General features: G+C 44.9%; 1 long non-coding RNA gene across 1 annotated transcript; it reads left to right on the top strand.

Moving 5' to 3' along the window:
- Positions 1-17,177: 17,177 nt before the first annotated feature.
- On the top strand, positions 17,178-47,369 carry LOC119859226. The gene is made up of 3 exons (XR_005294147.1): positions 17,178-17,261; positions 19,365-19,552; positions 47,250-47,369. It is a non-coding gene; the product is annotated as an uncharacterized LOC119859226 (long non-coding RNA).
- Positions 47,370-72,089: the final 24,720 nt, after the last annotated feature.

The following is a 72,089-nucleotide window of genomic DNA, read 5'->3' as shown; positions in this document are numbered from 1 at the left end:
GAAGGGGCTGCCCCTTTAAGGGTTGGAGGCCTGGAGCTGGCCAGCTCCATGCGATTAGCCTGTCACACCTGGGATGAGGTGCGGCTTTAATTAAAGCCAGCTGGGCAGGGATCAGGTGATTTTCTTAGTAGAGCAGCAAGAAGCTGTGGGGGAGAAGAGACATGCAGAGCAAAGTGTGAGAGAGGCTTCTTCAGAAAACCCTTGAGCAGAGGAAGGGTTTGAGCCTGGAAGTCAGATGCCCGAGGGCCAAGGACAGCAGACTCCAAGGGTGAAAGAAGGAGAAGACTCCAGCTAGGTAGGGCCTGTGAGAGGCTTGACAAAGCGGGAAAGGTCCCAGGTAGGAAGGCCTGAGAGGAGGAACATAAGCTTTTGTGAGGAGTTTTGTGGGACTTTAATTTATTTCTTGGAGTTTTATGTGGAGTTTATTTTTTATATTAATAAACCAAGATCCCAAGGAAGGGTATTTCTGGCCACCAAAAAAAACCTAGTGGTGAAGTTTATTGAGCAGTCCAAGAGTGGAAACTGATGGGCGGGTCATCTTGCAGTACTGCCCTTAGGCCTCAAGGGAGCATGCCCAGGCACAGATCATGCATTCACAGGGCCTGAGATCAGAATCCCAATGTGCTAGATGCTGTATGTACGCAAAGTAAGAGACAGCCCAAAAAGCTCACAATCTACATAGACAAGACAGACAACCATGGGAGGGGAAACAGGTGGGGGAAGTGACTTGTCTAAAGTCACGTGCCAGGGTCTTAACCAAGCCAGCTATAGAACTAAGGTCTCCTGAGTCCATGTCCAGTGCCTGATCCACTCGACCTCACTGCAACATAATGTTAGACTCTGAGATGGCACAAAAAACCATGCTGACATCATGCGTAATATATTTAAGGTGTCCTATAGCTGTAATATAGAACAGCACTAGATTTAATTTTCCTGAGAACCGTCCAGACGTAGTTCTGATGTTAAGGGCTAGAGTCTCTAGCCATTTGCTTGCTCAAGTGACTAGCTGTACTGAACCTTTTAGAAATAAAATCTCCTTAAAAGAAAGTTCGTGCCTTGTCTTCAGGATCGCTGCAAAAGACCAGTGGGGACTTCTCTAGTCAGCTGTTTCATAACAAGGGATAAAACAGAGATACACTTGGAAGGGCCCAACTGGGGCTTGAGAAAACCACTTGGTACTTGTCAGTACTGCTCATGTGGAGGGCAACTGTGGCATTTTCCACACCCACAGAATGCTCAGATCTGCTATTCCCAAAGGAATACCATCATGCCAGCTTCTAAAGCAACTCAGCATCCCCACTCTAACACACAGCCCTTAGAGATGGGGATATAGAGAGAGTGTTTATTATCAAAGAACACAGATTCAAGACATAGTATGTAAGAATATTGGGAATAAATGGTTACATATGAAACAAAATCATAACACACTTTCTAGAGTCTAAACTTAACTGACAAGTTATCCACCTGCCTGAGGAAGTTTCTCACCCAAAATTCTTCACAGAGTTTTCAGCCAAGCCTGGCAGTGACTGAGATTGCTTTTTCATGAAGCAAACCCACTGTACATTTACTTCATCAATGAAGGATGCCTGTTCATCTCTCTGCACCTCTGTGTAACCCAGACCAGATGTTTGATGTTCACCTCAAAATAGAATCATAGAATATCAGGGTTAGAAGGGACCTCAGGAGATCATCTAGTCTAACCCCCTGCTCAAAGCAGGACCAATCCCCAATTAAACATCCATATCCCTAAATGGCCCCCTCAGGGATTGAACTCACAACCCTGGGTTTAGCAGGCCAGTACTCAAACCACTGAGCTATAGGGTTCACCCCTCTTCTATTTGCTACTTCCTGCAACTTTTCTTCTGAAGTCTCTGCCAGATCTTCATTAGCATTTGACTTAAAATGCTAATAGACTCCTGTTGTCTGACCTACAATATATAATGTCCAGATGAGTCACATTCACACCTTGTCTGGAGAGGTTTGTCTCAAGACAAGCTACTTTTAAGTGACCTGCTTTTAACTACAGAGCTAGAGAATGTATTTGTTAGTATATATACATAATTCCTTATGCAACATCCATACCTGGTTTGCAATGATTAAAATGACTGGTGTGACACAGGCTTTCATTTGAAACCTTACATGACGTTGTTTTGATGAACCCAGGGGATTCCCTGTATCCACATACCACTGTGTCCTCTGCTAGTTGGCATCCAGAAGTTCTTGGATCACAGCAAGTTCTTTTAGCTGAACTGAAGAGAAACTTAATGAGCCATGCACAGTAGGAACAGGTGAGAGTTCCAGAACTGTTCTGTCAATGAGCAGAGGGAACAGTGGCTATTTGAATGGAGAATCCTCCACCACTTTAGGCCACTCCAAGCTCTTTACCAATCTTCTCCTCTTGCTGGGGTGGGGATCCTCGACCCATCTCCTGTTCCTGCTCTCCTCCCAGACTGCTCAGAGCTGATTACTGCATACTAAGAGCTTCAATAATTTACCCAGTCTCTATATAGGGATAGATGGAGCGAGATCCACAGATCACAACTTGTGTGAGCAGGCAGCAAAAGAAATTCAGCACTTGCCAGGATCAGCCCGATGCGCCTGGCCCAAGATTCAGTCACAGAGATGGGAATAGAACCCAGGTCCTCCAGTTCCCACTCCCCTGCCAACGTATTGGACTCTATTGCTGTTTGTCAGCTAGTTTTCATTATAATGTATCTAAAGAATAATATTCTCATTTTACACTTTCATATCGGTTTGGCTGCTTCCCCCCACCACTATTCACTTGAAAAATAATCTGAATTCTACTGAAGAATTTTCTAAACGTCTGTCTCCTCTGTAATTTTTCTGTCATGCCCTAGAGAGGGGCTGCTTGAGCGACTTCAGTGGAGGAAATATTCTCTACTCCACTCTGTGTTTAAAAAAGAAAAAAAACTTTTTGATGTGAAAATTATATGCACTTAGAGAGATGTTAATATGAAAATGATTGGAGGAGTGTTGAATGGGGTTTATGGCTGATTTGCAGGCACTCTAGTACTTTGCCACCTGCATCATAGACAATCCAAAAAGAATATTTCTGTACAAAGCTATTTTTTGCAAGGTGGTCCTTATTCACTATTCAAAAGCCCACCAGCATCTTAAGAATCTGTTTTTAAAGCAATTTGTTGTTTTTTTCATGTTAAGTGTTTGTCTTGTGTGTGTTGCCTTGTGGTGATTGGCAGTGCTTTGCAGGAGTACCTAAGCGTGTGTTCGTCCTGAATAGGAATGTTTTTCCTAAATCAGGACCATAATGCACAACTGAAAATCTTACTGACTCAAGTGGGTTAAACATGGGACCTTTCATCTGAAACTATCCAAACTTTGTTGGTCTGGATAAAATAGAAATGGATCCAAGCCACATGTGGTTTATGTTATGTTCACAGCATACATACAGAGATGTTAGATACAAACATAAATAACCTTGCTGAAAGGTTGCAGTGTAACGCTATTTTATTTCTTAAACTTCAGAATGATAACACAAAAGAATCCAAACGCAAAGACAAAGCAGGCTGCTCCTTAAAATCAAAGAGAGACAACTCACCCTACCTTACTCTAGGCAGGCTGGTAATTGATCACACATGCTTCACTTCAGATCTTCTTAGTCTGCAAGCAGGACCAGGAACCCACTGCCAATCCCACACAATCTTAAAGTGATAGCTTGCAATTCCAACATTGTCCTCAATACACCAAAGTTTAGGTTTTACAAAATGAAAACTCTCCTGATATGTTTGTGTAGAATGAAGGCACTGCTTGTGTGGCACTTTGATTTTGGTACAAACAAGAAAGAAGGAATATAGTTCTTGCAAAGACATTTCCCCTTTGTTCTTATACACAGAATGAAGTGGGGGTGGGGAACCCAGATGGTTTTGAGACCAGATTTCCATGTCTCCACATTTCATCTCACTGGCTTCAGAACAGGAGTTTGGAACCCACAGAAGTAGGGACTTCACGGTGATGACTGAAGAAGATTTAGTTCATAGCATAAGACCTGAGCATTCACTGCTGTGCCTCAGTGCAAGCGATGGGGAAGAGTTCAAAAAGACACCTTGAAAGGTACGAAAATGAATAAGATCGGGGTAATGCTTGACAACCAGAATGACAGGTATAAAGCAACTGCTAGGTTTGGCATGTCTTTACTTATACAACTAAACTCCTGTAACAGCACTAGGGTGTCATGCTTGTCCCTTATGAATACCATTTTATTGATACTGACAGTTAAATCACACAAAAGGCAACTTGCCCTAAGAAGGTGGTACTTGACGAAAGTGACACAGAAATTAGAGCAGTTGCCATTTTGGCTGAAATGCATGCATGGCATTGAATTTAATCCTCCAGCAAGAGGTTCATGTCTCCCTTAGCAAGCTGACATCCACAGGAATGAATATTTTCAGTGACTAGTTAGCAGGGGAACTAAGCGGAAATAGATGGTGGATCATCTTGAAAGCACTTGAGCTGTTAGGATAGTCCTTTTTTTCTTTTTCATTATTGGATCATATTGTCTTCAAGAGTTTCTTCTTGGTAGATGCATTCTACCCTATCCTGTAAGGCTGCTTTAAGACGACGTTACTGTTGTGGTCCCAGGCCTAGCTGCACCTCTGTCTCCTTTCTGGTCTCTCTGAGTGTACACCCTTGGGCCTTTACCACTCCTGGGGTGGAATTCTGTGATTCTCTTGCACTTATACCAGTCCCTGGGCTACAGTACCCTGTGTATCAACAGTGCTTACCCAGCAGGTCTGAGTTCAGGCCCCTGCAGTTCTTGCTTTCAGGAGTCTGTGACTGGGGTGAATAAGATGACCAGACAGCTGCCTTAAACCAAAGTGTTTGTTTTTGCAGTAGGAACAAAGCATTTAAAGAAAAAGGAGTTAAAACAGTCCACACCCATCTGTCTTACCTAAAGGCTTCCCATCCCCTTAGTCTCTATGGTGCCACAAGTACTCCTTTTCTTTTTGCGAATACAGACTAACACGGCGGCTACTCTGAAACCATCCCCTGATTGTAACATAGGCAAGCTTAACTTCTTCAGACACCCCCAACAGGTCCCAATGTTTCAGTCAGGTTTCCTCCAAACAACTAGTCCTTTCGCTTGAGAGAAAGTCCCTTTATAACGCCCCCCTGTAGTTCTTTTGTTGTGTTCCTGGGCCTCTTGCTACCCTGGCATTGTCTCTTAACAACCCTCAAGGATTTATGGAGCAGTTGCTCATCTTGAACTGTTCTTTCTTCTCCTGCTTGTTTTTTTCATACCAGCGCTCTGTTGAACTAAAGTGATAGTCATTCAGAAAAGAGCTCAACAACCAGGTCACCATGTAGTATTCATAAACTGATACAGAGGGGCTCTAAATCCCCACAGATGCTAATAAGAATAAAGCCCAATTCAGGAATCCCAACAATAAACATTCATTTAGAGCAAAACCTGGTTCTTAAAGGAAGGCTTAATACTTCCATCTCAAGTCATTTCACTATTGCCTTTGCTACTGGCAGCATGCTATTTGCTCCAGATATTCTCTCAGTGAGGGGGGTTGACTAACCTCTGTGAAATTTAAAAATATGCTGCTTCCCAAGAACTGTCCTAATATGGGCCACCAGCAGGACCATATTTTTTTAAAAGGTTTGATCATAGTTCTGAATTTGCCAGTTAAAAACACAGTCACCATCAACATACGTCTTCTATCCCCAGTAAAAATACATTCTACAAAGTGTGGTCTGTTGGGTGACTGGCTTCATTTATGCTCATAGAGTTATATCAATCCTTTATCCAGGTCCATGGGTGTTAGCATGGATTCGTGGAGAGTGCACTGGACTGGACTCAGGAGGACCCCTAGATTCCACTCCTCAAGTGACTTTGCCACTGTGCTGCTCTATGACCTTTGGCAACTCACTTCACTGTGCCTCAGTCCCTACCCCCCATAGAACTTACAACATAAACAGGTGAGACAATATCCCACTATGTGTTTGGTATGATGCCCCACACAGTGGAGCCATACTCCAAACTAGATACCACATTCCATGGTAGCACAGCAGACTCAACCCCCATTCCAAAATGTGCTGATTCTTGTGCTTTCTCTCTGCCCATTGGTGGGAGCTATGGTTAGGTGATGCACGAGTGTGAGTGGAATGAGGGATATTTAGAAGAACAGGGTTAGAATTAATCTTTTATGTTTTAAAATGGAAATGTTCCTTGAGGTATTTTCTCCTCTCAAGTAATCATATGGGGTCAGATGCTCAGTTGGTGAAATTCATGTAGCTGCCCTGACTTGAATGGAGCTACAGTGGCTTCTGTTAACAGAAGAGCTGGACTGTAGTGTCAGTATTTATACATCATAAGCTTTATTTTAAAAAAAATATATTGTTTAATCTCTTATTAATGGAGGACTGGGTGGCTCTAGGGATTGGTAATGGGCTGGGGAAACCCTAAACAAAAGCTAAGACACTCAGCAGTCAGAGAGAGCTCTCATGGCATGTTTCCATTTGGAGTTTGCTTTGACTTAGGGCCTCTGGCAGACACAAGATTATGGTCTCTCTCTGCTCATTTAGGACCCCGTTTATGCACGGTTGAAGATATTGGCATGGGATCAGGTCCTTAGACTGCCCAAAGAATCTCCTTTTTATACATGAGTCTTCAACTGTAATCTGACACCATTTCCACATGCAGGCTCAGGGAGTGGAGAGGACATTCTTATATCTTGCCCTAAAATGAAATAGCCAGAAGTGATGGTGGAGAGCATTTTAAATCTTCCAGGGGGAAGAGAAAGAGCTAATGCGTCACTGACAATGAGTGTGATCTTAAGGTAGATCAAGAATAAAGACTCTGGGCAAGGTTCTCTGGACAGGCTGGGCAGCTGTCAGGTGCTTGATCCCATCTCCTGGTTTAAATGACTCCACAAGGTGCAAGGCACGGGAGAATTAGGCTCTCTATGTAAAGCTTAATGTGAAACTCTTTCATTGTATCATCCATAGCCACTCTTCCCCATAGTTCACTGCAGAAGCCCTAAAACATGAAATATATTCATGTAGGGGGATCTTTGCAGGGTGACTTTATTTTGGGGAGTTAATATATTTGAGAACTGGTGATTGTTCTAGTTTTGTAGTGTCCAAGAGTGGGAGTTGTAGGGAGTTTTGGTACTGGGGAGGTTAATTTAAATGTTTCTGAAATATGATTGCTGTAAGTGTGTTTAAAATTAGACTGATAATACAATAATAAATCTAAATAAAGACATTTGAACGTCAAGAATAGAAGGAACATTAAGCAGCCTCTTCCCTCTGAGTAACTCTTCAAAGTAGAAAAGCAAAATGTTAGGGTCCATAAATAAAACGTTATCCTAATCTAATAAATGTTCCAAAGGTAACTAGTAGAAATACTGAACTGTTCATTCACTCATAAGCAAACATATTTCACCCTTGTCCAGCACTAGGAACTCAAGCCTGTGTACTTTAGTTGATTCATAGCCTTTCACAATATACCAGTAAGCCCCGACTATAGCAGATTTCACATAGCAAGTATGACAGTATGTCATTGACTTGTTAACATTTTGGGGAAAACAATGAACTAACAGCTTATAGTTTACTGGATTTTTTGAGTCTTGTTTTTCTGTTAAGGGATTGGCTATTGATAGCCTCTCCCTACTGCTCCAGCTGTTCTGGCTGCTTCCCTAGCTAGGCCAGACACCACCCCCTCCTTCTCTGCTACCTGGTTGTTGGCCGGCTGCCAGACCCCGCACCTTTGGGTGCTGCTACTGCTCTAACTGCAGCCCCTGGAGGGGGGCCTGCTGGCCTACTCCCCAGAAGGGGGGAGTGAGGGACCCCAGCCGTTGCTGCTGCGGACACCACCATCACCACCTGAGAGGGGTCCTTTCTGCCTGCCTGGACCACCGCCTGGAGTTCCTGGAGCTGCTGCTGCTGCGGAGTCTGCTGCCTGGAGCTGCTGAAGCCCGGAGGAGGAGAAGGAGAGGACCATCTGCCAGTAGGGCAGCACCTAGAGACTTTGCAGACCACCGTGGAGGGGGCCTAAGACTGAGTAACTTTCCAACTGTACTCTTGTGGTAGGGGTCTTGAGTGTGTTTCCAGGGACACAGGGGGTGTAGCGTGGAGCTGCCCCCTGATCCATCTGTGTGTCCCCCTCAACCCCCACCCCCACCAGTACCACCACCGCTACCCCCTCCACCACCCCCCTGGCTGCGTACCATCTCCCTCAGCTCCTGCCGCTGGGACTCTGCTGCTTGCTTGGCCGGCCGCACCCTTTCCCCACCTTTTGGGCCTGAAGCAGCAGCCGGCCCAAACTGACTCTTTGACAGCGCACATGGGTGCACGTGCCCACCCCCCCATCCCCCTGGACTGGACCCCTTTAGTTGGGCCCCAGCTTTGTCCCCCGTTATCTGCCCCATTTTCCCCCTTGCAGCCTTTTTGCCCCCCTTTACCCCAGCACCTCACTGGCTTCAGTTTTGTTTTGCCTGCCCGGCCCTTTTCCCTCTGCAGCTTTTGTTTGTTTGCCCCGCCCCGGCCTCTGAAGCTAGCTCCTGGGTTCCCTGTCCTGCCTCCGGCCTGGTTCTCCCCCCTCCCCATGGGGTACCCCTTCCCTGATTGGCCCCATACCCAGTGCCCCCATGCCCCTGCCCATGCGCTTGTGCCCTTCCCCTGTTTGAGTTTGCCCCTATTCACTGCACCCCCCCTAACGTTCTTGTGACCTCCCCCCCAGTGCAGCTAGAGGAGCCGGATTCCTATCCTGAGTCGGTGACTGTCCCCTACGAGCCCTTGATACGCCCCTGTCCAGCCCCCCGCCTTTTTTGGCGCCCACCTCCCCTGCCTGCAGCCTAGAGGGGAGGAGCGGTCGACCTGCCTCCCCTCTCCCCTCCTCTCTCTGGTGTTTTCCCCTCCCTCCCTGCTTCTTATGGCAGGGGACAGGTGGGGCCCCTCCAGCAGCCCCAGACACCCTTCCCCCGCCTGCCCCTTCGTCACTACCCCAAGCCTCTACCTCACCCGCCGCTGCCAAACCAGCAGCGGGCACCGGGGTGACCTCCGCCGCTGCCACGTCCTTCCCCCCCCCTCAGATTCTGGGGGAGCCACCACAGCCGGCGGGAAGGGCCAGGGGAAGAAGAAGGGGAAGGGCCCCACCAAAAAGACCAGGCCCTCCATGGCAGGGACTGCCCCCACTGCCGCGGCCCCCCACCGGCTGCGGCATCCCTACCTGCTGCTCCTTCCACCAGCTCCGCGGGTGTCCCTCCCCCAGCCCCTGGGGCATACGCCCAGGTGGCGGCGGCCCCCCCGCCTGCCGCTACGTCATCTCTCCTGCCCACCGCCTCCGCTACCATCTATAGCGGCCGGGGCCCCTTTCCCACCATGACCAGGAAGCACGGCGTCCGTGGCCTCCTGGTGCCCGCCTCGCCCCACGTGGAGCCCTATGTGCGGGCGTTGGCGAGGGTGGTGGGGCCCACGGCCATTGTGGCGGCCTCCAAAATGTACGGGAAGGTCGTCTTCTTCTTAGCATCGGAGGCCGCCGCCCAGGAGGCGGTGGAGAAGGGCCTGGCGGTGGGGGTGTATTCGTCCCCCTGGAGCCGCTGGACGACTTGGGCGTCCACCTCGTCCTGACCTCCGTCCCTCCCTTCCTTCTCAATGCTGCCCTATTACCCGCCCTCTCGACCCTGGGGAAGCCCCTTTCCGTCCTGAGCCCTCTCTCACTGGGCTGCAAGGACCCCCCCCCCGTCACGTCCTCTCCTTTCGCCGCCAAGTGCAGCTTCAACTGCCGCCGGCATCGCGTGACGGAGAGGCACTTGAGGGGTCCTTTTTGGTCCCCTACCAGGGGGCCCATTACCGGGTGCACTATTCCACGGGGGAGGCCTGGTGCTACCTCTGCCGGGCGATGGGGCACGTCCGGAGGGACTGCCCCTTGGCCCGGCAAGGAAGGACATCCGGGACCCCCGAGCCCCGGCAGGGCACCGGCCCCATCATCGGGGGAGCCCCTGGCTGCCCGGCGCCCGAAACCACCCCTCCTCCTTCCCAGTCCACCATTGCCCCCGCTCGGGCCCAAGGGGCACCTCCCCAACTATGCCCAGACGAGCGGGAGAGCCCCGCCCCCGCTGCTTGCAATCTAGGGGGGCCTGTGGAGGAGGGTGCGGCAGGGACACCGCCAAGCATGGGAGAGGGCCCGCCCCAAGGGGAATCTTCCCTCTCTTGTGCTGCCCCACCGTTACCCCTCGAGTCCCTGAGCCATCGCCTCTGCCCCCTGACACAACCCCTGCTAGCCAGCCCCCCGGATGATGCCATGGAGGGCTGGGCCCTAGTCCAGGGGAAGCGGGGCAAGAGGAAGGCTTCCTGATGTGGAGGCCCCCCTGGAAGACCAGGAAGGGGACACCGATGCCAAGCCTTCTGCTTTACCCACGGGTGTGTTCCACCCACCAGAGCCGGCTGGGGAAGACGTGGCAGCACTGGAAGGCAGTATCTCCCCTCCATGGGAGTTCCTCCCCTCCGAGGCCCCCGAGAGAGTCCCCCCCTGCCCTGACGCCATCTGAAACCTCAGTGTGCCCTGAGGCGACCGGCGCGTCAGGTGCTGGCGGGGAGAATCCTGGGTTGGCGGAAAGTGATTTCCCGTCCATATATGAGGAGATCGGGCCCTGGGTCTGACCCCGGTCACCCAGGGGGAGGACGACCCTATGCCAACGGGCCTCGATCTGGGCGACTTCACTCCAGCCCCCCTTTCCCCATGCTCCCTTCCCCTAACCGTTGCTTCCGCTCCCACCTCCGAGGAGCCCCTGGACTCCTCCATCAACCCGGCTGCAGATGGCACCCTGCTGACAGCCACCGAGCCAGTTGAGGCGACGGCCAGTGCCACACGGCCGGGACCCAAGCCACAAGGGACACCCCTCGTGGGTGAGAAGCATTCGATCTCCTTTCCAGGAGGGGGTCCTACAGAAGAGAATCCACCTCCTGATGCCATGGCTGCCAAATCCACCATAGAGCCTGCGTCCGGCATCACTGAGAGCCCTCTCCCTGCCCAGAATCTCACCTCTAACCCTGCCCCTGCCCCATCCCGTCCACCTCCCGAGATGTTATTGCCGCCCCTGGGGCTGTCTCCTTCCCTTTTCCAATAAATGATCCCCAGGGAGCGGCCTTTTTGTTTACCCATCCCGACCCACCAGGGGCTGCTATCCTCCCTCCGCCACCCCCTATCGCCCCAGGGTTCAAGGAGGGCCTAGTGGCGCCAACCCATCAGGAGCCCCGTTGGGGGTCCACACTCTGTCTGCCCATCTCGGTGGGCCACGGGGCTGTACCAAGGGCCCCGTCGGGGAGTAACCAGGAGACCGTAACCCCCCCACCCCATGCGCTGCGAGAGGAGTTGAGGGTGTTCTTAGAAGATGTCCGTGGCTCCCGCAACAAAGTACAGCTTGCCCTCCAGCGATGGGGGGACTTTCATCAAATCCTCTGGGCCGCAAGGGCCGTCATGGGGGAGGGTAAAAGGACCGGGAGGCAGGGCGCTGTGGCCTACCAGCAGGTTCACCTCTTCCGTGACTCCTTACTCATCTATGGGGTAGGTCACGGACTGCTGTGCGGCCTGTCGGGAGCCGCGAGCGTCCCTGCCAGGGAGGATCCCCCTCAGCCCTCCTCATGGCACCTCTTACCATCGCAACATTGAACACCCGCGGCTGTAGGATGGGTCTCCGCAGGTCCCAGGTGCTCTCCTTCCTTCGGGAGGGGGGGTATTCTGTGGTTTTCCTGCAGGAGACCCATATGGATCTGACCGCCGAAGACAGCTGGCGGCTGGATTGGGGGGACAGGGTCTACTTTAGCCATCTCACAGCTCGTACGGCTGGAGTGGCGACCCTGTTTTCCCCCGACCTACGGCCCGAGATGCTGGGGGTCATCGAGGCTGTGCCGGACCGCCTGCTGCACCTCCGGGTCCTCATGGAGGGGCTCGTAGTCAACCTTGTTAACATCTATGCCCCCAGCAGCGAGCCCGGAGCGGCTGCAATTCTATCAGCAGGCATCCGCCTTCCTCGGCACCTTGGATCCTTATGACTGCCTGGTCCTGGGGGGGACTTTAACATCACCCTTGAGAAGCAGGACCACTCGGGGACCAAGCAGAGCCCGGCGACCGTCGCCGTCCTCCAGGAGATAGTCGAACACCACTCCCTGGTGGACGTCCAGCGCGACCACCACCCAGATGACACTTCCACGTTCACCTTTGTCTGGGTGGAGGCCCATCGGTCGCGCCACTCCCGGTTGGACCGCATTTATTTATCACACTTCCATCTTTCACGAGCCCACTCCTCCAGCATCTGCCGGCCCTATTTTCTGACCATCGTTTAGCCACCGTGACGGCCTCCCTCTGTGCAGAGAGGCCGGGGCCGGCCTATTGGCATTTCAACAATAGCTTGCTGGAGGATGTGGGCTTCGTGGCGTCCTTCCAGGAGTTCTGACTGGCCTGGCGAGGACAGTGGCGTGCCTTTCCCTTGGCGCGGCAGTGGTGGGACCTAGGGAAGGTGCGCGCCCGGCTCTTGTGCCGTGACTACACCCGGGGCGCCAGCCGACGGAGGGATGCGATGATAGAGCAGCTGGAACGGGAGGTCTTAGAGCTGGAGAGGCATCTGGCCGCCAGCCCCGAGGATCCACCCCTCTGCGGAGCGTGCCGGGAGAAGTGGGAGGAGCTCCGGGCCCTGGAGGACCATCGGGACCAGGGTGCCTTTGTTTGATCCCGCATCCGTCTCCTTCGGGAGATGGATCGCGGCTCCCGCTTCTTCTACACCCTGGAGAAAAAAAGGGGGGCCAAGAAAAATGTCACCTGCCTTCTGGCAGAAGACGGCACCCCCCTCATGGATCCGGTGGAGATGTGCAGGAAGACGAGAGCCTTCTACGCAAGCCTTTTCTCCCCGGATCCAACCGATCCTAACGCTTGCAGAGTGCTCCGGGAGGAGCTCCCGACGGTCAGCGCGGGCGACCAAGACCGGCTAGAGCTGCCTCTCATTCTGGCCGAGTTCTCAGAAGCCCTCCATCGCATCCCACCAATAAATCTCCGGGCATGGACAGGCTGAGCATGGAGTTCTACCGCGTGTTCTGGGACGTCCTCGGACCAGACCTAGTCATCGTCTGGGCCGAGTCTTTGCAGAGCAGGGTCCTCCCTCTTTCGTGCAGGCGAGCCGTGCTCGCCTTATTGCTGAAGAAGGGGGACCTCTGCGATTTACGAAATTGGCGTCCCGACTCACTCCTCAGCATGGACTACAAAGTCGTGGCAAAAGCAATCTCACTGCAGTTAAGGTCCATGCTGGCGGACGTGGTCCACCCAGACCAGACCTACACCGTCCCGGGCCGCAGCATCTTCGATAACCTATATCTGGTCCGGGACCTTTTGGAACTCGGGTGTAGGGAGGGTCTGTCGTTCGCCCTCCTGTCCTTAGATCAGGAGAAGGGGTTCGACAGGGTGGATCACGGGTATCTTCTGAGCACTCTGCAAGCGTTTGGCTTCGGAACCCAGTTTGTGGGTTTTCTCCGGGCGCTGTACGCCTCCGCAGAGTGTTTGGTCAGGCTCAACTGGACCCTGACCGAACCGGTCAGCTTCGAGTGAGGAGTACAGCAGGGGTGCCCCCTCTCGGGCCAGCTCTACGCTCTGGTGATTGAGCCCTTCCTCTGTCTCCTCCGAAGGAGGTTGACAGGGTTGGTGCTGCGGGAGCCGGAGCTGCGGCTGGTCCTGTTAGCGTACGCTGATGACGTGGTCCTCGTGGTCCAGGACCCGGGCGACTTGGCGCGACTTGGCTTACCAGGCCATCTATTTGGCAGCCTCCTCTGCCCGGGTCAGCTGGGTCAAGAGCTCTGGCTTGGTGGTAGGAGACTGGCGGCAGGCGAGCTCCCTCCCACCCGCGCTTCAGGCCATCCGGTGGAGCACAGGTCCACGGCTCTATCTCAACATTTACCTTTCTGCCACGCATCCCTCTCCGCCGGAGAACTGGCAGAATTTAGAGGGCGGGGTGATAGAGCGGCTTCGGAAATGGACAGGACTACTCCAGTGCCTCTCCCTTCGAGGGAGAGCGCTGGTGCTTAATCAACTAGTCCTGTCCATGCTCTGGTAGTGGCTCAACACCCTAGTCCCGGCCCTGGGTTTCCTGGCCAACCTCCGGACATGGATTCTGGAGTTCTTTTGGTCAGGACTGCACTGGGTCCCTTGCAGGGGTTCTCCATTTACCCCTGGAGGAGGGAGAGCAGGGCCTGAAATGTCCGCTTACTCAGGTCCATGTCTTCTGCCTCCAGGCCCTGCAGAGGCTCCTTTATGGTGCAGGTAGTCCGGCGTGGAGCATACTGGCACATGCCTTCCTGCGCCACTTCCAAGGGCTCCGATACGACCGGCAGCTCCTTTATCTCCATCCGAGAGGTCTTCCGCGAGACCTCTCTGGGCTGCCGGTCTTCTACCAGGACCTCCTCCGGACCTGGAAACTCTTTTCAACAACCAGGTCCATGGCGGCCACCGAGGGGGCAGATCTCCTCGCGGAGCCCCTACTACACAACCCCCAGCTCCGTGTGCAGGTGGCGGAGTCCCGCTTGGTGCGCCAGAGGTTGGTCCTGGCAGAGGTCACAAGAGTCGGAGACCTCCTGGACTATGACCAGGGAGACTGGCTGGATCCCCTGACGCTCGCTCAGCGCATGGGGCTCTCCAGACCTTGTACTCCCTGGTGCATACTTCAGGAGGTGAAGGCCGCTTTGCCGCCCGCTGCTCGGGTTTATCTCAACCGGGTCCTGCATGAGGGCACGCCCCGCCCACCCTCTACCCCAGGCCTGCCGGACCTTTTAATTGGACCCCTGCCCCATGGACCCAACCGACCCCTTCACTGTAAGCCAGCTGCACGAGATGCAGCCGGTCTGCTTTCAAACCGCGCCAAGAAAACATCTATACACGCTTGTGCTCCACACCCTTCACGCCCTCACCCTCGTGTCCCACCCTGATACAAAATGGCGGGACCTCCTGCCACCTTTGGAGGGTGAAGAGCCCCGGTGGGCCAGCCTATATTCCATCTTAGTCCCAAGGCCCGTCGGGGATGTCAGTTGGTGGGTCCTTCACGGAGCCGTGAACATGGGCATGTTCTTGGCGCAGTTCACCTCAATCCCAGACACCTGCCCCTTTTGCGGCGTGAGGAAAATCCTGGCACATATATACCTGGAGTGTACCAGGCTGCAGCCCCTATTCCGGCTCCTCACCAATATTTTATTACACTTTTGGTTGCACTTTTCCCCTCACCTTCTTATCTATGCACTCCCTAGCCATGGCCTCACAAAGTCATGGGATCTCCTGGTCAACCTCCTCCTGGCCCTAGCTAAAATGGCCATCTATAAAACCAGAGTGAGGAGGTTGGCCGATGGAGTCTCCTGTGACTGTGGGGCCGATTTCCGATCCTTGCTCCATTCATGTATCTGGGCAGAGTTCCTCTGGGCGGCGTCCTCTGACTCTCTTGATGCCTTTGAGGAACAGTGGGCGCTGTCCAGGGTTCTCTGCTTGGTGTCCCCCATCTGGTTCCCTTCGTTTGACCACACTTCTGTCCCTATTATTTCATTAGTTGTCCCCCGGAATTTTTTGGTATCTAGGTCCTGTGGATCCCCCTTTTAGGCCGGGGGGGATCCTTTAGCAGTGGACGGGCTTTGCTCCCCCATTTCCCAGATCCCAATAGGATTACTCTCCTATAGCCATCTGGCTTGACCCTGTCACACCTCTGTTGAATTTATCACTGCCATGCTATAAACTGGCAAATTTTTAAGACTGTGTATGGTATACCTTTTTTAGTTTGTGTAAAGTTTTTATAAATTTGGTTCACATTTAGCTATCTGTAGGAGATGCAGACACAAAAATCGAGATAGGGAATCTCTGCACGCTTGTGTAGTGGATTCTAGAGATCAGTCCATAGGTGCTGGAAGTAGGGATGTGGGGTGTGCTGCCACACCCCCTGGCTTGAAGTAGTAGTAATAACCCAAATACATGGCTTCTGCCTTCAGCATCCCCACTATAAAAATTGTTCCAGTGCCATTGGATGAGTCTGGTTGAAATGAGTTAGTGCAAATGCTAGACCCAGAGAAGAAGAGACTACTTGATTTTGACTTGATCTTGGATGGCAGCTTCCTGTCTTCACAGATGTTGGCGTTGTTGAAAAATTCCCAACCAGCTCTACTTAAAACAGATTTGACTGAATCTGAACCTTTTGCTGAAATGTATTGGTTTTGACAAAACTTTCATTGGGAAGGTTTTCTGGGTCTGGTATGGAATTTCTAGTAGAGTGAGACACACAGAGATCTTTTTGGAATTGTTCCACTTTATAAAACTTAGCAAACGCGTACTGGGCCAAAAAGAGAGAGAGACAATTTATAGTTTTCAGAGTAGCAGCCGTGTTAGTCTGTATTCGCAAAAAGAAAAGGAGTACTTGTGGCACCTTAGAGACTAACAAATTTATTTGAGCATAAGCTTTCGTGAGCATCCGATGAAGTGAGCTGTAGCTCATGAAAGTTTATGCTCAAATAAATTTGTTAGTCTCTAAGGTGCCACAAGTACTCCTTTTCTTTTTACAATTTACAGTCTGAACCACCAGGTCACTGTTGTTCTGGGGTGTGTGTCTCTCTTGTGCTTTTCGTGACAAATTTGAAAAAGTCTTATTTTTGTCCCACATCCGAAAGAAAACTAACCTTGACATTAGTTTGGCAAAACCAAGTTCTTGTTCGCCAGCCGGCCCTGGATTTAATTGAATGGAAAAACTCATTTTGAAGGTATTGTATCAAGGATAGATACAAAATTTCTGATATCCATTAGACCTGATAAATCTAAATGGGAAAAATTTTTGAAGTAAGGGTATGGTTAGATAATAAATCACAGGGTAGAGAGGCAAAATCAAGTAACCTTTTTGTTTCTTTATAGCTAGATACATGTTAATTAATGTATAATTTCTAGTTTCTTTGAATCTATTTTTTTCTATGTGGTACCTCCTCTTTTTATAAAAACCCTGCCAACCCCGTACAGTAGAGCTGCAGTCTGAAGCATTAAATGTTATAGTAGTGTGAATGCAGTGATTTGTACCATCGTTTTAGGGTAGTGTGGTATTTCTTTTAAGAAGGAAGTAGACTTTTTTCGTGTAATATTTTAAGGTGTGTGATGAAATGATGTGATTTTGGAGCCTCTTTCTGCCACAGGTGATGTGCTGTAAGCTAGTCATTGTCAAAGCATACGGAGGAGTTTTGGAAGCTAGCACACTGTATATGGACTGGTGACGGCATTGGTAAGTGATCAGTTGAGGTAAATCAAAAATAGATAGGTATCAGTTCTGACAGGGGCATCCTATGCTCTCCCTTCAGGATTTTGCAGGGCCTTTTTTTTTTTTCCTTGCAGTCATTCAATGTCATAAACCTGGAGATGCTATTTTAACAGGAGCCTGTTGTCAGGGTTACTGAGAATTACAGATGGGGGTGTGAAATTCTGTGTAAACAACTGGAGATTTCAGGCAGAGAATTTTAGGAGTGTCACATCCTATTAATACTCACTCATCATTTTCTGCCCATGCACTCGTGCATGAATTACACATTCCGCTATTTTTGGCTTGTCGCTGGAGTGATTTTACTGTAAATGGGTAACTATATGCAGCTAAATAGGCAATAGGCCAAATTCATACATGCTGGCAGAGGGATGTGTAAGCTACACCCCCTGCTGCTTTGCTCGTGCCTTATTGTTCCCTCACACTGAGGGAGGGAAGGTGGGGATCACCACTTCTCATCCTCTGGTGGAGTTTCCATCAGGGAGGGCAGCTTTCTTAACCGTTGTTGGCTCTGTAGAAGCTCGGTGCATGAGGTTGCACTGATCAGAACGGACACCCTTGTTGAACCTCCTTTTGGCCAACACCACCACTTTCTTAGACTACTCGTCTTCCTCTGGGTCCCCTGGTGGGACTGGAAGTGTTTTTTTTTTTCTGCAACCTAACCTCTTCCCCTGCTGGACCCTAAACCTGAGCTGAATGTGGTTCTTTATGTTAAAAGGTTCCATAAGCAAAAGTAGTAGCATCTAGCGGGAATGCAAGTAAAGCAGGTAAAGAGGAATGACACCTTTTTGCCTCCTTCCTCACCCTCTTCCAAACTCTGGCTCTGTAATGAGTGGGAACCTGCATTTAATTCCCTTGGTTTGATTGGTGTTTTCTGGGTAGGCAATAAGCAGTAGATCTTAGCCAATAAGCTAAAGGCTTGTGGAGGAATGTTTTGCCTGTCATCCAGGGAAAGAAGATAAGAAAGGCAGGTTCCAATGATCAGGTAGGTTTAATCAAGTCTTTTGTTAATGGAAGTTTTAGGGGCTTGGAATGCTCATTTACTAAAAACCCAGGCGACCTAATATAGGATACTTTCCCAAACTGATAATATCTTGGACTACACTGTAAATCAGTATGAAGATTAGAGACCTCTCATAAAAATCTGTTAGTGGGTGTACCTGCCAACCTGTTTAGATGCTTCGAGAGCACTGGAATCCCAGTTCTATGGCAGGTATAACCAAGAGAATCTACTGCGGTGGTACCTAAATGCTGTGTCTATAGCTGGTCTCACAGGCCAAAGTCCTCCTTGGTGCATGTGACACACATCAGATCACAGGTTGCTCTCTAACCAGGATGCTTGTGACAGCAGCTCTTTACTAAGTGAGTTAAACAGACACTTTCCTTGAATGAGTTGGTAGCAGAGCTGACTTACATGTACTTCATTACCAAAGCATCAAGTGAATACAACCAAAAGCGAACTCTCAGTCCAGTTGCTGGAGAGAGGGAAAAGATGAGGGTTAGAAGAAGAAAAATGGCTGAGAAACTACTGTACCAACTAAGCAGGAGGAGGAAAGATTCTGCCTTGAGTTCATAAATCCAAACTAGCTGCAATGAAGCTGGGTATATGATTATAAATAAGACCAACACTTGGCCCCATCAGTCTCATGTGTGTCGTGTGTGACCTTCACCATATCAGTGTAAGAAAGTTTCTAAAATGTCTTTTGAAGATGTCTCTTCACTGAGGGCCTGATCCAAGTCCCATTGAAGTCCATGGGAATATTGCCATTAACTCCCCTGGCAACAGCCTCAAGCCTTAAGGTTGCTTATGTGAGAACTTTTTAGCGGTAGATTTAAACAATATAAAAAGATGGTTTAAAAAAAAAAAAGCTGTAACCACTGGAAAAAATTTATCTAGTTCTGAGAAGACTTCCTTGGGCAGAGAACCTCGTGTGTTGGCATTTAAGAACCTCTGCAAATTGTATTATGATATGATATTATGTATTATTATGGCTCACACTTAATAAGCAATATATATTAATACTGGATTTATCACTCTGTCCAACATTTCTGATACTGAATTCCTACAAGGAGAATTGGTTCCTGGATTCCTGCTGAGTACCATTTTAGAATAGCAACTTACAGCTCTTTGAACTCCCACCATTACTAGAAGCTTTTCATCTATTACAAGGCCTGTGATCATAAGTGAAAGGACGAAGAAGAGAGAAGCCAGGTACAAGAGAAGCCTCCTTTATAAGAGGGATAAGAAGGCAGCGAATGTAAGTAGTTACTGTTTAGGACGCTGTGTCTCAAGGCTGAATCTTAATATCTGATGTCATGTCAAGCTTGGAGACAAGCTAACTACAGAAACTCTAGGGTGTATGATCAGTTGGAGCTAAGCTTTAGTACTAGGATTTCAGGAAATGTGCCTGAACTCTGAGCAAGGATACGCTCAGATCCATATGAGGGCAGGGGTATCAGATTCTCCAGTTAACCACAAATATTTTGCAATTAATCATGCTTAGAGTTGCACTTAGATCAAATAAAAACAACATGTTAAAGACCTAGAGTAGGAGGCAATATGAATATCATTAATGAACATGAGTTTCAACTTTAGAATGTTTTTGACAAAGCATACTTGAAATGTGTCAAACAGAACTGAGATCAAACAGAAATCAGCCATTCGTATGTTGTATGTGAGAGTTTGAAATGGGGGCAGGGAGGAAATGTGGTGGGAAGTAAGATTGCAACTGTCCAAGGGACAAAGATCTAAAGTAGATCTAAATATATATGGTGACATAGTTATCGGTCCTCATTGTAGTCATCATCACACAAGGAACGTTACCTCTGTGCCAAGGAAATGCCTTCTTGGGATTTGCAAGCAGCATGATACATCACTCTAATGTATAGTCAACCTGATAGGAAGGAGGTAGCTTCCATCCGAAGTCGCTGGAACAGTCAAGCTCCCCCATCACTTGCTGCTCTATGAGGGGTGCACAGTATGTCGGGGATGGGGGAGCCAGAAGGAGCCTTAGGGTACATCTGTGCTAGATTTGGAAGGTGTAAATTCCAGCTCAAAGAGACTGACTTCTGGTAACTCTGATTTGAGCTACTGCACTAAAAATAGAAGGAGTGGCCAGCCCTTCCCATCTCTGCAGCAACCCAACTACAATCCTGTCTGAGACAATAGGTATATACTGTGGCAACTAGTTACCCCCATCACCATGCCAACACTTCCACTTTTAGTGTGAGAGATCAATTAGAGCTAGCATGAGTATGTCCTCTCAAGCTGGAATTTACATCTCCCAGCTCTAGTGTAGACATACCCATAGTCACCTGAGAGAGTACCACATTCTCAAGGGTAGCAGTGGGATGGATTTGTGCTCAGTTGGGTCTGCTCAGTGGCTGTTTTTCACAAGCTCTCATTGTAGCTTGATGTGTCTGTGGTGACTAGAGTTTGTTGAGGCTCAAGCCACAAAATAGCAATATTTCAAAGACCTATTCGAAGCTTGGTAGCCAATACCTGACCTGATCTTCCCATTTCTTCTGTGGGTGTATATTCACACTGGGTCTTGCGGGCTGACTCAGGTAGGCTTTCCAATGCGTTTTTATGCTTGTTTGGTGTTTGGGCCAGGCTAGCTTTTCTTTCCAGAGATAATTTGAAGATCTCTACCTGCTTTTTCGAGCAACTACTAATGAATATAGAACTGATGAAAAGAACAAGGAGGACTTGTGGCGCCTTAGAGACTAACAAATTTATTTGAGCCTAAGCTTTCGTAGGCTTATGGACCTGGTGTCGCTCCATTTTCTCATGTGGGGTACACCGACGGCTGGTTGTGAATGCAATTACAGTGCAGGAGGCGTCCACATGTGAAGTCAAACCTTTAGTTTTGTTTTCCTCCATGTGAATTTTCCTCATATTCCTTGTGGCCGCTTGCGCTTTTATGAGTATACAAATGAACCTCTCAAAACTATTTCCCTCTGTTGGAATGTACTGGTAAACACAATGGAGACCATTCCCTTTTGTGGAGAATTTTGAAATCTTTTGTTTTCATTCTTAATCAGACCAAAGCCAAATTTCAAAGTATTGAAATCCTTCACAAAACCGAATTACCTGTCTCCACACAGCCCTAGCTTCTGCTTCCTGTTGATGATCGTCTGTTTCAAAAGACTGAACTTCACCTTGCTCTTTGAGGAAAAGCTATGACTCCCCACTCAAATCAGGAAGGTCTTCCTACCTCCATCATTCCTTACCTTTCCTATAGAAAATTCCTTGTTTGTGTCTTCACGTCTCCTTCATCTTTTGAGGAAGCAGGTGTAAACTGCTTAATCTTAAAGTCAAGTAATCTTCTCTTGGTCTAATGGGGTTTTTGTCATATTTATTTTAGATGTTTGCATATAACATGCTACTCACCTGGTTTCTCCATTCCTTCCTTTGAAGCTGTTGTTTCCGGTTCATTCCACTACATGATTAGTCGGCACTCTTGAATGTTAAATACATCTTATTGGAATGCAAAACAAACTGAGTTTATCCATTTTGGGTTTGTTTTTTTTTTAAGAAAAAATCTCATTATCCAACATGGGAGGAGGGCACCTGGAAGGAACCTAATCTGAACTCCCCTGTTAACCAAAATATAATCACATCCCTTCCCCGGATTTATAGCTAAGAGATGTTTGGATAGATGCTTGGCTTCTCCAAGACTGGCTATTCGGCTGAAGTGCTTAAACCATAGTAAACAAATATGTGGCACTGTCTGTCCATACTAACAAAGGTGCATGTCAGCAGGCTTTGAAGGCTTTGAGGGCTTTCAGCTGAGCCAGAGTCTCAATTCTCTGACTTCCACCCCCTAATCATTGACATTTTTCACTATTCCACCAATATTTAGTGTTCTATAGCAGTGAACACAATTCCTATATAATTGATAGGAGGCCCCGCTAGCCTTTTAATCCCTTGATATAACTCACGCAATACTCATTACTTTTCCTGAAAGTGCCTTTTACAACCCTTGTCCCAATTGCCTTCCTTACTTGTCCCTCTAATGTTAGGTGTAGCTGCTCACTTGCTGAAATATCTTCAAAGATATCATTTTTATTTAAAATAATCCTTGTCTAGACCAGATATCTGCGAACATTTTAGTCCACATATGAAGTCAAGCCTTTATCTTTGTCCCCTTCCATGTGAGATTTCCTCTTATTCCTTGTGATTTCTTGCACTCTTAAGAACATAAGAACGGCCATACTGGGTCAGACCAAAGGTCCATCTAGCTCAGTATCTTGTCTTCTGACAGTGGCCAATGCCAGGTGCCCCAGAGGGAATGAACAGAACAGGTAATCATCAAGTGATCCATCCCCTGTTGCTCATTCCCAGCTTCTGGCAAACAGAGGTGAGGGATACCATCCCTTCCCATCCTGGCCAATAGCCATTGTTGGACCTTGTGGGTGTATAAAGGCATCTCTCAAAACTATTTCCCTATGTTTGAAAGTACTGGTATAAATGGAAACAATTAAATATACAACGTTGAATCTGAAACACCATGGGAATAGCTTGGTCAAGATAATGATGGAGATGCATCCCGGAATCATTCAGTGACCGGAAATAATTGAGAAATTTCGAGAGGAGCTCTTTGCATAGAAGGACATATTCAGGAACATTATATGTGGAGAAAGCTGGCTTTCACTGATTTTCATAGTCACTGCAAGGCCTGATTTAAAATCCACTGAGGCCAACCAAAGCACTCTGAGCTGACTGATAAATGCTAAAGTAATGGAGCAACACCTCCCCTTCCCTCCATTTGGGTTTCTGTATCAATAGAGTGATGATTTCAGCCCAGGTCAAACTAACACACAGAACAAACAGGCAAAATAAACCCTACTCATTTAACTAGTGTGATGAGGGCAGTTTCTCCAAGGACCTTGCTGACATGTAGCAAGTGCTCAGCAAGAAAATGGGTTTAAAAAAAAAAAGGTGTTTGGAAGTCATAAGATGCTATTCCAGTGGGCTACTTCTGCATCTATTTAAGGGAAACATTCAAGCAGCAGCATGTTAAGTGTTGCTGTAAAGAGTTGCACAAAGGGAAATCGTTTGCAGTGCACCACAACAAACTGTATTGGTCCTGTGAAAACCATAAATAATGCTGTAGATTCTTGGTCACTGTGTGCTGGGACATTTTTTATTAAATGGTTCCACAGACAATGAGCACCCTTCCTTCAAGACCATAAAGTGGCCATTGAGCGATGATGAGGTGGTAAAGCTTGCTCTTACTGAGTAGAAAATATATGGCTTGTACCGTAAAGGGGTATGAAGGCAATGTATGACTCTTCCCGTGCCCAGCCTAGTTACTTGGTTGTGAGCTAAGCACAGGATTTATCTCCACATGAAGGGTTTAATTTACATTTGTTGTAACAAATTCTACTTTTAATTACACTTCTGCCAAGTCAATGGGGTTACATGGATGTAGTTGGTACCTGAGGCAGTTTATTTCCTATTACGAGCAGAAGGGTGGAGGTGGATGTTTCATAGTATCGGAGGTACAGTGATGTGTAAATGTTGATTCTTTAAGAATGACAGTACCTACTGGCAGTCAGTTGGGTTGAATTTTGGATAGTCATTGCCATTCCCACATTACATTTGTTTTTATATCATAGTCTTCCTTCCATTTCAAAGATGAAAATATATCATCCCACTATGTAGTGAGGATGTGGCATCTGCGTTAACTGATTATTTGTCCCTACTAATATTTAACTGAGCTATGTGTAACCTGTGGTTATGTGACAGCTGCCATCATGGCCATGATGACTGAACTATGGACCTCCAGAACTGTAACCATGAGCTTCTACAGCTTGAGCTAAAGAGACAGGCTCTGCAGCTCAGGCTGTAACAGACCAACATCGTCTGTGGATTGGGCAGAGGGGGAGACGTAACGTGCACTGATTAGCTGGTTACCTGAACCGTGTGACTCTCTGTCCCTCTCTAGCAGCTAATTTGTGTACAGAGGTTTGAGTCTGCTATGGCTTTCAAACTAGTGTTCTTGGTCCTTTAGTTGAAGAGCTGATGTTTTTTAGATCCAGGTGTCCTAGGTTCAGTCCCCACAGAAAGCCCAGCCCTGGGTAAATACAGCTATTCCTACACATTCAATGTCCAGGGAAGTATTGTCATTGTCATTATGATCTGGCATCTGTGATCAGCCCTCTCTAACCAGCTTGCTCACTCTTTGGTTGCAGAATACAATACATTTGTAATATCCTAATTATGAACACCATCTGCAAAGATGCTGTAAGTATCATTATGGGGAACTATAAACTATCCAGAATAAAGCCAACCAACTGTATGAACACAGTGCAAATTGAAATAGGAACATGCTCTACCCATAAAGTGGTTTCTGACAACATTCTTTGCAGCTGGATTATATATTCACCTCTGAGTTGCTTCTCCATGTTATGCCAGTTCTCCTGCTCTCCCTCCTTCATTCAGTCCATGTGGATGCAACCTTAGTTTATTTTCTTTTTCCTCTTGACTTCACATGGTCCAATGTCTCCTCCCCCAGCAGACTCTTACTCAGCCTTGTTTTACCCTCTGACCTGACATATGGGAGAAATGCGAGAGATTTCATAGGGACTCTATTTATTCTGTATTTTAGCCAGGAAGCAGGGAGCTGTGGCTGCAATTTGAATCCCAGTAAAATAAATAAATGTAGTAATTGCTGGTTCTTTACTTTAGAAATTAGTTCTCATTTAAAGAGGACTTCAGAGTGGGTATGTGAAGGGGATTCGGAAGGCGTAGTTGAGGCAAACGAAGCATTTTTCTTGGTGAATATGGGGCCTGACCCAAAACCCATTGAAGCCAATGGAAATTTAGTGGACTTTAGTCCAGGCCCATGATGTACATCTTAGTGACATGTGCAGGAATTTCAATGAAATCAGATGCACAAGTGAGGAAAACGCAAAGCCATGCAGAGAGAAATTAGTTTTGCTATAGAAGAATGGGCAGCAGCCAGAATTTTATACACAATTTTAGCTGCTTTATGTTGCAGCTCTGTTAGCCAGTAAAAGGTGACACTAAAATAGTTGGTAGAAGGAAAAAATTGCTAATCTCAATCTTTCCTTTCATGACAACGTGTTAATGGTTTAGAAAGAGTTTCCAAAAACGTATGTTTAGGATTAAAATAGAAAAGCCAAGAATGAAGTTTAAAATGAGCTTTTAGATCTGGAATAGGCTGTACTATATATCCATTTGTTATGACACAATGTTCTTTAAGGAGTCATGAAATATGCAAATGCTTGAATGAGACACCAGGGTGGAGATAGCTGTGAGCATGTCTGTTTCAAAAGCATTCTATTAGGTATTTTCATACAGTAGTCACCATGATATGTAGGTGTATGTGAAAAGTAACATGCACCATGCTATCTACAGGTTGCAATGGAAGTGATAGTTTGTAGATTACTATACAGCAGAGTAAATGAGGGTGAAATGCATGAATGATTTTAAAATGCACAGAGTGTTGTGTGGAAAGAGGACAAAAGTAAGAGCTTTCTACTTTCTGGTGTGCAGAAAAAAGTAAATTGGGTAATCATTGGGATGTTTGTTCCCCCAGAAAGTCAGGTGGGCCCTTGACAATTAGATTTTTGTGTTTAACTACAGGAATTGCACAGGAAAATTAGGCAGGCAGGCTTCCTTTTATTTATTGTGCATGCAGTTATGCACTCTTTTATTTTTTTTTCAGTCGTGCACCCCTTTAAAAAATTCAAGCCCATAAGACATGGAAGAAAAGGTAGTGCAGGATAAAATGAGTTAAGTCATGTGCCAGAATGTGTAGACAACTAGACTCTTCCATGGAAAAGCCAGAGCAGGGATAGACTGAGGAGCAATGAGGCAGGCTACTCTGGTCTCGCCCAGATACAGGGCTCACTTGGAGAAGGCACGGCAGGGCATCCGCTCCCACAGCAGCTGTTTGGAGCAGCACAATAAGCAGATTTTTGTGTTTAACTACAGGAATTGCACAGGAAAATTAGGCAGGCAGGCTTCCTTTTATTTATTGTGCATGCAGTTATGCACTCTTTTATTTTTTTTTCAGTCGTGCACCCCTTTAAAAAATTCAAGCCCATAAGACATGGAAGAAAAGGTAGTGCAGGATAAAATGAGTTAAGTCATGTGCCAGAATGTGTAGACAACTAGACTCTTCCATGGAAAAGCCAGAGCAGGGATAGACTGAGGAGCAATGAGGCAGGCTACTCTGGTCTCGCCCAGATACAGGGCTCACTTGGAGAAGGCACGGCAGGGCATCCGCTCCCACAGCAGCTGTTTGGAGCAGCACAATAAGCAGGGTGAAAGAAGTGGGGAAGAGTGATCTCCCTGATAGCACTCAATGGTCTCTTCAAGCAACTAACTGGCAGCCTGGGTATGCGCAGGATCCTAATAAATGAGCGTGTTTACTATTGCCTGACCCGTCTTCCTTAAATTGTCATCGTATATCTTTCTGATGTGTGTTTTTCTGATGGTTTGATTGCCTGTTGCCAGTCCTGTCTCTGACCCTGCCCATTTGATTTCTTCAGTTTAAGTCACTTCTGTGCTGCTTATAAGATTTCTGTGCTACCCTGCTGTGTGTGCAACCTCATCCAAGGTCTCTACAGTTTTAGCCCATTGTTGCTAGCACTACAGCTAGGAAGTTAACAGTGATAGCAAATGACCTCATATTATTGGCATGGAGGTTTTGCTCCTTTGAATTCAGCTAAGGAAAATGATCCAGTTCTTGCCTACTATTTTGCTAGAATAGTTTTGGTATCAATGTGACTAACTTTCTACTCTTGGACTCCACCCTTGAGTGCATCAGTGAGAGCTGTCCACTTTCATAACAGGTCTCAGTGAACAGCATCATCTTACAAACAGAGAGGATTTTCATTTATAATCCATGAGAATGGTGCCGTAATGGGCGATTTTTTTCTCCTGAACAGATCTCTAAGTGAAGAAACAAATGTCTGTAAATACAGGCAATTTAGCTCAGAAGAAACATGATCGATGCGGTTCAGAGATTGATGGGCATAGAGGATTTATAACAAACCAGGCCTATTTAAAAAAAAAAACAAAAACCACAGAGGTAATCTAGTTGACATCTATTTGTTCTCCATAAAGCAGCTCATCAGTATTACATCTATTGAGGGTGTTACAAGAGGGTGTTAAACACACACACACACACACTCCTGAAAGTTTGAAGCAGCAACACAATCCATATTTCTTTATCTGCTGCCAACATCCAAGCACTGAACTCTCAAGGAGGCTAGGACTCCGCCATCATCTGTCCGTATCTGATTGCTTTGGTAAATACTAAGGCTGCCAAGAATGAAGTAAATGAAAAGCACTTACAGATTAGAAAGAACACATGGCAGCAACTGACCTGCTGAAATCATAAAATACATCATGAAGTAAGAAAAGAGGGGAAACAAATCATCCTCTCTGGGACTGCCCATCTGCTCCCATAAAGCCACACTCATTGTTGCAAATAAATACATTCAGAACAGCAAGGCCTGGGAATAATTTTGTGGTGGATTTTTTGAAAATCATTTTTGGAACCCTTTGCAAGTTTTCCTATATAAACATGATGATATCATCATCCAGAATTAGATATCCATCAATGGCACCATTCTTAATTATAGAGGGAGCATTATAGGTGTCATTAAAAAAATAGTTTCCAGTTCAGAGTGGGGGTGGTAGTGTTTAAACACTAATGAAAAGAAACAACTAAAAGAATTCCATGTTTTTGCAATAAGTTCTGATGGAGTAGTGTTTGTTTCACATCAATGGTTCTGCAGTCTGAATATTTGTCAGTCTTTTATCACTGTACATTGAAAGGGGTAAATAACTCCATATACCACAGGCTTCAATAGAAGTTGGGCTGGGCCTTTGTATTTCAAAGGCTGAAAGTGTTAAATACATCTTAGGTAGAAGGAAAAGGAGTACTTGTGGCACCTTAGAGACTAACAAATTTATTTGAGCATAAGCTTTCGTGAGCTACAGTTCACTTCATTGGATGCATCGAAAGCTTATGCTCAAATAAATTTGTTAGTCTCTAAGGTGCCGAAAGTACTCCCTTTCTTTTTGCAAATACAGACTAAAATGGCTGCTACTCTGAAACTTGTCCTTAGGTAGAAGGTTGGCCAAAGATGCTACCTATCCTGTTAGCCTCACAAAAGCCCTGAATTAAACCTTGAATTACAACAGAGTTGTGCAAATGTGCAGCGTGATCAACCTCAAACATTCACAGATCATGCCAAAAAGCTGCCAAAAAAACAATGAACCAGAACAATGTGGGAAGTTACTTTGCAAACTTCCCCCACTCTCTGTGTGGAGAATGCTTAACAGTCATTCACTTCTCTATATAACCGAAATGGGGTAATTCTATACCAAGTCATCTCTGCACTTCAGCACTCTGGATGTCCAACCTCATTGAAAACGTGAGCTGGGTGGGAAAGTTTCATCCAGTTATTTCTTTTTTTAACTAAAACACTCGAAAAATTTTCAGGATCCCTTCCCCCCCCCCCCCCGCACTCTTCAACCAGCTTAGCCGAAAACCTTTGCCTAACCCTATAACCTGTGTCTTGTCTTATTTCCGATCCCTAGGGGATGACTAATCCATTGCCAGTTGTGAAGAATTTCTTACTTCTATCACAGTTTTTTAAAATGAATATATACAACAAAAAAGGATCATACTGTTTATAAATCAAACAGCCCTATTTATCTGCTTAAACCAAGTCTATTGACATTTGCTGTAGCTATAGCCACTTCTAATTCCCAGTGCATGTCAAACTGCTGGTAGCGCACCGAGTCTTGCCAGTGTGACCACTAGGAGGTCTCTTGTCCATAGGCCTTTGTATAAAAGGTCTAAATGAGCATTCTGAAGATACAACGAAAACCTTTAAATCCAATAGAAAACTCACGCTTTTTACAAAACATGTTTCAACATAGTCTTTTCTCATAGAGTCTCATGTGAGTAAATAAAACCATCTGCAAGTATTTTATTATTCAGTGATGAAGAGGAATATTTTAAAGGTATCTAGTTCACTGAACCTTCCGCAGAATCTATAGAAGTCCTTGCCCACAATCAAACTGGCTCTGTGATAAGACAAAAGCCATGGAAAATGGCTGACTTTTTCAGTGCCAGCTGTGTTCTTAGGTTCTAAGCTTGACATGTATTACATCTGTTCACCCTTGAACAGGGCCCATTATTGGAGAGCTGACAGTCTAATCCTTAATGGGCCTGGGAAAAAGAAAGGTACTTAACATGTAAGTTCAGCCTTCTGAAGCTATGAACAATTCTGTTTGACTCAGTTCGATGTGTATGTATTCAAATCATTCCAGCCTTCCCTTCCACTAACCTCAACCCAGTGATGTCTCAGGGACCGATTCTCATTTGAACAGTAAGGTCCCCTTAGGGTTCTCTGGCAACCCATAAAGGGACTTTACCGAGGATAGAAATGTTCTTCTAAGAAACCCCCTATGCAGAGGACTTCACTGGCCAAGGCAGAGTTGCTCCTAGCCCAAGATGTAGGGTCAGATCAGGAGTGTATCGGTACATAGCTCGTATGCACTGCATGGCAGCTATTCTGTGAGTCCTGGGAAAGCTGTGTGTGTGTGTGTGTTAGAGCAGCACTTGCATAGCCCTAGAATACAGTGAGCACAAAGGTAGTTTAATGCCACCTTTCTATACCCCCCACCCCTGTTCACTACACGCACATCCCTACCCCAAGCACAGGAATGGAATAACTAAATTTCAGACCCTGTGGACATGTCTACACTTGCCATTTAAAGTGGAAAAAGTCCCTTTTTGGCACAAAAAACATGGGAGTGTCTACACCTGCCAATGACCTTTCATGATGAAACTCAGAAGTTTCACCGCAAAAAGAAAACTACTTCCACAAGAGGCATACAGCTCTTACTGGTGATGTGCAAGTGAAGACACACACTTCCTGTTTACACAGCTTTTAGCCTCCGCAGGATACCCCACAATGCCCAGGTGACCACTCTGGCAGCTGCTCTGACGCCAGGTAAACAGAAAAGGAGTACTTGTGGCACCTTAGAGACTAACAAATTTATTAGAGCATAAGCTTTCGTGAGCTACAGCTCACTTCATCGGATGCAGACACCCACCCCTCCCCCTGTAAAGCTCCAGAACTTTGAAACTCCCCTTCCTGTTTTCTTGGCAAGTGCTCACCTATCATCTGGCCAGATGACAATGGCTGCTCCATGGAGCAAATAATCCCCTGCTTGGAGCAATGCAGAGCTATTGGAGCTGATCCATTTTTGGGGAAGAGGAGGCTGTGCAGGGACCAAGGATGCCCCACGATCACCCCCCAACCCTCTCACAAGACCCATCGTCAAAATAGAGAGAGCTGCACTGTGAGATAGCTGCCCTAGAGCGCTGGTCTCATTAGTGATGGAAGTGCTGCTAAGGTAAACACTCTCTGACGCCTGAGGAATGAAGTGAGTACGCAAACCAGCACTTTACTTTCACAAGTGCAACTTACAGGGCAAAAACTCTGCAAGTGTAGACATACCCTGAGACTTTAGCTTCTCCGAAGAACTCTATGTCTACACTACAGATGTTACAGCTGCACAGTTGTACCACTGCAGCTGCACTGCTGTAAGGTCTCCCGTGTAGCTGCTCCATGGTGGCGGGAGAGAGCTCTACCATCAGCATCATTAAACCACCCTCAATAAATGGCGGTAGCTATGTTGGTGGGACAGCGTCTCCTGCCAACGTAGTGCTGTGCACACCATCTCTTCTGTTGATGAAACTTATGTCTGTCGGTGGGATGGTTTTTTCTGCACCCCTAACCAACAGAAGTTTTACAACAAAAGTGCTAGTGCAGACAAAGTCTCTGACTGTGAAGGGTTAAGTCTTCCTGAGCATGAAAAATAAAACCAATAGGAACAGGTATGTTTTTTGGTTTTGCTTTTAATTGCCTGAAAAATCTTTGTTTCCATAGTATTTATCCCATTTCACAGACTGCACCAAGGACTTTCAAGCACTTGTCTTAAACCATCTCTACCAGAGCAAATACCTGGAAAATTCTGAAAAGCACTGGTTATTTTCTGAACTGTTAATTACTTTAAATATTGTTCTTAACAGGACTGTCACTAGCCATTAATAACAAGGACAACATTTGGACTTTGAATCTGTTGCCAACTTTAGTTACTTTTATTATCAGTCTTGCCATTTTTATTTAAAGTCCCAGCTTCTGGAATCATGCGTCTGTGTGAAAATCTTTGCTTTCATTTAGAAAAAGGGGATCTAAAGTCCGTACCATTCTCCTGACTTTTAAGCCAATCTCATGACTTTTGGGGGGAGGTGGGGAGGGCGCTAACTCATGATTTTTGAATGCTTGGTGCTGACAATATTGCAATTTGAGGGTTTAGAGTGGAAGCAGCTATGGGTTTTGGTTCAAATTACCTGTCCTTGTGACTTTGGTTCTGGGACAGATACTAAAAACAAGAGAGACTTATTTTCCCTTTCCAGCCCAGAAACAGCTAAATCTCAGGGCCATAGCTGTTCACATGAGATTTTGGCCCACGATTCTGGACATTTGTTAAAATTGGCAGATCAAACAAAATACACCATTTTGGGCTGAAGTCTTATCAGAGGGGTGGTGATGCTGTAAACTTAGCAGTGCACATGGCACACATCACACCTGCTATATTAAGGCTTTATTTATTTAAATATATAAGAAATGTAATTTTTGCAGCGAAAATGGGGTAAAAAGTTCCATTTGGTTCTGGTCTAGTTTTCTTTCTCAGAAGGATTTAACACTATAGATATGCAGAGGCCCACTGATTATAGTTTATTGTAAAAAATTTAAGCACAGCATTCGTGGAGCATTTTATATGCATTTTCTTGTGTATATAAAATGTTGTGTCTGTGTTTGGCCAGTCCAATAGTTCAGCAGCTCCACCCCCCACCCTACCCCCAAAAGAGTCTTGAACTTCCAGGTCTCTTCCTCAGGGCTCTGGGGAATTAAAGGGCACTGTTTATTACAAGCAAATAGAATGATTTATCATAACCAGAAAGCAAATGGGGAAAATTCTTCAGCTTGGGATCTAGTCCAGTTCTATGACCCCTGTCTGCTGGGAAAGCCAGCAGGGTAGCTAGATTCTGTCACACAGTCTTAATCTCTCAATCACTATCTGACATGGAAAGCCTGATCTCTGGCATCCAGTGAATTCAAAAGAAGGGGACTTCTCCCATCCTTGTTTGTCTTTGACTGGAGCTCTGTTACATTTTCTTCCTTTTGAAATTGCTTTAGAATTCCAGATGCAGCTGGAGTTTTCTGATTTCCCTAAAATGTATTTTTAACATTGTTTTCAAATATATATCCTCTTCCATTTCAGACCAAACCCACTTCAGGCAATGTCTTTCTGGGGGTTACTGTACCTCTCTGTGGGTAAAATTACTGCATTTGGCTTGGTGTCCCACATCTCACTCCAGGCATGCTATAATCCACAGAAACATATTGCCTGACCAGTTTTTTTTTCTTTCCTTGATTTTTAAAACCAGATGCAATTTAAAATCTTCTCTTAATCATTTATTAGTGTGTGTTATTGCCCTTGGATTTATGACTGTCTCTGTATAGTTTTCAGTTGTTTTATGTCCTTCTAGTCTTTCAGATTTTCCTGGTGTTTAGGTTAGCACAATAAATCATCCTTTTATTTACCCACCTCCCCCATACGTGGCCATGTCAGGAGACTGCTTTCCTCCATCACTTCTTCCCCGCTCCCCAAGCTGGACTTTTTGGCTCGTGTTATTGGTATATGGCTTTCTACATGTATTTATTAGTTTGTGGTGTGGCAGAGACTGAATTTTTTCTTCCCTGTTCACTTCACGCAAAAGTTTAGATTCCTCTTGCCATTAAGTACAAGACATAAAACTAGCTGAAGGATGCCACAGTCACAAAACAATGATCCAGCATAGCCATCTTGTTTCTAGTTCAGTCTTTATGGATCCCTTGGGTTTGTTTTTGTTTTTCTTCTTCTTCAGTCCAAGTGGTGAGATGACATGCATTAGCTTTCCCATTGCCCCAAGATAATACTGTTTTGTGTGCTTGCTAGGCTACGAGAATTAAAGCTTCTCGTTCCCAAAGGAAAATATTGCCTCTCAGTTCCTACAAGCCTTCCTAGGACTGCATGCAAAACTATAGTATGTAAAATATCTAAGCTCTCTACAAGTCCAGGACTCGGGGGTCTGGAGATGTGGGCTTTTTTTATTCCTGGCTCTGACAGATTTTTGGCTAACTTTGACCAAGCCACTTAATTTCTCTTTGCCTCACTTTGCAAATAGCACTTCCCTTCCTGTGGGGGTGGTGTGAGACTTAGTTAATTACGGTTGTAAAACACTTCAAATATCATTCTACATCAAGCTCTGGAATTTGCTCCCTACTCTTGATACGAAATGGTCTGAATCTCTTTACCTTTAAGACATGCTACAAACACTGTCTGTTTGCTAGAGATTTTGGGTGCGGGGGAGGCCGTTTAAATATATTCTCTTGCTGTTCGAATTACTGGCTGGTTAAGTTAATTCTCTTATGGTACTGGGTAGTTACTCTTAGCATGGATCATTGTTTTAAATAGCAGCTAGGATGCCTAGGTCTGGGGATAGGCATCTTATTTTAATCTAAATAAATATAAAATGTGACCCACTTCTGCCCACAACTTTAATATGGGAGTGTGATGTGAGGAGGTTACTTGTTCTAATATACACAGTTCCACCATGATCACAGCAGCCTTTCCTAATGCTGGAGTCACGACAGTTAAGCCCACTGACTTTGACCAGTAACTGAAATTTGAGAGCTTTTACTGAGTTTCACTCTGAGTTTCTGGATTCATTTGAAAATGAAACTCTGAGTTAAACACAGCAGGTGCAAACCCATGTGAACTGAAACATACCAGCTAAAAAAGGGTTGCATTGATCCCCCTGAGAATTGAAACAGCCAATCTTGCAGGTCTTGTCTGCTTTCTACCTCACCTCTTATGATATTTCAACGGAAAGCTGGACTGTTCAATTGCTAGGTCACACGATGATGGACCTCGTTGGTCTTTTACAAGAACAGTTGCAATTTAAAGCATAACACTTGTTGGGGGGAGGATGTTTTAATTTTGGTGCAACATGGGGAGATGACGTGTCTTGTTTTCAGCCGAAGGCAATGTTTGTTTCAAGCCCCATTGTAGTTAACCGTGTACCATTTTACATGTCATTATGATCAGAGATGGCCTTGACTCGAAAGTTCAGATTCATGTGCCAATCTGGGATTTTCAGGTCCATCTCTAACTAAAAATTTGTTGCTTTCTTACTCTTTCAAAGAAGAAGAAAACTGGCCTGCTTCTCACAAGAATTTTGAGTGTTGAAAGGACTTTGGTTGCTGTGGATAATATGAATGAGTTGCTGTAAATAGCAACTATTTTCCCTCTGTCTAAAAGTAGATCCAAGTGGTAGACATCTGGATTTACAGACTGCTTTAACCAATCAAGCCATAAGGAGAAACGTGTAACTGATATTTCCCCCTCAAATTTGGTATTAAAGTACTCCTGCTAAAGGCAGATGTACTGAAGAATTTTCAGTATTTTAAATTTTTTCTTCTCCATTTTAGTCAGCAAACTCACACTTCTATATTAATGAGAACATCATGCCAAAAGACCTAGGAAAAAAGTGTGGTAATGAGTCTGAAAATTAGGTCATAGCTAGATGATGGCTGTCAAGTACCAACCACTTTTGATAACAAAATTGGAAGGCAAGACAGTTTCCAGGCTTTTTTTTTTTTTTTTTTTTTGGTAATGCTGTATTCCTTTCCACTTCTTCATTTCATATGCAGCTTACTTGAAGAAAGAGAGAGAAATGGAAGCCTGATCTACCCTCCAGGCTGCAAATAACTCTAGGTCCCCAAGTTAGAAAATATTGGACTTTAATTTTCAAATATTCAGTCTTGCAAATTTCCAGAGACTTTTCCAGTATTTTAGATGCCCATCCCAGTTCTAGGGTAAACTTCTTAGCCCGAGGGCCACATCTGGGTATGGAAGTTGTATGGCGGGCCATGAATGCTGACCAAATTGGGAGTTGGAGGTGTGGGAGAGGGTGAGTGCTCCAGCTGGGGGTGCAGGCTCTGTGGTGGGTCCCGAAATGAGGTGGTCAGTGTGTGGGACAGGGCTCCGGGCTGTGGTGCGGGGGTGGGGGTGAGGGCTTTGGCTGAGTGTGTGGGCTCTGGGGTGGGGATGAAGGTTTGGGGTACAGGAGGTTGCTCTGAGCTGGGACCAAGGGGTTTGGAGGGCAGGAGGGGGATCAGGGCTGGGGCAGGGGGTTAGCATGTGGGAGTGGGGCAGGCTCCAGGTAGCGCTTACCTGAAGCAGCTCCCAGAAGCAGCAGCATGTCCCCTCTCCAGCTGCTATGCAGAGGTGCAGCCAGGCAGCTCTGCACGCTGCCACATCCACAGGCGCTGCCCCATCCACAGGCGCCGCCCTGCAGCTCCCATTGGCTGCAGTTCCCAGTCAATGGGAGCTGCGGGAACAGTGTGCCAAGTCCCTTAGCTGTCCCTATGTGTAGGAGCCGGAGGTGGGGACATGCTGCTGCTTCTGGGAGCCACAAGGAGCCACGGTACGCACAGAGTGGGGCAAGCCCCCAACCCTGCTCCCCAACCGAATGCCGGAGCAAGGCAAGCCCCAGACCCTGCTGTCTGGTGGGAGTTTGAGGGCTGGATTAAAATGTCTGAAGGGCTGGATGCGGCCCCCAGGCCGTAGTTTGCCCACGCCTGCCCTAGAACATAGTGCATCTTGTCTCTGATTTAGTGGAATTATATCCCATGGCTATCACAGGCTTCAAAATTTAATCTCGCTCTCTTAGAGTTTTATATGGAACCCATCAGCCTAAATTTCCGAGTGCTTGAATATGTGAGCCCTGAATATAAAACTCTGGAGGTTGTTTCAAACCATGTTTTTATGTGCAGTTAAGGGAAGAGAAAGTTGAAAATTTGGAGCCAAGTATCTCAGGACGCTGTTTTTTAATGTCATTACAATGTCGTATCAGCCATAGCCCATCACATGGGAGAACGCAGATTGGCTCAAGACAAGACTCCTGCCTGAGATGTCACTTGAAGAACTCCTTTGTGTACTGAAATTGCTGTGACTGGCCTTTTAGCCTTCTACACAGACTCTCTCCATCATAAAAAGATGTACTGGATTGTTTGGAAATGGAATATAACCCTCTTTCTCCAGCCTGAAAGAGTGTGTTCACGACTCTGCGTGGCTAGTTCCCCTTTGTATCCCTCCCCAGGCAGTAGGAATAAGGGAGCACTGGTGCAGAGGACTTGAGCAGGTCTTCTGTGCTGGACTGACTGTCACCCTGGCTGTAGAGGATGCAGGCAGACCAGCTCATAAGGCAGCAGTAGTGATGGACTAGAACAGTCCACAAACACCTAGCCCCTGTTTGCTGTAGGGGAGAAGGTGCTGTGGCAGCAGCTGTTCTTGGGCGAGGGATGCAGTAAAGAAGCAACTGAAAGGCCTAACGAGGCTGCCACTCCAACAGACTGGATGAGGGCACACTGTTAGACAATGGAGCCTTCATTTGCCTGGCTAGCGGCAGGATTCGCACAGATAGATTTGCTGTGACTGCCTCCTGACAGCACCATTAGCTGCAAAGCTGTGTGTAATGTTGAATAGTTCATTTTTAAAAATACCTTCCATTGGCTTGATTTGGAAAGAATTTCATAAATTGCATTTTCATTATTGAGGCATCTATTAATAAATGTTCTGTTTGCCTTCAGAACAAACAGCGACCATTTTACATAAGGCCAAAGTGTAACCTGACAATTCTTGCATCAAGTGAACTGTGGATAGAATATCATCCCCTTGGGGCATTTTCTAAGGAGCCTCATAGACAAATTAGGAACATGGAGAAACTAGCTATGGTCTAGATTAGGAATTGCAGGTGCTCAGCTTTTCTGTATTCATTTCAATTCATACATGGGAGTACTTTGCCCACTGATGGCATGTTTTGCTGTATGCATTCTATGTTATGGGTACTCTCTACCCAGGTGCTGCTAATCAAAAGTTGCTACTACATGATGGCTGTTGAGTTGCCCCTGTGAAATAGTTTTGGTCTCACTCCACTTCCCTGTTCACCGCCATGAGTTGCCGCTGACTAACATCTTTAGTGGCAGTCTCAGAAGAAAGGTCTAGGAGTAGATTGGCTTGGATAATTAACTCGTTACTGTGTGGAGCAGCTGCTGATGTTGTGCCCGGAGATGGGGTGTAGTTGCAGCGGCTAAGGAAGTTAGGCACCCAACTCCCAGACTATACATTTAACAGTTGTCCAGTGCACCAGGATGCAAATGTATTATTATTACTAATCAATTGTATAGAGCCATAAATATATACAGAACTTTCTCAGGAGGCTATGCTCCAAGGTCAGATCCTGCAAAGGGCTGATCATCTTGGACACCAACTGAAGTTCATTGGAGATACGAGCACTCAGCACAGCAGACAACACTGGACCTTGAGGGAAGCAGACCAGCAAAAATGGGACACATACTATTAAAGTAGTATGGGAAAGTTCAGATTAACAATGATGAGACCTCTGAATTCATTTGTATCAGGACAAGGTGAACATTTTCCCTGTCCTAACACAAGGTCTTGATTAATGTAATTAGGCAAGGAGGCAAATGATAAACAAAATGATCTTAGCTTTTCAAAAGAACTTGGAGATTTAAAGGGAAGAAAACTTACACTTACACCCAGGAGGAAAACGAGGTTCAAAGTCCTTTAAAGGGCTTAGGGAAATGTAGTGTCACTGGGATAAGATTATATTTTTATCAGACTAATAAAAGTGGGCTCTGCGCCTGTCTCAGAGAGTGAGAAAGTTTGAGTCACACAATGCTGAGTCCTGGAGAGAATATTGATTGTTAGCCAGACACTGTGACTGACAGTTCAGCAGCTCCCTTTCCTCCGGTAATTCAAGATACGCTAGGAAAACCTATTCAAGTCAGAGGGAAGAAGGCACTTCAGTCATTCTTCTGACTCCAACTGAGTGAGGCCTCAATGTTTTCCTCCAATAGATATCCTATGGAGTTGGAGCAGAGCCAAAACCCTGACCTAGCCCATCTTTATAATTATCCCAATTTTGCACTTTGGGGCCCTCTCTAATGTCTATACCTGGCATTTGTTGCCAAAATTCATGTGCAAATTGTGGCAGGGGTAAGACTCAGAATAATCACAATGGGTAGGGATTATTGTCAAATAAATGATCCCCACCCCTCCACCCCAAGTGAATGACTGGCAGGCAAGAGATGTACTGTGTATTTGCACACCAGACACCCCTAGCAAACCACTTCTTTTTAAAAAAACTTTGATTTATTGCCGGTTAAGAATCACTTTAGTGATTCTGATGGGTAAGAAATACACGGCAGTCTGACCTTGCTGAAGTCTCTCGCAGGACTCCCACTGGTCTCAGTGAGAGCAGGGACTTCAGTGGGACTTGTGGATGCATAAGCACTTGTGGTACATGCTCAGCACCTTCAGGTTTGAACCAGTATTGCAAATGCTAGAAAGTGAAACAAGCAGAGAGACCTGAACCTATTTCTGAACACGCATGTTGTGGCGGGGGTGAATTACCAAACAACAGTTAGGCAGCTGGCCAACTACCACTGTGTGCATGGCAGGTCTACCTGAAAGTTTGCTCAGATCGTAGTTACTTGGGCTTCCCTTTCCCCTGCTTCCCACTCCTGTCTGTCCGTTTAGTCCTTCTGATCCAGCTTGTCATGAACCCAACTCAGTGAGCTCTTGGGGCAAACATTTGTTTGTTACTATATGTTTGTGCAGCACCATGGGGTTTTGACTGGGTGAAATGGCGATCACATGACCACCTATGATTATTTATTTTACTGCATTTTAATTATAATTGTGTAGTACAATTAGTTCTCTCAGAAATGCTCACTTACGAATGCTGAGGAGGGGATAAGTGGCTTTTGTGTATGTATGTGAAAAGAATTCATGCCTGTATCTCTTTTATCACCAGTTCTGCTGTTGCATATTCCTATCTGATCACTTTCCACACGTTTCAATAGGCAGTGTCCTGTAGTTAGTAAATGGAAGCCAGATTGCCAGGCAGCTGTTGTAAATCTGTGGAGTTCCATTAACTCCGGTGGAGCTCCTTCAATTTACTCTGACCTCAGAAGTCAATTGGGAGTCCTCCAGACTGGGGATCTTTTGCACCTGTGGTGAAGTGGGGCTTGCACTAATGTGAATTACGCTGGTTTGAAACCACAGCGCTTCTACGCCAGGGGCTTTGATAGGTGAGAAAAATCCCTTATGTATACAAGATCTTATATTCTTGTAATAGATCTGTCTCTGACTCCAGGTCTTTGACCACTTGTCTCTTTATTGCTAACTTTATCCTTCCTTTACGTTTTCCTAAATACCTTGGGCAAACAGATTTAATTTCACTAATGAAAAATACTTTTTTGTTTTTGTTAAATTAATTCAGCTTTCACTCTGCCTTGCCTTCTTTCAGCGATTGCTAACAGGCTGGTCTCCACCATACTTGTGTAGAATCTATCATTTGTCATGAGTGTGCACCAAAGCATGTAAGGATCGGAGAGCAAACTCTATTTCCTAGCAACCAGAGGAAAGCATTACACGTTTTTCTCCTGTCAGCAGGAGTGCTCCAATTTATGTAACCTACAAAATGTGTGTTATCACCACAATAAACCATACATCCTGAGGCTTTATTTATGGCCAGCTAATCACAGGGATGTATCCTTGTAGTCTCACCATCTAATATTTCCCTGCTTGGGGCCAGAATCACAGTGAGCTTAAAACCCAGTACAAATGTAGTTAACAGCTTCCCTGACAATGGCACTAATTACCTAATTATCAAGGAAGATTCACAGATCAATCATATAATTCCATAACAGTAAAACCTAGGTAAAGTCAGTTGGATCTGGAGTTCATTTTCAATTTACAAGGCTTTTTTAAAAAAAAGTTTGCACCCATAAAATAAATACACACAAAACATTGAAAGCAAGTTGAGATGAGAACAGATAAAAGGAAAGGGACTCATCAGTAATAAGTAGCTGTTACAAATGGCCAGGATGTAGCTGTGGACATTTTAAACCTAATTCTACATTGTGTTCTGTGGAAGAAGTCAAAGTAGCATAAGCCACAGTAGTTGGAAGGTCTACACTGCTGAGGTATTGGTAGAGTCAGTTTGCCAGTAAATGTTCTTCTCCACCCTGTACTGTGTCTCAGAGCCTGTGCAAAGCCAGAGAGTTCTGTTTTCGAGGCATCCGGCAGCCTCTGGTGACCTCTATTTCCAAGTGGTTCAAATTGGTTCTGAAGATTCTGTGACGTGAGAGACGAGTTGTGCTGTTCACTTACCAGCTCAAATGGTAAACTGTAATCAGCAAGCCATTCAAGTGCCAGTCCGAAACAGACCATGTGGCCTTCCCTACCCACTTGTCTCCTGAAACATCAGGATCTCTCATGCAAGCGACATTCCAGTGCTTCTGTCCAGAGGTGCTGGAACAATTTGTTTGGTGGGGGCGATGAGAGCCATGGAACCAAATTGTAAACCCTGTATATGATGGAAACCACTTCAAGCCAGAGGGCGTCGCAGCACCCTGAGCACGCCTACTTCCAGCACTTGTGCTTCCGTTTGAACAGAACTTCCTCTGACTGCAAATGTGAACAAGTTACTGCAGTTCATATAGGGCCTGATGCTGAGATCCCATTGACTCTCCAATGGGAGCGCAGTACTTCTGAAATCCGGTGTTTTAAACACAGACACATACTGTATAAGATCATGAGTAAATATTGACCCAAAATGGAGCCCTGCTGCGGGTAGCAACCCGGGGAATGGATGCTGCATACGCAAGTTGCTGGAGGGAGCTGGTGTTTGAACTGCTGTCATCTAGACCACTAAGCAGTAGAGCTGTTCCTCTCTGAACACTTCTCCTCTCACCTTGCTGCACTGGCAGCCACAAACAATGATGGGACATTTTAAGGCTAAGTAGATAGGGCTGGATTACAGAATAGGCCCTGTTGGACCCAGCCAACAGTCAAGTGATGCAGTGTTTTGTTGGCATAGAGTCTAAGGCCAGAAGGGCCCCCTGTGATCATCTAGTCTGACCTCCTGCATAAGAGAGGTCATAGAGCTTCCTGGCATAATTCCTGTTTGTTTTTCGGAAAGATATGCTCTGACCCAGCAAATAGTCAAGTGATGCAATGTTTTGTTTTTTGTTTTGCCTTCAGATCCACATCCGAACTTCCCACAGACAGTGGGGGTGATCAGATCTGTAGTTTTGGCTCATGCCTATCTCTAATTTCTGGGAAGCATCTAGTAGTTTGGCACATTATCAATGCTGAGAAAGGCTCAACCTTGGCTCGACCAAGGGATCACAATGATCAGACGTATACGATCATTTCTGGCTAAAGAAGGCTGCTGGGTGAGAGGAAGAGAGAAGACCCTTGCCATGGTAGTTGTCTCTGGGAAAGAAATCACAACTGTCACTATGGGCCAATAATGCTGAGCAGGCAGAAGGGAGAAAGATAATTGTAGGGCAGTTAGATAGGGATAGGGACTTGGGATGAGTACAGTTGTGTGGCTTCAAGAACTTAACTTCCATGTTCCAAACCCAATTGGAAAGTTTACAAAAAGTCCATGAGTTCTGATCAGGTCTGTCTGGAAACTTTTTCCATATTGACATTGATCCTGCAGCTTGATTTGCCCAGGTAGCCCCTTTGTCTATATAGAGCTCCACTGAAATCAGTGGGGGGTCAACACAGGAGCAGAATACCATCTGCATGGTGTCATTTGCAGGACTGTGAGAGCCAATTACCTTCTCCCGCAGAAAAGCGCTCCTAGTTGCCTTGGCACATTGGCAAATCACATGTAGCAGATCATTCAATCAACAGATGAACATCAGACAACCTCGGTGAGTGCTGCCATATCATAAATCGGCTTTACAGCAGATTGAACTGCAGATGAGTGAGACATTAGACTATCGTGTGATGCATGATGCCATAAATTGGAAGGCTGAAATGAGCAAGAATTTCCTGGCATGCTGCTTTGTTTTATTTTTTAGCAACACCATGCCCACCAAGTCCAAAGGTTTTTAAATAACTCTTCTTGCAATTGATCATAATAATGGATATGGAGGGAAATTAAGGAATACAGAAGAGGGCAAAGTGCAAAGAAAGAAACGACATTCATGGAAGATTAAATAGAGCAGGAAAGCTATACAGCAGGAGAGTGTTGTGAAATTTCATATGGGCTCTTACCTGGATATGGCAATTGTCTAATTCTGTGATATGATGCCTCAAAGGAAACGGCAATCAAATTAAGTTCCCCTCCCAACCTTACTCTCCTTTTGCCAAGTGTTACAGTATGTACCTTGCACAGCTGACTACATCTATGAATCTTGTTAATGACTGTGATAATGATGATGTATCAGGAGTGAGCACCACATCAATTTCTCAGGTCTTAGAATAGAACGCAAGATGGTTGTGTCAGACTGAACCCCAGAGCTGCACTCTCCAATTGCAGCCAGAAGTAATGCATTTGAATTTGACAATGATATGGAAAGCTCCTCAGCAACCAAAGGGGATGGATTCCTCACCTTTGGGATGCAGAGAGGAATGTCTCATGTCAGATAAGCAGCATGGTGGGTTGTGTGTGGTGGTGAGGTGGTTAGTTTTCCAACTTGAAATAGGGGGGCTGTTTTAACACGTGTGGATGCATGATGCATAATGTGGCTACCTGGCTGGAGCCAGAACCTCATGATGATGATAAACAAACGAGCCTGGCAATGTAAGGTGATGCTTATTATCCTTGGCAAGAGCTGCTCCCGATTGAGACTTTGGCAACTGAAGGCAGAGAAGCAGAGTGTAAAACCAAACAGAATTGATGTTTGCTTCTGAACATGTCCCGTTGGCTTACTCTTATGGTTTTAAATCATTGGTTAGCAGACTCTGCATTACACTGCTGGTTTATAATGCCTTGGGAGTAACTATAAAAAATATTACCAAGGTGCTGTTTCAACAAAGCACTTAAGCTCAAGCATAACTTTGAGCACGTAAGACGTCCCATGGAATCAATGAGGCTACTCACCTGTTTAAAGTTAAGGCTGTGCTTAAGTGCCTTGTTGACCTAGGGCTTAACTAACCAAACCATCGGTCTCATGTTATAATTAGATCTGAACTTTGATTCAGCAATAGTCCAATATCCTTAGAAGTTAATGGTGCAGAATTACAAAAATCATTCACTGCCCGCTAATGACATGGGAGAACTTTAACTGGGAATTGGCATCTTCAGAATGTCAGGAACCTCTTTCAGCTCTGGGGCACCTTGCTGTAATCCAGTAGGAATGCCCTCCACTTCAATCACAGCAAACACATCATTGTAAAATTGATGTGCACAAAACTGGGAGCTAGTCCCGGGACACTGCCAACAACGTTAACATTAAGGGCCATATTCTTATTTACACCGGGGGTCCTATACACTGTTCTTAAAGTGGGTGGAAATGTAAGATACAGCCACCTCAAAGCTCCTCTATGCTGTCAGAATGTTGGAAAAGGAGCTTTAGGCTACGTCTCTGCTCGGAGCTAGTGGGTGATTCGCCGGCTCACATGCTCATGCTAGCGCTCATCAAGCGAACGCAAGTATAAATAGCAAGTATAGCCATATTAGTACAGGTGGCAACAGCAGAGGCTTGGCTGAGCCATGCAGAATACAAACCCATCTGGAACTGGTGGGTACGCCCTGGATATGGCTTGGCCGTGCCTCCGCTACCCATGTGACCACAGCTACGCTGCTACTTCTACTTGTGCTCGCTCGATGAGAGCTAGCGCAAGTATGTGTAGAAGTGCAGGGGAAGAACACCCCTACCTCGCTGGGTAGACACAGCTTTAGGGTAAATGGCAGTCTGGGTGTAAATAATCTGCTAAATGAATGCATTTACTGTGCGCTCTCCAGCCACTCTCTTCTGCCTGTACGATCACCATTTGTATCTTATTTTGGAACCCAGCACTGGGTGTGCAAATGGTCCTGTTTTCAAATTAGGATCTTCTGCCCTCTTTCCCCACTCCCTGAGCCTGCAAGGTCTGTTTGGATAGAGGTGAAATCTGCCCGTCCCCTTTGGCATTTTGTCTGTATGCTACAGAAATGCGTGGTCTGGTCTGGCATTGTTTCCAGTATGACCCACTCCGAGGAAGGCATCCAGCTGGGACTAAAGGGAAAGAGAAATAACAGTTGAGAAACGAAGATGAAAGAGACGAGCTGATCTAAGGGAGTGGTGCTGGAGAGAGGGGGACTATGTGTGATCAATGTGGAGTTAAAGGATTACAAGATAACAAGCACCTGTTTTTCCTATGTCTTTACCCTTTCACAATATAACCCCTCCAGAATGGCTCACTTCAACATTTCTACATACATGTGCAAGAATTTTGAAATATTCTGAATGTGCTGGAATGTGTCTGATAAAACTGTAACAAACAGATATAAATCTCTTCCGGAAGGGCAGGAAAGTAACCTGGTTGAAATTAACACTATGTCGAGGAAAGGCTAGATAGTATGGAAATCTCATGGAATAGCTATAAATTGGACAGCTTCACAGGTCAGATAGAAACCAGATGGAAGAAGTCAAGAAAAGGAAACCTGGTTTGGCTTGAATGCTTTGGCAGGGTGAAAAGGCCTCTTATCTAGAAAAGGAAAACCTTAAACTAGGGCATCTATTCAGCAACAACAAATGCAGCTCAGATCATCACCAAACGTGCATAATCTACTGAAAACCATGATGCCAGCCAGCATGACCATGGTTGATGACATCATACCAGACATCATCAGAGTGAAGTTCCCAGATCTGTGAATCCATACATCTCTGGAGTGGTCCCGCGGACAATGCTAGGAAAGGTCAAGATGTGCACTCCCTTGCGCATCAATGGAGAGTTTGAAAGCATGGTGTGCTGAAGTGGTGTGTGTGATGGGTTCCCCCCAAGGGTCTCATCTGGAACTGGGCTACCACTGAGCCCTCTGACCCACCAGCCAAGGCTCCTTCTCACACTGAAAAGCTGCAAAGCCTTCCAGGCTTGCACTTTCACCAGCATTCATACAGGTAGGGATACACCCAGATGCAGTTACATGCAGCCTCCCAGCGTAGGACCCCAGAACAGTACCATCCTGCCCTGGTCAAATCTGGCCAGTATAATACCCGGTCTGCCTCTCCTTCAATGTGAAGAGGGCCATGCACACTTCTGGTAGCCAAGCTGAGATTGTCCCCAGTCACCTTAGTCAAATGCACACTGGTTTGGATTAAAACATAATAAGTTTATTAACTACAGAAGGATGGATTTTAAGTGATTCTAAGTGATAGCAAATAGATCAAAGCACATTACCTAGTAAATAAACAAAACTGCAAACTGATTTTAAGGTAGGATATGAATTAGCAAATTCTCACCCTGAGTGACAAACAGGCTGGCAGATTCTTAAGGCACATGCTGTCTTTGCTTTGCAGCTTGGACTTCCCAGGTTTTCATACACAGGCTAGAAATCCCTTTACCATGGGATCATCACTTCCCCCAGTTCAGTCTTTGTTCCTCAGGTATTTTCAGGTGTGTTATTGTAGGGAGAGTGAAGTACCATCATGATGTCATTGTCCCCTTTTATATCTTCTTCCCACTTGACAGACAGCTCTTTTGCTGTGACCGGGGTCAAACAGTTCCCAGTGTGTAGTGCTATCTCTGAGAGGTTTCTATTGTACACAGTTCCTGGGGTAATCCTTGTGCTTGTGTGTGTTTTCTCAATAAGCCATGAACTTTGTTTGGCCTTTTTATTGTACCTGAAAGGCTATTTGTGGGTGTGTTCAACCCCACAACATGTTTCAGTAACACATACGTAGCCAAACTTCATAACTTCACATACGATGATAGCACATACAATCCAATGAGATGTTACTTTCTAGCAGATCAAGACTTATAGAATGATATCTCAGAAGGCGTACTTGTGTGAAACAGGTCCTAATTATATGATACTGGGGAATAAGGGGGTGCTAGGATGTCACAGTGTGTGTGTGTGTGGGGTGGGCAGTGTTGTCCATCCTGGCGACATGGCCAATAACCATGCAATGCTTCTCCTGAATGTGGCCAGATCTCTCAGATTATGGCATTTGGCATTGAGATGATGGTAGCTCAGAAACATGGTCTTTTACTACAGCAAAAGCAGGACACAGTGGGGATTCTGCTATATAATAAGAGAGAGACTCAGTGGATAACAGAATAAACCAGAACACTAGGTCTTATTCAGAGAGTTAAGTTATACAAATAACAACAGAGAGGCCATGCTGGCAAAAGACAAAAGAGCAAATGGACAAATTCTTTCAAAATGCCCTGAGAACTAAAGAGCCCAGTGTCCCTGGAAGGGAAGGGAAGCAGGAATGTGCTGTGAACAAGAGGTGTAGAGGTGTTTTTCACCTTTTCAGGTTAAATAATTTCCCCCCTACAACAATGGAATGACATTGGTGTAGGGCCATTGCACGTGGAATTTGTGCAGTCCATACACCTGGTGCAGGGGCACAATGGCCTCTTGTATATGCAATCATGGCTGTTCACCTGAATGCACAGTATCTTTGCTCCCCTGGCTGAGCTAAAGGAGTTAATCCCTGGGGATGTGGATTCATAGCCTCTCCATGGCATGTAACTCCATGTATCCCATTCTGGCATCTCCTCCAGGTAGCACAGAGAGGGTTTGGAGGCAGGATGGCACCAGTGGGTTGGCAACTTGGCAGATCCATTGGTTTAAATCCTCACATAGGGCCAGGCTAATCCAGAGTAAAGTTGAACAGTGGAGAGGAGAAGGGATTTTTAGTCAAGATCACTTGAATTGTTTGGTTTTTGTTGCTAATATCTAGTCAGTGAAATGACTAATTAAGGATTCAACAACCTTGCTTGTTTTAATACAGGTGTGAGAACTTGCAATCTATACATGCTCTGAGACCGAGACCCTCCCTCTAAGACTTTTGCCAAACAAACCAGGGAAGACCAGACTTGACATTCCAGTTATTTCTGAGGTTAAAAACAAGCAAAGAAACTCTGAAAGGTTCTTTTCTACACATCATAAAGAACTGAAACAACGGCACAATCCCAAACTGTGGGTCACCTTTAATTTGTGTTTGTAAATTACTTTAAATCCTCAGATGGAAGGTGTCATAGAAATAAAAGGGATTCTATTGCTCATCCTCCAGGTTTTCCCTTGTTCTTTTGTTTTCCTATCTTAGGCTTCAATCCTACAAAGAAAACCGCATGGGCCGATCCCTGTGCCCCTGCAGTCCCCCACTGAAGCCAGTGGAAGCCTCACTCAAGTACACAGAAGCTCTGTATGGGCACAGCAATGAAAGCACATGGATCTCTGTACAGTATTGGGGTCTTGCTCATTGCTTCCTTGAGACAATGAAGGGAAAAGTACAAGAGGTTTGCTGCGATCAATACTCACCTCAAGCTTTATCATAAACGTTTATTACCATATAAAACTATCCCTTTTTTTTCTTGCCTTTTTTTGGTTGGTCAGCTGTCCACTTATGCCAGCATCAAGACTAGCTCATCTTACAAGTGCAAAATACATTGTTTAAAATTCTTCCCATGCCACTTCTTGAGACAACCTTTTCCCTTTTCCTTTTCCTTTTCAATAAACTCCAGAACGTCAAGTGTACCATTTTTATCCCCTCCATCCAGACGCATTAAATTAAAGAACAATAGAATAGCCATTTGTCTCAATCCATTTGATAAATGCTCTGGGATTATTCATTCTTTATTATTATTATTTTATTTTTAAATAGTAGTGGCTTTTCTATTGTCCAGCTGCCCAAGCTATAATGGGTGCCTAAATTATGCCAAATTGTGCATCTGTACAGATAGCATTTTCTGCCCCTCCCCCTTCCCCCACCCATTTTATTTTAGTATGTAACAGTGTTACAGGGGCTTAGGGATTGTTGAAACAGTTGCAACAAATTAAACTTACTATAGCATGGAAACGGTGTGTGTTGCTTGGCCAGAACACAGAATTTGCCACCCAGTCAGGCTCCTTTCCAAACCCTTTGAGCTCAGTCATTGGAATGATTCTCTGAGTGGTTCAACTCAAGTGGAGAAGGTCAGTTACTGTTACTTCGTAGGGCTAGTGGATTGGGTTTTTTCCCCCCTGCCTGACTGGGTGTTTTGTTTTTTTGCTTTGGGTTTTTTTGTTTTTTTTTGTTTGTGCCTCTTTTGTTTAGGCTGAGTAATTCTCTCAGCTGGGAGCCATGAGAGCGAGGCAGGCACATGCCCCGTCATGCGCAGAGATTTTAGGGACAATCCTATTTTAAATAAGACTGTTCAAGCAGAGAGCCCAACATAAATAAATAAATAAAACCCTTGAGCCTGCTACAGTTACAACTGGGTAAAAGCAACAGGAATAGTTCTCTCTCATGACCCTGTAGGCTACCCTGAAAAGATACACCACGTTCCCTCCTGCACCTGAGCTCAGTGGGGCAGGACTAAAGAAGGTACTGAGAGCAGATGGGTCTTAGGAAGGAGTCCCAGTCACTGTGTGTACCTACACCCAGGCCAGAGATGGAGAAGGAAGGAAAGGTACTTTTTGTGTTCCTAGAATTCTGAGGCCTTGCAGGGGCCTGGTGTGAGTCAGAGCAGCCTGGAGGCTTCTGTAACTTCTGCTTTGCTTGCCAGAGCCTCTTATGCGCCTTGGGAAGAGATGATGAACAGCCATAGTTCAGTGCACTTTGACCACACCCTGATCTACTCCATTGCCATGAAAAATTGGCAGTTTGTTACATTTACAGTGAGGCCAAATCATCATCTATCTAAAATCTCATAGACTTTAAGATCAGAAGGGACCATCGTGATCATCCAGTCTCATCTCCTGCACATCTCTCCCCATGCCTCATATGTGCACACAACCTGCAAGCCTTGAGGGCTGGGAAATGGGACTTAAGTTTCTGGGACACAGTTTTGCAAAAATCAAATCTCCTGTTATGTAAGGTACATCAGAGCAAGAATTTCAGGGGGATGTGGCCCCAGCATCATCCCCCTTCCCATCCTGTGAGCAGCCAGTGAATTGGAATCCTTCATGGAGTTTCCCATGTGGCATGGTCCTTTAAGAAAGTCCCCATATCCTCCAAGGAGGAAAGAATCAGTGATGATGGAGTTCACCAGAGTTGCCTGGACTCTTTAAAGATGGAGTAGTCAATAGGCAGATTGCAGGCCACATCCGGACTGCCAGACACTTTTGAATGGACCCTTAATTATTTTTATTTACTTACCATCATTGTCGGTTTTTTGATTATTTTCTTTGGAGTCTGGACCTTGACCAAGAAATTTGGACCTTGACAAAAATAATTGACTACCCCGATCTAGTCTATTATTTCACTGAACATTCTGCTCCAAGCTCTGAATAATGAATACCATCCATGTGCTTTCATATTTGTAAGCAACATATAACCTAAAATCTCTTATTCTGATATTAGTATTCTTCTGGGTAAGTAGAGTTTTGGCTGAAAGGATCACAGGGTGAAACAGATTTAAGAGCAGAGTTGAAACATGCAATACAAAAGGGCAGAAGGTTTTCTAGCTTAAGGCATGCAGGAAAGTTAATTTTTTAAAAGCTCGGCAGGGTATTCCAGATAATTATTTTCACCTTGCTTTGCAAAATACAATATAGCATGGACTCTAATAGTGCTGCACTCCATTATATTGTTCATCCAACTTGTCTTTCCCCATGACTCTTCAGTAGCGGGTGGGAGCTTGTAGGGATTTTGTCTAACCTCTCTTTTCTGGAACATTAAGCGGTCAGTGAGAAAGGAAAAATGTACAAGGAAAATTGGTGGTTTGAATGAAATGCAGCCATTTCTGGGTGGAACCTATCAGTTTAGAGCAGTCAGTCGAAATGGCAAGTGGAATTTCACCAAGACATTGAGATGAGAACACTCCTCTTTTTGTGAAAAGCGCATGGGAACTTTAATACCACTAATGGTCAGGGCTTATGTTTGTTTTACATGTCACCCTGAAGAGAGCACTTCCCCCTAACTTGTCCCCTAACACCATGCTGAAGCATTGGATTAGTATTGATGTTTGAGAGGAAAGTGCCAGTTAATGAATTGCTACTATCACTTTCTACAACATCCTGAGTTTCCCTTAGACAGTAGTTCTGTTTTTTGTTCCATGAAAATTCCCATGGTAACTGAGGATTTTGGTCTTCCATCTAAGTATTAACTACAGCTGTAACCTCAGTGGAACCTATTTACTGGTAGAATCTGAGATCTAACAAGACGGTGGGAGTTATGGGAAGAAAATTTCCATAAAGGCTTTCAAGCACCTGAGTCCCTCAATCTTTCCAAATTTGTTCGGCTTATATCAAATTAGCTCAATATTTTGTTAAAATGGCAAGTTAGGAGTTAAAGATTTAGGGGAATATACATTTCTCCATCCTGCCACTGTATATCTGAGGGTGTGCAGCCCTTCTGCTACAATTCAATTAGACTTGTGTTCTGTGTTACTGACAGGATAAAAGTGAGGCAATCCAGCCTGCTAACCCACGTGTTACACAGTTATAATAAATGCAGGGAAGACACCTCTGAACTGGCAGATTGTAACAGTGATAAATGCATCCAAATCCCCATCGGGACAAATGCAGGCATGAAGTCAGAGTATTGGCTTCCAAGCCATGCCACAGTATATGGAAAAAACAAATTCATCTCCTCCATAACCATGTTTAAGGCAACACATCTGGCAGAAGCACATTAACGACCCCAAACTGGAAAGCATTATTCCTCCTCGTGTTAGAATCACTAGCTTAATGGTCAGCACATATTTGAATGAAAATGATCTCCAGAGTTAAAAGTTCTTGAATGAGTCACAGAAATTTTATGTGCTGCAGAACTCAGACATTTCACTTGTGCTGTGTACAAAGATGTAGTTTATGGGCAGAGGGAGAAGCCTTCATTCTGAACTTTACAGCTGTAATGAAATCAATTCTGCCTCAAGGACCCAATACATCTTCAGTGACTTGATTCTTTTCACTCTCTTTTCTTTAGTCCTAGAGCAACGCCGCCAACATTTCAGATCTGGGTTTCAAAACCTTCATGGTGCAAGAGTGTTTTGGATCAGAAGCTGATGGATTTTTCAGGCTAGAAGGGACCACAATGATCAGCTGGTCTAACCTTCTGTATAACATGGCCCATTGAATTGCACTCACTTTTTTGACCCACTTGTGGCTTAACCCATAATAAAGATATTGGCCATTTGCAAAGTTTAGATCCATGTCTGGATTTCAAATACCCCAGAGTTCAGGTGTGTTCAAATTTTGGATTTTGGCTAAAACTCTTCAAGTTTTTTTTTCCCCTTTGAGATTATTATGGATGTGTATAGGATACTCTCATTATCCTCGGATTAACTTGAAAGACAATAATGGCTTCATTGATCAGTACATTCCTAACTCATAATCATGGGAATGATACACCCATAATAACCCTTCATTGAAACAACTAGGAGTCCAGTGGCACCTTAAAGACTAACAGATTTATTTGGGCATAAGCTTTGTGGGTAAAAAAACCCACTTCTTCAGATGCATCTATTAACCACAGCAAAGTGGATGGGTTCCAGCCCAAGTTACAATGGAGCTTGATCTGTAGCCTCCTTCCCTTCCCTCTCACCTCACAGCCAAGTCAGCTAGGTTTGGCTTAAAGCACCTCCAAAAGGGGTAGGTGGGCTTAAGGCTCAAACCCAGGTAAAAACCTCAGTTAAATGTGCACTGTATACATACCCTATACTAGCACTGCTGTGGGTCAAGGGCCAGATCCTCAGCTGGTACAAATCTACGTAACTCCATTGAAGCCAAAGTAGCCAAAATCTGGCTCAAAATCACAGCTAAGTGTAGAGGGACACTTCTCTCAAAGTTAATTCTTTCCCCACATTTTTAATTGGTTTCCAAGCCTGCACCTACACTTCCATCCTCTGTTCTTTTTCCCAAAACAACATGTGAGTGCTCCAGAACAGAGTTATGGTGGATGGTATAAGTTTTACACAGGGAAATAGCATTAACTGACCATTTGAAAAACTACCAAAGAATTTTCAGAATCCAGTTTTACTTCCCCTGGAAAACCAGGCTATGGGTTTTCAGCCAAACTCATTAAAGCCTGGAAAACAAATATTTGACTATTTTGTGAATACCGGGCATTCGGTTCAATTTGACCTTATTTGAACCGTTTAGCATTTACAAATCAGTGAAGCTTCTAAACTGGTCTGCCCGGTTCTCTCTAGCTTGTATTCAAAACTTAATATGTGCATTTGACGTACTGATGGCTTGGGTGACCCATTTTTAAGCTTGGATCTCAAATACTAACACTGGACATTGCAGGAGTATTCTGAAGAACAGTGATGTTCATTGAGTATTTTCATATACCCAATAGATTAGTAAATAATGGGTCTGGTTTATGAATGTGTCGTAAAGCCCAAACTCATTACATTTTGGATTACTCCCCACCCAGCCCTGTTTTCCACACTGGAGTTTTTCCCTGATTGCACGAAGGCAGATTGTAAAAGCTAGTTGGGGCAGGCAATGGCTTTCAGTATGTGTTTGCACAGTGCAAACAAAGCTCAATGGGGTTCCAATCTCAGCTGAGCCCTGTAGGTACTATAATTAATAATAATGCTAATACACTCACTAGGATTTTCTCCTAGACTGTTTTAGTACTGATCTGAAATATCACAGTTTAGGAATAATAATACTGGATCCACTAACATCCCACACCTTTATTACTGACCTCAAAGACCCATCCCAAGCATTCTGGGCAGTGGGAATATTTCTGATGGAATGATCAAAAGTTAATTAAAAAATGAACACAAATAACTAAAATAGCTGTTTTTAGAAATAAAATCTCAGGCCTCTTGTAAACATCTGGGGTAGGATTTAGCACGAACTGTATGTGCTGCAAGTAAGTGCAGCACTTATGCATTATGCAATTGTTTTGTTTCTATTTCAAGATCAGCCTTAGAATGGGGAGTATTTTGCCAGGGCTTTTGATGGCAAATATTTGTGGGCAGATCCTCAGCTGGTATAAATTGTCCTAGCTCCATTGGGACAACTTATCAAGGGTCAAGGTGGATTCTCCATCACTGGCAGTTTTTAAATCTAGATGGGAGGTTTTTCTAAAAGTTCTGCTCTAGGAATTATTTAGGGGCAGTTCTATGGCCTGTGTTCTACAGGAGGTCAGACTAGATGATCACAATCGTCTCTTCTGGCCTTGTAAATTATGAAGTCAATGGAACAATGACAATTTACATCAGCTGAGGATCTGTCCTTGGCTTCTGAGGGTAATTTTGAGATCCTTAGACATGTAGTGATCCCTGAGTAGAAAAGAGCCAAGTTAAAATCTGTAGCAGGCTTAACTTGTATCCCTTCTTTATACAGGCAGCCACAGATGCCACCAGCAAAATGGGTGAGCAGATCACGGTGCAGTGCTCAATCCCCAAGAGGCCATTCTACCTCTAGTCTTTTATTTCATATCCGGATAGAGCCAGTCAATCATAAGTAGCTCCTTGGCTGCTGCTTTGTGGACCCCTTGATACTAGTAGAGGGTGTACATACTGCTGTGAGATACTCTGGGTAGATCCAGGCCAACAAGTTCAAATCTAGATCCAAATTTTTTCCAAAATATGGGGGTATTTGGTTCAGCCAGTCTTTATTAGGAACCACTTGAAGGTGCATTATTAGAATACTTTGATGAAAACTAAAGGCTATTGAACAATTTTGTTATCTATTAAAACAACTGTGTAATTCTCAGCTGGCTGCACACTCGACTCCGCAACATGCAACAGACATCTTACCACGTACTTGGGGTGAAATCCTGGTCTCACTGACATCAATGGGAAATGTTGTCATTGACTTCAGTTGGGCCAAGATTTTACCTGTGGTGCACAGGGTCTTGATTATGATTTTGCAATTGTCCCTTGGCTTCATCACCTGTGCAGCAAGAAACAGGCTAATATAAATGCAGTTTACAGTGACATTTCAACTGTATTCCAGTCTAGCTGCATCTTTCTCTTCCCGCTCTGTTGGGTTGATACCTTTAAACCTGCCATGACCCAAATGTGGGATGTGATAAAGGCCAAAAATATGGCGGGGGACAAAAAAAAGCCATTCATGCAAGAAACTCCTGAACGCTTCATTCCTGAGTAAATAATTGTCTCCATACATAACCTGTGTTCCAGGACTCTCTATTCCTGAGGTAAATCATTTTGAACAATAAATATGAGGTGGAAGGCAGGTAACTGGGAGATCAAAATGGGTGATGTCCCCTGCAATGAGGGTCACTAAAATGGTGTCAGTTAGCAGAGACATTAAAGCAAAGGAGTCCGGTCTACATCTGTGCCAAATCCTTTCTCCACAGAGTAAAAAGCTCAGGTTCTTTGAGTAACCTCTTCCCCACAAGCATAAATTCACATCAGTGGCAGAAATATGCCCAGATTGCAGCATTGGATCTGATCCCTTCCCACCCAAAAATTATGGGGAAGATCTCAACTCTCCATCTCATGCCCATCACTGCTCAACATGTAGAGCAAACTTGTCCACTTCTGTGAACTCCAGAGAACTAGACTTTCCATTTAACTATAACTTGCTTGTTACTCTCCAATTTCAGAGCAAGAGAATCCAAAATCACTATCCCCCCGCTTTCCAATCTCATACTTCGTTATATCCTCACATCATTACATGAGGCACTTGGGATTGTGCTTGCCTGAATTTAATTTATCAACTTTGAATCTAATGAATGTACGGTACTGTACATAGGGGATTTTTTTTCACCTTGCAAATGTAAGGAAATTGGTGACCCAAGCAGCAGGCATTTCTAAACTATCATAACCTAATGTAATGCTTCAGAAAGTTAAGGAAAGCAATTTTTCAGATCTGCTTTCTGCCATCAATTAATTCACCAAATACCAGACTTGATTTATTCCAGTGTGTAGAAGCGGAGTGAATGATAAAATCCCCTTGCAGTTTATATGCCAGCAGGTCCTGTAATTCTCTCCTCTGAGCCCTGGAATTACTATCCTGTTTTTAATTACTTATTTTGCTAATCTGCAAAAATTAACATTTTTTGTTGCTTTAATCCTTTGCTTCCTCTCTGTTTTCTCTAGAACTTGGAATGCAAACATGTCACAGATTTCCATAGCAGGACTCTTCTTACCACCACCTCCTCCAAGTAAGGGCATTATTGCTATCATATTAATGAGCTGGCAAAGCATACCAAGGCTAGGAGGACTTTGTTTCCCATATGTTTTCCCTGCCTTATGAAAATTGATGGCTTCAGTGACTGAGCTCCCTTTATGCTGCAATCCAAAGAGCAGCCTTTAGTTAAGGTTTCAAGCTTGTTTTCTTTCTGTACTTGCCAAAGGGAATTAGTGTTTGTGAAAAGGCACTGGCATTCTATCCTTGAAGACTGAGATCCACTCTTTATCCACTAAATGGATGCCCCAGTCAGCTGCCCTGCCAATGTGCCTCAACCCTGACCAGGAATGAATTGAGGGGTTGGCTGCCCATGTCTTTTAATCCTCGTGCTTGCTGCTGACTCTGCTGATAACCATCCTTGGGATCCCTGGATACACTTAGGAAGAGAAGTAAAACCAACCCACAAAACCCACCGAACAGCCATCAGCTGGTATCTTTGGGTCAGCACCAAACTCCTTGTATGTGACTCAATAATCTACAGGTGAAAAGTGCCATGTCACTTTACTCCAAGGCTGTATATAGACGATAACCATAGCATTTACTTTTCTGCTGGAGTGAATGTGATAGGCGATACTATCTACAAGATGCCAACAGATATTTGGGATTAAATCCCTCATGTATTATGTATCTTTACCATTTAACCTTTGTAGAACCTTTTTGTGCGTTAGACCTTCAATTCATAGATTCATAGATACTAAGGTCAGAAGGGACCATTCTGATCATCTAGTCCGACCTCCTGCACAGCGCAGGCCACAGAATCTCACCCACCCACTCCTACAAAAAACCTCACCTATATCTGAGCTATTGAAGTCCTTAAATCATGGTTTAAAGACTTCAAGGAGCAGAGAAGCTTCCCTCAAGTCACCCATGCCCCCCATGCTACAGAGGAAGGCGATAAACCTCCAGGGCCTCTCCAATCTGCCCTGGAGGAAAATTCCTTCCCGACCCCAAATATGGTGATCAGCTAAACCCTGAGCATATGGGCAAGATTCACCAGCCAGATACTACAGAAAATTCTTTCCTGGGTAACTCAGATCCCATCCATCTAATATCCCATCTCAGGGGATTAGTCCTATTTACCCTGAATATTTAAAGATCAAATCACATTATCCCATCATACCATCTCCTCCATAAACTTATCGAGCAGAATCTTAAAACCAGATAGATCTTTTGCCCCCACTGCTTCCCTTGGAAGGCTATTCCAAAACTTCACTCCTCTGATGGTTAGAAACCTTCATCTAATTTTAAGTCTAAACTTCCTGGTGGCCAGTTTATATCCATTTGTTCTTGTGTCCACATTGGTGCTGAGCTGAAATAATTCCTCTCCCTCTCCTGTATTTATCCCTCTGATATATTTATAGAGAGCAATCATATCTCCCCTCAACCTTCTTTTAGTTAGGCTAAACAAGCCAAGCTCCTTAAGTCTCCTTTCATAAGACAAGTTTTCCATTCCTCGGATCATCCTAGTAGCCCTTCTCTGTACCTGCTCCAGTTTGAATTCATCCTTTTTAAACATGGGAGACCAGAACTGCACACAGAATTCCAGGTGACGTCTCACCAGTGCCTTGTATAATGGTACTAAAACAACCTTATCCCTACTGGAAATGCCTCTCCTGATGCATCCCAAAACCGCATTAGCTTTTTTGACAGCCATATCACATTGGCAGCTCATAGTCATCCTATGATCAACCAGTACTCCAAGGTCCTTCTCCTCTTCTGTTACTTCTAATTGATGCGTCCCCAACCTATAACTAAAATTCTTGTTATTAATCCCTAAATGCATAACCTTACACTTCTCACTATTAAATTTCATCCTATTACTATTACTCCAGTTTACAAGGTCATCCAGATCCTCCTGTATAATATCCCGATCCTTCTCTGAATTGGCAATACCTCCCAGCTTTGTATCATCTGCAAACTTTATTAGCACACTCCCACTTTTTGTGCCAAGGTCAGTAATAAAAAGATTAAATAAGATTGGTCCCAAAACCGATCCCTGAGGAACTCCACTGGTAACCTCCCTCCAACCTGACAGTTCGCCTTTCAGTAGGACCCGTTGCAGTCTCCCCTTTAACCAATTCCTTATCCACCTTTTGATGTTCATATTGATCCCCATCTTCTCCAATTTAACTAATAATTCCCCGTGTGGCATGGTATCAAATGCCTTACTGAAATCTAGGTAAATTAGATCCACTGCATTTCCTTTATCTAAAAAATCTGTTACTTTTTCAAAAAAGGAGATTAGGTTGGTTTGGCACGATCTACCTTTTGTAAAGCCATGTTGTATTTTGTCCCATTTACCATTGACTTCAATGTCCTTAACTAATTTCTCCTTCAAAATTTTTTCCAGGACCTTGCATACTACAGATGTCAAACTAACTGGGCCTGTAGTTACCCGGATCACTTTTTTTTCCTTTCTTAAAAATAGGAACTATATTAGCAATTCTCCAATCATTCGGTACCACTCCTGAGTTTACATATTCATTAAAAATTCTTGCTAATGGGCTTGCAATTTCAGGTGCCAATTCCTTTAATATTCTTGCATGAAGATTATCTGGGCCCCCCGATTTAGTCCCATTAAGCTGTTTGAGTTTCGCTTCTACCTCAGATATGGTAATATCTACCTCCATATCCTCATTCCCATTTGTCATGCTACCATTATCCCTAAGATCCTCTTTAGCCTTATTAAAGACTGAGGCAAAGTATTTGTTTAGATATTGGGCCATGCCTAGATTATCTTTAACCTCCATTCCATCCTCAGTGTTTAGCGGCCCCACTTCTTCTTTCTTAGTTTTCTTCTTATTGATATGGCTATAGAACCTTTTACTATTGGTTTTAATTCCCTTTGCAAAGTCCAACTCTACTCGACTTTTAGCCTGTCTCACTTTATCCCTACATGTTCTGACCTCAATTAGGTAGCTTTCCTTGCTGATCTCTCCCATCTTCCACTCCCTGTATGCTTTCTGCTTCTTCTTAATCACCTCTCTAAGATGCTTGCTCATCCAGCTTGGTCTACAACTCCTTCCTATGAATTTTTTCCCCTTTCTTGGGATACAGGCTTCCGATAGCTTCTTCAGCTTTGATTTAAAGTAATCCCAGGCCTCCTCTACCTTTAGATCCATAAATTCTTCAGTCCAATCCACTTCCCTAACTAATTTCCTTAATTTTTGAAAGTCAGCCCTTTTGAAATCAAAAACTCTAGTTGCAGATTTATTTTTATTAATCCTTCCATTTAGTTTGAACTGAATAAGCTCATGATCACTTGAGCCAAGATTGTCCCCTACAACCATTTCTTCTATGAGGTCCTCGCTACTCACCAAAATTAAATCTAAAATGGCATCCCCTCTAGTCGGTTCAGCAACTACTTGATGAAGGAATCCATCAGCTATCGCATCTAGGAAAATCTGAGCCCTATTATTATTACTAGCACTGGTCCTCCAGTCTATATCTGGGAAGTTAAAGTCTCCCATGATCACGCAGTTTCCATTAGTATTTACTTTATTAAAAACATTAAAAAGGGCTCTATCCATATCCAGATTAGATCCCGGAGGTCTATAGCACACCCCAAGCACTATCGTAGGAGAGGCCTTACTAGTTATCTTCCCCAATGTAATTTTTGCCCAGACGGACTCTGTCTTATCCATTGCATCGCTTCTTATTTCTTTACATTCTACCTCATCATTGATATACAATGCTACTCCACCACCTTTACCTTTGTTTCTGTCTTTCCTAAATATCACATACCCTTCAATACCTGTAGTCCAGTCATGACTACTATTTCACCATGTTTCTGTTATCCCTATAATATCTGGTTTCACTTCCTGCACCAGTAGCTCTAGTTCCTCCATTTTGTTACCTAGGCTCCTCGCATTGGTGTACAAACATTTTAATTTTTGCTGTTTGGCCTCGCTCACATTTTGTACCCTATTAGGCACAGTCATTCTAAAGCCAGTATAACCTATTAGACTAGTATCCACACTGCCCTCGCTCCTTATATACATTCTCCTACCCACGGCTGTATCCTTTCTTACTTCATCTTCTTCCCTCTCAATGCTAAAATCTGGCGTGGAGATTACCTGGACATCTCCCAACCATCTCCCCCTAATTCCTAGTTTAAAGCTCTCTTTATCAGTTGTGCCAGCCTTGATCCTAGAAGTCTATTTCCTTCCCTACTCAGATGAAGTCCATCCCGAGAGAACTGTCCTCTGTCCGTGAATGCCTCCCAGTGGCCATACATCCCAAAGCCCTTCTTATAGCACCACTGCCTAAGCCATCTGTTGACAGTCATAATCTTGTCACACCTTTGTTGCCCTTCTCTAGGAACAGGAAGGATCCCACTAAAGATCACCTGAGCCTCAATTTCCTTAAGCGTCTTCCCCAGCCTAGCATAGTCTCCCTTAATACTTTCCAGCGAGAATCTGGCTGTATCATTTGTTCCCACATGAAGGATAATTAGGGGATTCTTTTCCGCTCCCTTTAGGATCCTTTTCAACCTCAGGTCTACATCCCGTATCTTAGCACCCGGAAGACAGCACACCCTTCTATTCTCTGGATCAGCTCTAGTTACAGGCCTGTCTATTCTTCTCAATAAAGAGTCCCCTATCACATAGACCTGCCTTTTCCTGGTGACAGTGCTATTCTCCAGTCTCTCCCCTGTTCCCTCTGGCTGCAAGTTCTTTCCATTCCTATTTTCCCTTATAATCCTCTTCAACCCATCCTGTATCCTCCTGGGGCTCATATTTGGTGTAGTCTCCCTTGACTCTTCTGCTTTTCCTATAGGACTAGCCTCTCTTCTCTTCTTCCTTACCCTTCCACCTTCAACAAGTACCTGCTGAGCCCCTTCTTCATTTTCCAGCTCTGCAAACCTGTTCCTAAGCTCTATTTCTCCTTCACTAGCCTGTCTTTTCCTCTGCCTGGTTCAATAGAACTTTTCAGACCACAGAGGAAGCTGCAGTGGAGATAAGGCCCGGGTGCGCTCAGGCATTTTTACCACCATGTTGTCTGACCATGCATAGATCAAGGTTAGATGATACAGAGGAAGAAGCACCTGAGGCCTGCTTATAAATAGCCTCCCACAGTGAACCTGTACCTGCTGGAAATTATGGGCCCAAACAATCCTAGTGTGGACACATTTCAGAGTAGCAGCCGTGTTAGTCTGTATTCGCAAAAAGAAAAGGAGTACCCGTGGCACCTTAGAGACTAACAAATTTATTAGAGCATAAGCTTTCGTGAGCTATAGCTCACTTCATCCGATGAAGTGAGCTGTAGCTCACGAAAGCTTATGCTCTAATAAATTTGTTAGTCTCTAAGGTGCCACGGGTACTCCTTTTCTTTTAGTGTGGACACAGGCTTTGTTACATGGTTGGAAAGAGCTAAAGGCTCAGAACCGTGGCCTAAAACTGAGGAAGGACTAGTCTGGGGTAAAATTTTAAAAGGCAACCATGTTCCACCAACTGTCACTTAGGAACCTAAGAGTATGTCTGTACTGGGGGGGGGGGGGTGGAAGGTGTGTTCTTAATTTGGGTTAGCTACCCTGGGTTAAAATAGCAGTGAAGACACAGCGAGCCAGCTATTAACTTGGGTTAGCTGTGCAAGTTCAACCCCAGGTTTTAACTTGGAGTAGCAACCTGAGTTAAAAGTAGAGTTGCCATGTCATGATTGCTATTTTAACCCAAGCTGTGTCCACACTGCAAGCAGTACAGCAGCATAGCTGAAACACAGCAGCTGCACCACTGTAATACCCTAAGCTATGTCTACACTACACCGCTTTTAGCAACATGTCTGTGTTACTACAGCCGTGCCACGAAAAATCGCACCGCATAGCTGCAGTTTGTTGGCTCTCCTGCTGACAAAAAACTTCCACCCCCCAACAAGCAGCGTTTGTCTTGTCAGCAGGAGAGCGCTCCTGCCAACAAAGCGCTGTTCACACTGGGGCTTGTCATTGGCAAAACTTTTGTCTTTCGGGGGGGTGTCTTTTATCACCTCTAAAAGACAAAAGGTTTGTCATTCAATTGCCCGTGTAGACATAGCCCTAGTATAGGCACTTCCTACATCAATGGAAAAGTTATTTCTGTTGCTGTATGTAATCTGCCGTCTCGAGCAAGCATTATTGCTTTATTGCTGGGGGTTAGGTCATTTTAATAAAGCATTATTGCTTTATTATTGCATTATTGCTGGGGGTTAGGTCGTTTTAACTATAGTACTCGGGTGTGACATTTTAAGTGAAATCCAGGCCTGAGTTAACACCCCCTTTTTTCCTGTGTAGATACTCACTAAATCTTATTGAAAGTCTGTGGGACTCAAGCTTGGTCTACACTTAAAAGTTACGTCTGTCATAGCTATGCTGACAAAACTCACAGTGTAGATGCAACTATGTTGATGGAAGAGGACTTCTCTAGACATACCTAACATTGTTCAGGGAGGTGGGGTTCCTACACTGACTGAAAAACCCATTCTGTCCGTGTTGGCTGTGTCTACAATAGGTTGTTATACCAACATAAGCTCTGTAGCGCAGATGTAACTTTAGACTCCTAAAACACTTAGGCACTTTTTGAAAATGTTACCTCCACATCTTAGTAAATTCATAACAGTTAGAACAACTGGGAATTGAATTGATCTGGGGTTGAGACTACCCTGCCCTTCTCATATTGCTAAATTGAAGGGAGGGGAGTCCAAGCTGGGTGGGAGTGGTGTTTTGTGGGAGAGGAGTCTCTGTATGGAAAAGGTTAAGAGCCACTGGAATAAACTAACCAGGGAGGTGATCCAGGACCTCTGCTTAGGGAGCCGGAAAGAGCTTAGAGAAAACCTTAGTGGGAATGGTGTGGGGAGTCATCAGATAATAGGGGTCAAGTTGAAAGACCCAGATTGCTTTCCTGTGTCTGTGCTCTGAGTGAATCTGAACAGCCACTTACACTTTCTGTCTGTCCTCAAGTTAATCATGTCTTCTGTCATTTGAGATATCCATCAAACAGAGCTGAAGGATGAAAGATTTTTAAAAGCGATCACTTCACATCTGTGAAATCTAAATGAAGTGTTATCATCGCTGCTCAAAAAGAAAAGGAGTACTTGTGGCACCTTAGAGACTACTTGTGGCACCTTAGAGACGTCTCTAAGGTGCCACAAGTAGTCTCTAAGGTGCCACAAGTACTCCTTTTCTTTTTGCAAATACAGACTAACACGGCTGCTACTCTGAAACCTGTCATCGCTGCTCAGAGAGGGGAATTAATTACCAACAGCCAGTGAAATGGGCAATTGCTTAAAAATAAAAAATAAACCCTTTAAAGATAATATTAAGCCCCAAGTAGCTCTGCTGTTTAGCTTGACAAATGAACAAAAGCTAATTCCTTATTTATTATTTTTTTTAACATCCTCATAGCTTTCAGTGGAATGCTATTCACTGGGTTAAATAGCACCTCATTGTTATGTTTTAGGAACCCTGTCAGTTTGTCTCCAAAGTCATAAACCTGTTATATGAGCTGATGGGAGAGAAACCTGCTTAATGAATCATCTTGTCACACACACACCACATATTCTTTTAACAGTAACCGTAATGTTTTATGTGATACCCTCTTAAGGGGAACATAGAAAGTTTATTTCTTTAGCTAACATAGTCCTCTAGGGCCTGGTCCTGTGGTGTGCTGAGCACCCTCTTTGAAATGAAATCAAAGGGACCTTGGCCTCTCCTAACCTTGCAGGATCTGAGCTGTAACGTTCTTTTGCTGGCTAACGTGTGCAGCTATTAAGAGGGGCATTTTAGCAGATGGAATTCTCTGGGTCTGAGTCTGATCTCACACCCACAATGCAACACCATTGACCTCAATTCAGCAAGGGCTTAATTTTAAGCACTTGAGTAATCCCATTGATTTAAAAGGAACTAAAGCACGTGCTTGAGTTCTTTTGCTCAATATGATGAACTTAAACACATGCTAAAGTGCTTTGCTGAACAGAATCAGCCCCTTCTAGTGGTCTGTGCTGTATGTTGTCAATGTACTGTGAGTTATTGCATCTGCATTTGTATTTAATCAAAAGGTTCCACCTATTTACATGGAGTCAATCAATAACCTCTGCCCAAAAATGTCTTTGTAGTTGATTAGCAATATACTGCAGACAAATGGCATTGAGTACAAATTACTTTTTGGAGGATCAATGTATCCATGTGGAAATGAAAAAAAAATCACTATTTTCACTGACGCCATTGTATAACCACTCACATACTGTACCTAGTGCAGTGCAGTATTTAGACAGTAATTCCTCAGTGCAGTGACTTTGTCTGTGAAAACCCCCCAGGACACTCTGGGGTCAGTAGAACAACAACCCTGGGTATACTTTGTAGGCTTTGATTTTTGTAGACGACGGAAATGAGTTTACAATGATCTGGTCTGATGGCTGCCAAAACTCTGTTTCTCCTCCCATCATATTTCCCACAGATGTGAGTGAATGTAGCCCACTGGTGTGTGTACAGCTCTTCCTCTGTGCCAATCCACAGAAGATTCAAGTGCATACAGCCCAAACTAGGGAGCCCTGGCACTCTAGCTCAAGCTGTAGCAGTTCTTCCACAGTCTCTACTTCAGTCCCTGCTGTATCTGCCAAAATGGTGGCCATCCCATGACTTTCTTCTCATCTAGCCTTTCTGGCTCTTGTCTCATACTCCTAACCCAACAGTAAGAACAATACTTGGCGCTTCTAGAACTCCAGCCGTCCAAGATTCTAACAGTAGTTTTCTTTCAGCCTGGGAGGTAGGGAAGTATTCCCATTGTAAGGTGGGAAAATCTGAGGCACATAGATGTGAACTGAGTTGTCCAAGGAAACACAGTGAGGCCTTTTCTACAAGGAACAATTTTATGTAAGGTATGGAATGAATCTGGTGCAAAAGGCTGATGTGGAACCTCTTATTTTGGCTCAACAGAGGTTTTTTGCACTGATATTTAACCTATGGTGTGAACTAAAACCCATATAGCTAAACTAGAGCAGACTCCTGTGTGGCCACTTTCTTTTTGGATATGTGTCTCTTTTTCAGTTTAATTTAAATCTACTAGGAATATGTTCAAGTTAAACTGATATAAACCCCTCTTAAAGTGAAATAAGAGTGCCCACACAGGAGTGTGCACACCAGTTTAACGGTATTAGTCTACAAACCAAATAAGTACACCTTTTGCAGGGAGACAAGGTCTGAGTCACTGGCAGACCTGAAATTAAAACCCATGGAGCCTGATTCCAAATGATATACATTGATCACAACAGCAATCAACCTTCCCCATTCTTGTTCCCAATATTTCCCCCTCTTCTTTCACCCCCCCCCCACCATTGTCCTACAACCTTTGCCAGCAACCTGGCTTATTATCCCCCACCACTGCTACTTATATTCTCCCACACAATGGTCCAATGTCCCCACCTGACTTCTCCCCTCAGTTCTTTCCCTTGCTTGTCACTTCTCTGGTCCTCTTTACTTGTCACTCTTCTGGTCCTCTTTCCTGTCCCACCATGTGTCCAGCCTAGATCCTAGATTAGTGTTTCCCAAACATTCTTCCTGTCTTCAGGCCTGGTCTTTCCTTGTGTCTTGCCCACACATTCATGTTGTCCTCCTGAAAGGAGGGTGTTCTGCTGCTCAGGGCCAAGAGGCAGGCGGGCAGTGAATGCCAAGCTGCTGCCTCCTTCCTACTGTCTGACTTTTCTCCACACGGCCTGCTCCATGGGGCACAACAAGGGCAAGAAAGCCAGCAGGGACATCAAAAGGAGCAGGTGTCATCTCATGAGCAAAGATGGACCTGAGTCTCTCAGTTCTGAAAGCTGAGTGGCATCTGGATCTGGGAGTTTGATTCAGGCCCATCTCTAATTTATAAGCCCTTTGGATTGTGCTAATTATATACTATGTGGAGTAGGAATTGGCAGAATATGGCTGCACTGATAAATTTTTAGAGGGCTCAAGGATAATGGGCATTTTAATAGGAAAATGTAATATTCTAAAGTGTCAGAAGAGCAATACAAGAATCTATGGGCCCTTATTAATACACTTCTGTGGTGATTAAAATCACTTTTCTTTCAGACTTGCACCTCCCAACAGCCCCAAGGCATATATTAGTAGACTATTATATGCCCACTCTTATCTAATTGCCTAATTTGAACACTAATTAATAGCACCGTACCATTTAAAACACAAATAGCACTGGGTACTATTTCACTGAAACTAGACTTGACTTACTGAAAGCAATAGATCCAAGCTTCATTTTTTAAAAGCATCCATATGTTTATGGGCCCCTTAATAAGAGAGGAATTTCTTTTTCTTAGTCCTACCTCCCAGGATTCCATGATCATCCAAGGAGTTGGGGGCAGAAGCGATATGATCTGATTTTCAAAAGCATTCAGCCAATAGTCAATGCTTAAAGTTAGGCACATACTTAAGCATCATACTGAATTAGGGCCCAAAAGCGCTGATTTGCCTTTAAAACACTTCTCTTCTATTCCAGGTTTTCCTGTTCTTCGAATGCATGTGCATCCCCTCTGGACAACCTACCACACACATTGAGGGGACTGTATAGGTCAGGGAGAGAACAGAGCAGAGCTAAGCGGGAAGACTAACCAGGATCAGGGAGCAAGCTTCTGTGTGTCTATTCTCTCTTCTAAGGCCATGTCTACACTAGGAGTCATAAGTCACTTTATCCAATCTTCAGGTTAGCTGCTGCCTCAGTTTCCCCTCTGTTCCTGGGGCTAATTGCCTGCATGCACGCTGCACCGCATATAAGCTCCTATCTCCACACCCCATGAAGGACTCACTGTTACACCCAAAGTCTTTTTCCAGGCACAATTTTATTCTCCTGTCATAAAATGTAGGCAAAACATCAAACACAAACAGTTCCTCAGCCCACTCTGGGCTACAGCACCCAGAGGCTTTCCTCTGTGCTTTTTGGTCTCTTCTGCTTCAGGGCTATTGCAGGAGACAGAGCCCTCTCCCACCCACAGCTCCCTCCAATTGAGATCTCTCAGCCCTTTATAGAAAACACCTGGCCCCTTCCCAGCTGGGTCTGATAAACTGAACAGGGCTGGCTGGCCCTAGGTCCTTAAGGGGGCAGCCCAGTCTATTACAGAGCCCTTCCTCGGGATAGCTATACTGGTATACTATACCAGCAGAGCACTCCTAGTGTGGATGCAGCTATACGAGCAAAACTGCACTTTGGCCAGTATAGCTTATTCCAGCCGTCTCCCTCCCCCACCCCAAGCGAAATGAGTTACACTGGGGAAAATACAGCTTTGCTGGTATAACTACCTCTACACTAGGGGCTTCTGCCATCACAGCTGTGTCAGTCAGGGTTCAAACCTCTCCACACTCTTGACCAACCTAGCTAGCCAGCAGAAATCTGTAGTGCAGACGTGGTCTTAACCTCATCTGGTAAATTTTGGATACATAAATTCCACTTCCAAGTGTTGTGTGCTTTGCCATTATCACGGGGAAGTGGGGGCAGTGATTTTTCACAACCTACCAAACACTTGGCAAAGGCTGGGCAGTAGGCATGCTGCGACTCCTGTTTATCTTACCATATATGATTGTTTCCCTGTTATCTTGTCCTTCCTTTGTTTGTTTGCTTTTCTCTGCCTGTTATTGCTCATCACTTCTTCAGGGCATAGACTGGTGGTTTTTCAACTACATGTGTGTACAGTGCCTAGCAGAGGGGAACTGATTCCTGGAAAGCCAGAAGAACCTCTGTCCCCCGTCATGACCCAATGCATCAGGACTACTGGACCCCCAGCGTGAATCAGTTACCTACTAACAATCTCGTTATCAGAGCCCACATTTATCCAAGCCACCCCTTATTCCATTCTTTTTTTATGACTGTAGCCCCTAAAGATCCCAGCTAAGATCAGAGCCCCACTGTGCTGTACAAACACGTAATAAGAGATAGTCTCTGCCCCCAAAGATCTTGCTATCTGAATTTAAAAAATGACAAACACTGCAAAGAAAAGCAGAGACAGAGAGAAATGATTTGCCTAAAGTTACACAGCAGGTCAGTGGCAGATCTGGGAACAGAACACAGGTCTCTTGACTCCTGTGAATTTCCAGACTGCAGAACATTTTGGATGAACAAGGTTCCCCTGAAACTTTAACCGTGATTTCAATTGAGTTATTTGATGTGAAGGAATATTGTGCTCTGTCCTGCTTCTGGCTTTTGCACAAGTTATGTTTTTTAAAAAATGCATTTGTTACTGTGTTAATGTTCCCTCTCAATTGTAATAAGTCAGCATAGGTGCTGGAACTAGGGATGCGGGGGGTGCTGCAGTATCCCCTGACTTGAAGTAGTTTCCATTATATAGAAGGTTTACAGTTTGGTTCAATGGCTCTCAGCACCCCCACTATACAAATAGTTCCAGCGCCCCTGCAAGTCAGGGAAGAAATGTGCATGGTAAGGAAAGGAGATTTTCTACTCTAGGTAAAGTCACCTCCGTGGGAAAGGGTTAACAAGTAATGTTTAACTCTAGGGATTCCACAGTGCCCTCTAGTGACAGATAAGAGTATCTGCACAAAATAATTGACGAAGGCTAGGAAAGCATCAAAAGAGATAGGGTTTGCAGAAGAATAAAATGACGGCATAACAGGGACAAATACAGTTCTCCCAACATTAATACTTAAAGAGAATCTGACTTGAAATCAGCTTAGTAAGCAAAGCTTTTGGTTGCTTTTTCCTGGGGGATCACTTCTCTTTGGCCTTTCAGCTCAGACCAAGTGTGGTATTAGTTTAGTATCTGATATATCTTCTGTCAGGAGACTATATTTTGCTTTTGTAGGGGATTTGACACCCTGGATATCTCGTATACTGCTGACCTGATCCTTTCCTGCTGCAATCTGAGTTTTACACTTGTAAGCTGATCTATTGCCTGGAATGGTGGAGGAGCAGAGAAATTAATTGGATTTATTATGTAGAAAGATAAACAGCAAAAAGAAAGGGGGAAAATCTAAGGCTTGTTCGTGAATAGAGCCCCTCCCTTGGAATGGTGCAGGCAGACATAGTGTCGGGAAGGTGCTAGGGAAAGATTGTCAGTGACATTACTACCTGTCACACATGTGTAAAGTCATCAAACGGCAGGTGGGCAGCAGTGACAGCCCTTGGGAAGACATCTTCATTAGCTTCCTTAGAGCTGCAGTAATATGACGTTGCTGTGTATTAGGGCAAGCAGGCTGTTCTGCTTAAAGCCAAGGGCAGCGTTCATGGCAAATAACGTATACTACAATCTTACCCATTGAATTTAAGAATTGAGTTTGCTGTTGTCGGACTTTGATTGCTATGAATTGTTTGTGTTGTTGGAAAAGGTGCCACAAACCTGTTAGGTGAACATATTTCAGATTATAGGGCTGTTGGTAAGTTCTTCACTTTGGCTATCTCATGGGCCCTTTGTTCTGCCTGAGAGGTAACCACTCATACAAGTCACATGGCACTGGTGCTGCTCCCAGATTTGATGACTGAAACTTTTCTCTCCTCCTTTTTATAAGTTGGAGAGATTCAAGATGGCCATGACAGCATAAAAAGGGTGGCATCAAAGCAAATTTGGCGGCTGTGATTGCAGAGCCCTTGGCCATTATCTTTGAAAACTCGTGGCGAACGGGGGAAGTCCCGGATGACTGGAAAAAGGCTAATGTAGTGCCCATCTTTAAAAAAGGGAAGAAGGAGGATCCTGGGAACTACAGGCCGGTCAGCCTCACCTCAGTCCCTGGAAAAATCATGGAGCAGGTCCTCAAAGAATCAATCCTGAAGCACTTAGAGGAGAGGAAAGTGATCAGGAACAGTCAGCATGGATTCACCAAGGGAAGGTCATGCCTGACTAATCTAATCGCCTTTTATGATGAGATTACTGGTTCTGTGGATGAAGGGAAAGCAGTGGATGTATTGTTTCTTGACTTTAGCAAAGCTTTTGACACGGTCTCCCACAGCATTCTTGTCAGCAAGTTAAGGAAGTATGGGCTGGATGAATGCACTATAAGGTGGGTAGAAAGCTGGCTAGATTGTCGGGCTCAACGGGTAGTGATCAATGGCTCCATGTCTAGTTGGCAGCCGGTGTCAAGTGGAGTGCCCCAGGGGTCGGTCCTGGGGCCCGTTTTGTTCAATATCTTCATAAATGATCTGGAGGATGGTGTGGATTGCACTCTCAGCAAATTTGCGGATGATACTAAACTGGGAGGAGTGGTAGATACGCTGGAGGGGAGGGATAGGATACAGAAGGACCTAGACAAATTGGAGGATTGGGCCAAAAGAAATCTAATGAGGTTCAATAAGGATAAGTGCAGGGTCCTGCACTTAGGATGGAAGAATCCAATGCACCGCTACAGACTAGGGACCGAATGGCTCGGCAGCAGTTCTGCGGAAAAGGACCTAGGGGTGACAGTGGACGAGAAGCTGGATATGAGTCAGCAGTGTGCCCTTGTTGCCAAGAAGGCCAATGGCATTTTGGGATGTATAAGTAGGGGCATAGCGAGCAGATCGAGGGACGTGATCGTTCCCCTCTATTCGACACTGGTGAGGCCTCATCTGGAGTACTGTGTCCAGTTTTGGGCCCCACACTACAGGAAGGATGTGGATAAATTGGAAAGAGTACAACGAAGGGCAACGAAAATGATTAGGGGTCTAGAGCACATGACTTATGAGGAGAGGCTGAGGGAGCTGGGATTGTTTAGTCTGCAGAAGAGAAGAATGAGGGGGGATTTGATAGCTGCTTTCAACTACCTGAAAGGGGGTTTCAAAGAGGATGGCTCTAGACTGTTCTCAATGGTAGCAGATGACAGAACGAGGAGTAATGGTCTCAAGTTGCAATGGGGGAGGTTTAGATTGGATATTAGGAAAAACTTTTTCACTAAGAGGGTGGTGAAACACTGGAATGCGTTACCTAGGGAGGTGGTAGAATCTCCTTCCTTAGAGGTTTTTAAGGTCAGGCTTGACAAAGCCCTGGCTGGGATGATTTAACTGGGACTTGGTCCTGCTTTGAGCAGGGGGTTGGACTAGATGACCTTCTGGGGTCCCTTCCAACCCTGATATTCTATGATTCTATGAAATTTAGTGTTTTTTATTTAAACAAGTCATCAGGAATTCTCTTGAAGTATTGACCAGCTCTTTCCAACCATCTCCAGTTAGGCCCTGGTCCTACACACACTTTTGTGCCAGTATAACTCTATTAGGGTGCAATCTTTTTATCAATACCGTTCTACTTGTTGTTCGGACAAAGGCATATTGGTATAAAAGTGCTCCTCTGACAGCCACCCTCTTGTCCCACAGAACCAGGGCCATCCAGAGCTAAAAGCATGAGCTGGTACTGCTTGGTCTAAAGAGCCAAGATTCTCCAGCCTTAGCCGTCACAGACTCATGTCCTGGGCTGAAGAGGCTCAGAAGGAGATCTGGAACACTCATTCCCCTGGGGTTTATACTTTTATTGCGACTAGCTTATTCCCCTTCCCATATGGGAGTCAGCACTTTTACACCAGTATAATTGCATGTATGCTATCAGGGTTACACCACTTTAACTCGACCAGTATGGTGGTTGAGTTAAAGCCATACAACATAAGTGCAGGCCCACAGAGAGAAATCTTGGGCCACGGAACATCATTTTGCCAGAGTCCGACCCCCTGCCTCTTCACCCCTATTTCATCCCAGTTACAGATGTTTTGGGGATCCCCCTAGCTTGGAACCCTGGTACAATTGTCCCCCTGCCGCTGAAATAACTTTCTTCTTTCTTCTTGCAGCCTTTAACCTGTGTTAACTGAATCAACATTAGAGAGCACAGGGTGAGCAAATATCACCCACTGCAGAGCCCTTTTGATTGTCTCTGTCTGGGATGGTGTCAGCTAGGATTCCACTGCAGCAGGGAGCAAACTGGAGAGAGAAGCTTTGACAGGCCTGGAGATCCCCTGTGTCCTGAACTGGAAAAGGACAGTGCGCTTTCCCATTGCTCTAGAGTGAAACAGGAAGAAGATAATTGAGGGAATACAGTTAATCCAGTCCCTTTTTGAACGAATGGCCCAAACTCTCTGCTTTCGTACATTTTGGGCATGTAATGAACTTCTTTAGTAGTAGTTTAAACAGGCCTCATGAGGGCCAAGTCCTTATTAATAAAGGTCAGATCCTTCTTAGGCCCCATCCTTATTGGTGTAAGCACTTTAGATACTATTTAAGACAAAATATTCACCTTTTAAGATCTGACCAATGAGAAATAGTGTGGTTCTTCCAATTTCAGTATAGGCTGCCAGTGTTGAAAAAGAGCTCACTCTGCAGGACAGGCCTCTGAAATTGGCTTTACTGACATTGCCCGCTTTGATAGTCCCAGTACAAGCAGAGATGGGCCAGAACCAAACCCAAAAGTTGTGGAGCCAAACTTTGAGGCGACGGATCATCTCTCGCTCAGTAGCATTCCTTATTTCCCATTAAAGCTGGATTGCTACTATCAGCCTGGTAGACTAAGGCCCAGATTCTTAAAGAGATTTAGGTGTCACTTTGCTCTAGAACAGGGGTTCTCAAATTTCATTGCACCGTGACTCCCTTCTGACAACAAAGTTACTAAA

Source organism: Dermochelys coriacea, chromosome 7, assembly GCF_009764565.3.
Source record: "Dermochelys coriacea isolate rDerCor1 chromosome 7, rDerCor1.pri.v4, whole genome shotgun sequence".
In the NCBI taxonomy this organism is placed as follows: domain Eukaryota; kingdom Metazoa; phylum Chordata; order Testudines; family Dermochelyidae; genus Dermochelys; species Dermochelys coriacea.
Note: the sequence above shows the minus strand (reverse complement) of the source record. Positions and strands in the feature narration are given on the sequence as shown.